Source organism: Acanthopagrus latus, chromosome 12 (genome assembly GCF_904848185.1).
Source record: "Acanthopagrus latus isolate v.2019 chromosome 12, fAcaLat1.1, whole genome shotgun sequence".
Lineage (NCBI taxonomy): Eukaryota > Metazoa > Chordata > Actinopteri > Spariformes > Sparidae > Acanthopagrus > Acanthopagrus latus.
The window spans coordinates 17,144,048-17,216,136 of record NC_051050.1 but is presented as its reverse complement, the minus strand read 5'-3'; the positions used below and the strand labels follow the sequence as shown (position 1 = coordinate 17,216,136).

Below are 72,089 nucleotides of genomic sequence, written 5' to 3'. Positions count from 1 at the left end.
CTTTTTAGTGCATCATGTACTCAGAAAACAGAGGGGAAAGGGTGGAGGGTGACATACGCCCTCTTTACAAAACCTCACTCACTAACCTCCTCTCTCTCATAAACACACATGCGCACGTTTTTCTCTGTGCCACCAGGCTGCACCGTATCATTTTGGGAGAGCCAAATGTGGGCGTCGTCTGCGTCTGGTGAAACCACGGCACAGCGCTGGTTGCAGAGATGGCTGAGGCAATACCTTAATAGAAACTATGACTGTTTATGTTAGTCAGAGAAGAGACGAGTGGAAAGAGAAGAAGAAAAAGGGGGAAAAAAAACTGCTTCACCCAAATCTGGCATCACCAAAATAGGACATGATTTATACCCTCCAGAATGTGTTTGTGTGTGTGTTCACCTCTACCCGTTGCAAATGAAGGGCTTGTGGATCACAGGGTAACAGGAACACTGGAGGTTTGAGTGGAGGACACGTGTAAGAGTGAGAACGAAAGCAAACATAACACACACTCATCCGGGTGCTACAGAGGTCGAGGCAGTGTCGACCTCTCACGCTGACCTTTAGCGTGTTGACCATCAGCGAGAGAAGATGACTCACAGCATTGCACCCTGGGTATGTAGGCCACGTTGTTCCCATGATAGAACCAAAATGATCCAAAATAACAACCTCACTTTTCCTACTTGGCGATGTCAGCGACCTATTCTGTAGTCTGAAGATCGCAAAGTCTTAGAAAGGATTAAAACAACAAGCCTGGGACACAGTTTGGAGAGGCCAAGTGTTTTTGGACTGCACATTCTTCTAGAAGACTTCTTTTAGAGACGAGTTTAATATTTAACATTGTTTGCTGAAACTTTCGGTAAACATTGAGCCAATTAAATTTCAAAAACACATCTTTTTCCCTCACTTCCCCCTTTAGCCTCATTAAGCCGATGTTTCTCTCACCCCGAAAATAGAGCTTTTCCCAAAAACAGAGTCAGTGTTTACAGGGAAAACTTGTTTATAGCATTTGCAAAATCCTGACGAAAACCAAGTTAAGACGAACTGTCACTCACGGTTAACCCTAATTTTTTTTTTACGTGAATAAACTGCAACTGCACAGCACAGCCATTATCAATAACCTGGGTTTGACGATGATAAAATCATAAAACAGTTTTATCACTGTTGCGCAGCAGCTCTGGAGTGACTGCTGGCTAACAGACACATATTTATAAGATGTGATTAGATCAAAATTGCATGCTTGTTCTGTTGTCTAACAAAAGAACAGAAGCAGAGAGATATGTAAATGACAACAGTTAAATCATGAAATCGGCTGTTTTCATCAGTGATCACAAAAGACTCAGGCTGACACTCAGCTCTCAGCTCAAAGTCATGTTCGGAAAATTGAATGGCTCAGTGTGTGTGTAGTTCAGATATAGTTCTGGATCGCCTGTTTGAGCCCTATATGCTATATTTCTGTGGTTAATGCTTCCTAAAGCTGCATCACAGTAAATGCTAAAACAAATCAGCACTTCTTGATCAATTTACTGCCATAAAAACTGCAATGACTGGTTGATGCATAAATTTAATCGATTAATAGTTCCAAGAAATGTAAGAGATTTCCAGTTTTCATCTCATTAAGTGTAATGATCTTCTGCTTTTCTTTGTGATTTGCGATGGTAAGTGGAGAGTTTTCAGGTTTTGGAGCTGTTGATTTGACAAAAGAAGACATTTGAAGATTGTATTGTATTCAACAATGAGGCACAACTGGCACAAGTTTGTACGGGGAGGCATCTGCAGAAACTAGTATGTGGTGATCATGCCGGAACGGCAGACTCGGCCCAGCCTGGCTGTTAGACCATCCTCAGGTGCTTTTTTTTCCCTCTTTCTGTCAGTGTCGTGAAAATCTGTTCCACTCAACAGTCCTGTGATCAATCTCTCCTCTTTCTCTTACAATCACCATCAACAGGGAATGAGACGGCAGGTCAATTAAAACAGCTAAATCCACTGAGAGACTGCCAGCGGCCCGCTCTGTGTTGGCTTTCAGCTGGTGAGGAGAAAAGAAAAGTCCTTGTGTGTCGGAGCGTGTAAGCATCCACGGTGGGAACCCTGGCGGTGTTTGGCACTTTGTGAAAAGACACCGGCTGTCTTGTGTTATAATCAAGGCCATGTCCTGAGCACGGCGTTGCAAAGCTTCTCGTCAAGGACACTCTGAATTAATTATGCGTCCGTAATCCTGAGTGACAAGAACACGTTTATGATTGGACTTTAATTGCAATACGTCTCTAATAAACAACTGGTTCCGTTATTTTCTTGGAGGTGATTGAATCATTGCTCTCGTATCGGCATCATTTGAACGTATGCCTTTTTATAAAAAAAAAAAAAAAAACCTAACCGAATTTGCTCCTTTTTCTCACAAATGTCCCCGTGGTGCTTCAGACAGACATTTGGATTAATCAGGCCTGACTTGAGCTGTTGTCGTGCTGAGGAGGAATGCTCCTCTTGACTCCCTTCGTGCTTGAGGATAATTGGTACTGATTACCGCCTCTCACTGTGTGTACTCACTGCTCACTGATGAGGAATGGCTCAAAAACACACAGATGCTCGCAAACACACAGACACACTTTGTTGCCTCCAAAAGAAACAAAAGCCTTCTGCGTGCAGAGACACCCCCCCTGCCCCTTCTCCATTATCTCCTCCTCACATACCTGTAGAGGAGGAAGCTTGTTTATGCGAGCTGCTGTGTCTCTTAAAGACATTCCAATGTGGTTTTCCCACGCTGAGGGCAGTGCTGGTAGCTGGTGAGGGTGGTGGTGGTGGTGGTGGTGGTGGTGGTGGAGAGGCTTGGGGCAAAGTCTCTCGGACTTTGTGTTAATAGGTGCACGAAGGGCCGAAAACCTCCCCGTGTGTCCGCCGCAGCACATAACACACATTCCTCATGAGACATGTCCAGACTTGTTGGAAAAGACCACGCAAGGACACACACCATCTCATTGACGTGCAGAAAACGGACATGCGTGTATGTGTGTGTAGGGGGGGTTTAATGATGTTTTTTTTGTTTTGTTTTTTACTGTTGTGTCTCAAATCAGTACGCTGCATCTAAACACAGATGCTGGATGCGACTTTTGCCAAGTTTGGAAAATCAGGGCAGCAACAGTCATGCTGCCGGATAATCCGGCTATCATTAGAGTCACGGTTAAAACAGAAAAGAAAAACACGAGTGTGGAGCAGTGGCTCCAAAATAGATCTTATCAGCCAGGCTCCTGTTGCCAGACAAGAGGACTGACGAAAGAAAAATGCTCCACCGTCTATTTATGCACAGACATGCATGAGCACACACACGCAGTTCGCTGCAGCATCCCCAAAAGCCCCCTTTGTCAACGTATACGAGCTGCGTTTTGGTTGAAAACAGATTCCTCGGGCATCAGAGGGCTAAACAAGCAAAAGCAGAGAAGAAGAACCCCCCTCCTCCTCCTCCTCCTCCTCTTTCTTTCTCACCCCCAGCTGCCAGGGAGGGGCAGCTCTGTGCCCTGTTAAGACCCGGGCGTCTGATTTATACCCTGCAGGTGTCTGGCATGTTCATGTGCATGCATGCATAAGTCTATGCACGTGTAATGTCAGAACAAATCGGCCCCCTCAGTGTGTTTTTCTCTTTAGTCCAGGCAGTACACGCTTCACACTTTCAGCTCGCTCCATTAATTCTGCTCTGTAAAAACTCTTAAGAACCTCTTTCTGGTGTAAAATGCTAATTAAATGAAATGTAGGCTTTACAGCGACTCCACAAAGCCCATTATACATTTCCTCACATGGATGGACATCAACTCTTATTTATCAGAAGTAAGTGCTTTGTAAAATATCCTTGTAAAAAGGGAATAAATAAACAGCAGAGCCGCTGAGTTTTTGTTTGTGTCACCAACGACAGTGGGACCCCTAAACCTATAAAACTGTAGACATTTATTCTTAGATAACAATATAGGACCATCTATCTCCTTTCAAGCACTGAAAGGGACATAGGGAACAACTGCTCAGCAATGCACCAAGTATATATCAATGTTCACGTACAGCTGCAGAGTGTTTCATGTACAAGAATAATCTCTATGTCATGCTGCTGTTTTCCTGGTTGCAATTTAGCTAAATGTACGTGATGTGACAATTTCCCACTCAAAGAATGATCATCAACCGAAGTGATGGCAGAAAGTGAAAATCGGGAAGGACATCAGGCCACATTTCGAGGTAAAACACCATATTGATAAAACATTAGCCAACGTAAGCATTCAAATACTCTCAAGCTGACATGACCGTTTGATTAGGCTACGTCACGTGTTTCCCTTCCTGGCTCAAATAAATGTGTCCAAGCTGTGCGTTGATATTTTAGGATTAATTTACACTGTACCTTTCTTTATCGTATCATATAACTGCCAAACAGTAGTGTTAACTAGGAAGCGGTTTGATGCTAATGTTAGCTGTTGTTTTACCTTGACCCTTTGGATTTTCACAATCCACATTTGTTAAAGTTATTGATCAAGTCTCATTCAGATTCTCTGTTTACATGATTTACAACCTGGAAAACGCCGGGGCTTCCCACTCTGGGTGTGATGTCAGAGGAAAATGTGACATTTCAGTGGAAATGATGTCAATATGCAATTTAGATATGTACATTAATCAAATGATAAGTTACAAACATGGGAATAACGCTAGAAAAGCACATTGACTAGACTGAATGTTGTGTGAATTATGCAACATTTTGACTTTTGCCATTTTCTTGTGTTCATTTTTGGCCAAACCACTACAGCTGTGTGTAAAAACTCAAAACAAAAAACTGCTGCATGAGTCCTGCCTGCCATAGAAAAATACACAGTGATGGTGTGAAGTACCTGATCATCTGCGTGTCCATGCAGCTCACAGGAGGAAGCACAGATTGTGTGCTGTGGGTCTGTTGACACGTGCACACACATGTGAATGCACGCAGAAATGTAAACAAAAGTTCTTTTCTTTGAGAGGTGTTGACAAGATCGTGAGGATCAGATTCAGAGAGGACAGAGAGAAAGGAAAGGAACTTTTTTTTTTTACTGGTATAAATCCAAGAGAAGAATTCATTGATTGTGTCTGTACCTTTCTCTTTGTCTTGATGTCTCGTTTCAGCCTGAAGCGGCCCCTCCCTCCCTCAGACTAACACCACCTCAGAGTCCGTCTCTCCTTTCATGTTCCCAGGCGGATACTCTTAATAAAAGGGAACACTATTAGAAACGATGGAGGGGAAAGTGATGGGGTGATAAGAAAGAAAGGCAGTGGGGTTAGCAATATGGTGTGTGTGTGTGTGTGTGTGTGTGTGTGTGTGTGTGTGTGGGTAGGGGGCTCAGGTCAGTGCAGAGTGCTGAATCAGCTCTTCCAAACACCCATCACACGATCTATTCCCGAGTTTCCCCAGGGAGCAGTTATGCTCTCAAGGCTCCACGCTCTATATAACGGGCACATTCATAGGACAGACAGCACTTAGTGACAGGGATCACATTACTGGGATGGAGCCATTCGTGGTGGAGAGGCGTCATGTAACCGCTCATGTGTGCAACAATGAGTCAAAGGATAAGAAAACTCAAAGTTCATGCCATTTTGAAGCTAAAGCTGTTATTTCCATCCAGGGGGACAGTGTGAACGCGAGCGTATACACTCAGATATAATGTCTTTCCACATCTGTCCAAACACTTCTGCCTGTCCTCTTCCTCACGTCGCCCCACATTCAGCCCACTTATCTCGATGTCCAAACAATGGAGAGAAACCCGGAGTAGGTCAAGGCTGTCACAGATATCACTTAAAAGAAAAAGCTGAGCTGACCAAAGCACCAAGAATCTGATACGGTGAACTGCTTCTCATTGGCTGACAGGAAGGAAGCGGATGAATACCAGGAAGTGAGGTTCATTGAAAAAAGACCTCAGTGGCCTTGGTTGGTAGCCGCATGGATCACGGAAAAAAAAAAAAAAAAATCCTGGATCTGCCCAAGTGTGGCTGCTGTTGCTTAGCAACCCTGATTGAGTTTAATCACGGAGAGACCTTTATCTGCTCGTGACTGCAAAGTATGCCCTGCCCTTTGGGGAGGTCAGTGTGTGAGTGCGTGTGTGTGTGTGTGTGTGTGTGTGTGTGTGTGTGTGTGTGTGTGTGTGTGTGTGTGAAGTCATGATGTGCTGATGTGTATCTGCGACTCACTAGATCAGTTAATTACTCCATTCAGTTGGATCGCTATACCTATAATCTGATATACAGACGAGTGGTCGAGATAAATCCTTTGTGAGTGGTATTTGTAATCCAATTTAGATGTATAGCATTAAAACCAACAGCAAGAAGTTGTTCACTCTTTAGGGAACAGTCTCAATTTGATACCGATGCCTCTATATGGTCAAATTCCAAAAGTTAAAACAGCTGATCTGTAGTCTGGAGGTACAGTGCCAGATACTGTAAACTTCTGTACTGCCAGACGGCAGAATAACCAGTTTACAGCATAATATTTTATGTTGGCCTTGCAGCTGACATTAGCTGTTATCACTAGAGAATGTTGATAACTTTATTTTTCTCCCCAGAATGACAATTGTAGCAAACTCTGGCCAGACAATGTCAAAGCGCACCGCTGTTTACAGATGCCTGTCTTTATATTCAGCCTTCCTCTATATTTCAACACAAATTGTATTTGTTTCCGTTAGGCTAAAAGAGAGAGAGAGCTAAAATACGGATATACAACATCTAATAAGCATACAAAACTGTAAACATCTGTAGGCCGTACACCGTTAACATACATATGTGGGATGTGGGAAGGCTAGATGCTAATGTGACTGAGAAATACAGATGTCGTTACAACTTTTACAATAACAATATATTTAAACAGTCTTTCCCTGTTAAATTCAATGAATCATGCAGAAATGGCCGTAAAACAAGTCAAAAGACAAAATCCTTTCCTCCATAACAGGAGCATTCCAATACATTTCAGAGCAACATAGTTTGGATTTCTCCTGCTGACTATCTGTGTGACAAGAGTCCTGTTGAAGAGTTAAATATCCATGTGAAGTACACTGTAAAACATAGTAAACCATTTTTTATCTAATTTAATAACAACATTTTCAATAAAATGAACTTTGTGAGAGTATTTTTATGTTGAATTCTTTCTTTCTTTCCTTTTATCTCACAGTGTATTGAAGGGGTTAGGTCGTTTTGATCAGCAGCTTGATTAGCTACACGTTGGACGGCGTTAAATCACAAAAATGTGAAAGAAATGATGCTTTTAGCTTTTCTACAGTCAGCCCTGGTACATAAGAACAAGTAATGCTTCTCTCTTTGGCTGTATTTTTCTTAATCCATTTATCAGAAACACATTAATTCAGGCTGCCGCTAGTCTCCGCTACACATCTCTCACAATCAGCCCTCCACCTCAGCTTTCTCTCTCTCACACTCTCCCTTTATCTCCTGTTCAGATCTCCTTTCTCTTTCTCTCATTGTACGCCTCACCTGTCCTCCTCACTCTCGCTCCACGTCCTTATATGGAAACAACAGGTAAAAGGCTTTCCTCACAAGGTTGCCCCGACCCGATGAGGAGAGAGAGAGCTACCATCTTGTACATAAAGAGGCCATGAATGATTTATTGCGCATTTTCATATTCATCTCGCATAGGGTATTACTTTCCTCTCGTACGTCTCAAGTGAAAGCGGAGGTACAAAGGGAGACGATGGGAAGGAGGACAATTAAATTCCAGGATTAGGAATTAACATTTTTCCAACTGGGTTTTCAAAATGCTCATCCCTCATTATTTCACCCTCCTCATTGAAATAAAACATTCATTTTCTGCACTTTATTCTGAGGGTGTCTTGGTTGTGTCAAAGCACTGCAGCTCCAGGTTCCCCATTCATCTACTTCACTCATCTGCATTTTGACCAACGCTGTCGAAAAGCATCGTTCTTCCTTGATCTTCTCAGCAGCAGCGTCCGACTGCAGAGCAGCTATGTGAGTCAATTGAATTCCCCGTGTTACTGTGTTAACAGGCAGAACGACACTCACAGACATATACTGTAGAAACACACCGCCACAGGACAAAAAGAGACAGCTAACAAAACCACCGCAGTTATTAATCAAACCGCTGATACAAGGAGACAGATGGCAGGATGTGCGAGTGTGTGTGTGTGTGTGTCGAAGACAGCTGTGGCTGTCATACTTGTTTGACGTAGGCCTTCCCAGGTGTTGCCTCCTGGGCTTCGCCGAGGGAGGCACAGTGGGCATTTTTGCTGTCGATGTGTGTTTGTCTAGATGTGCGTCTGTCTGAGGGCATGAGACTGTGTGTTTTTGTTTTTTTTTTCCTCCACTCGGGTTTCGGTGCCAGTCCCACCATGTACGTGTCATGTCATGCCTTCGTCAAAGCGAGGGTTTCGCAGTTAATCTCACGCTGTGCTTCAAAGCGGCTGGCATGGAGGGAGGCAAAGAGAATTTGCTTTAAGCTGAAGCAGCTCCCACGTGTGCATTCTTCTCATACCAAGAGCCAGACAACGCCACGATTAAACAAAAGAAAGGGATCATTTACTTATTGGGTATTTATTCAGGAGGTCCCACTGAGACTAGAGTTTGTCAGACAAGCTCAAAATAACATATTAGCAAATCAATGTTGCAATTAGAGAGATGCTCTCTAATCAATGGAGTTGATCTCAGTTTTGTTTTAAGATCCTGCTGTTGTAAATTTACGAGTAAAAGAATCTTTACACTTTGAAAAAACTGCATGTGAATAAAAACACAAATTCGACACGTCCCAAAGTGCAGTTTTCATCACATTAGCTCAAACAGTAAGCCGCTTCTTTTTCGTATCTTGCTGCTTAAAACAGAGCCTGCATCAAATCAAAAAGTTTTGCATGTGAATGTATTGGAGAGAAAGGTGAAGAAAAAGAGTGACAAGGTGCCACCTATCTGGGAGGATTCTCGCGCTCATCCAAAACTCGCAACATAAACATGGAGTGATGTTAAACGACACGTGAGAAGCTTAAACTGGCAATAGACAAGTGTTCTGCCTTAACGCGTCATTATGGAGTAAATGTTGATTGCACAGTGTAATTGGATATAGAAAAATTAAACCATCAGTGTTTACTGTGGTTCCCTATAAACCTTGCTATCACTAAAATTCCATCTGCCATCTGGCACGCAGTCACCGCTAAGGTTAACTGGCCATTTCTATTACAGACTAAATGATTGAATAAACCTCTTGTGTCTGAGATATTTGTGGCTATGAGGAAATCTGTTGTCTTTAAAATGCGCACTTAAAACTGTCCATCAGTTTGGTGTTTCGGAGTCAGAGCAAGGCTGCAGTGAACAGAGCACTCCACCAGCTCAGCACGCCACCTGTACCCCGGTCAGACTTTCTTCATGCACAGTTCAGTATCAGAATAGATCTGATGTGATGCAGCAGAGAGTCAGAGATATTGTCTTTTTTCATTCCTTGCATTCTTCTTCTTGTCAGAACCCGGTGCTGACATTATACAAAGACTGCAACTCCATTCGATTCACTAGATTGAAAAGATTTGGATGTGTTACGTCAACGCCAGTAGCAGTTAATGCTGATGGCCCCAAGCAGAGGTGAGGAGCTGGCTCCAGAGGTGTTATAACTCTTTTCTTGCTAATTCCACATCCCCTGATCATTTTCAAACTTGTCGTCTTTAACCCCGAGGCGTATTTCTCTGACTACATCTCCAGAGCATTGGCGATTATAAAACCAAAGACGAATTTTATACAGACGTTATGTGAAGTTGGTGGAGTTTGCCTCTAATTCCTGATCATTTATGATCCAAAACAATAACTCTTTCACTGTGACAAATAAGATAATCACATCTGTCCGCACGGGTCGTAAATCACGTTGACATCCAACTATTTCCCTTCGGCATTAATGTTTCAGCACCAGTAACTCATTTTTGTCTGTGAAGTGCAAGCTTGCAGGCGTCTAAGTTTAAGTCATCGTGCATGTAACCCATGAGCAATACCAAAAACCCTGAGTCGGTGCTCATGTGACTCATTTTCAGCCACGACTCATAAAAAACAAACAAAATAAAAAGTGTCTGAGTTGTATCCTACCCGCCGTTGAGTTTGCCGTTTCATTTATTCGCAATCTTTGTCATCATCATCACATTCTGGTAAAGAGGAAATCGTGAGCAAACACTTGAACACAGAAGAGGAAAGGGTGTGTGTGTGTGTGTGCGTGTGTGTGTGTGTGTGTGTGTGTGTGTGTGTGTGAAACAATAGGTTCAGACTCCAGACAGACTATAGGTTCCTGTGGGCATGATCTGACTGCTCCCTGGAAGAGACGTAACTGTCACCTGCTGGCATCAACACACACACACACACACACACACACAAAGGAAGCAGATCACTCACTGATCTCGTCTCAGTTCCCCCTGGGAGCTTCAAAAGCAGGAAGTCGGGCTGATAAGCAAGAGTGGCCACAGACAATGAGCAAACTGTAGAATATATCAGTAAAGTGGACCCACTGACACACTCATGCATGTACACAGACTCATACATGCCGCATGACTGGCTCGGGACAGTGTGTGTGATCATGAAACATGACCGGAGAAGTGCTTGCGCAGATTTTTGTTTTGTTTTTTTTTTGTTTTTTTGTGCGCCGTTCTCTCAATGAGCTTATTGTCTGTACTATCTGCAGCAAAAAGAAACACACTCTGCAGATTCCCCATTGTGACCGACATTCATCACAGTTCCCACAAAATGTTTTCTCATCAAAAAAAAAAAGAAAAAAAAAAAAACTTGATGGAAACAAAGGGCCATATTCTTCGCCTCCAGTTGGACGGCACTCGACTTGAACTGCAACGTCGCTGTTTTCATGCTGGCACACATTTGAATAATTCCAGGATTAATCGAAGGGAGGCGGCAGGAAGTGCTGCTACAATAGAAAAACTCAGTGACCTAATTAGAGTCCTGCATGTCAGTCGGTGACTTTGCAAAAAAAAAAAAAAAAGAAAGAAAGAAAGATGAAACAATAATTGGCTGAACTAAGTAAGTAGCCTGCTGTACTCTAACGCAGCAGCCTGGTTGTTGGGGATTTTTTTTTAAATAGAGGGAAGCTCTTGCTGTTTTTATGTTGCATTCCAGAGCTGTGGGTTCCTGTCCCAGAGGAGCTGCACGACACGGTCCAGGATGTCCTGCTGGTAGCGATCCTTCCTTGAGGAAGAGAGATGAAAGGTCAGTATGTGACGGTATTTTGAAGCCGGTGTGTCGTGTGTCTTTCGATGTGTTAGTGAGCAGCTTCTGTTGTGACTCCTAATGAAACTGACCGTTCAATAAAACCTTCTCTGTCATGGTTTTGGGTTTTGGTTAGTTGTTTCTTGTTTTGTTTTTTTTTTCTTTTTGTAGTCATATCCTCTCGCGTCTCCTTGTCACTTTCCACTTCCTGCTAACCTGTGTTCCTGTGCTCCTCCCCCCCACACCTGTCTCCCACAGCCGTGTTAGCACTGCCCTGTCTCATCCCCTCGTAAGCTCAGTTTGCTATTTAACCCTCGTGCCCTCCTTATTAAATGTACTACACTCTGGACACCTTTGTGCCAAATATGTACACACACAAAAGAACTGCTATTAAATCCTCATTCATCAATATTCTTTGCTGCTTCAGACTTACCCCAAAACTACCAAACATTCAGCGGTTTTCAGGACGTTAACCCTTTAATTGCCAGTTTAATTATTTGAATTATTTCATTATTTATTACAAAAAAAAAAATGTTTTTTTCCATATGATAATTAGTAGTTTTGGTGGTGATTAGAGTCTTGAGTCTCAGATATGTCAAAGATTAGAAAAAACTGATTTGATTGCATTAGCATTTTTTAAAATAGTGTCAGATACTCCCTCTGGACAGTGTCAGTGAAGAAAAGTAGTGATGTTAGATATTTTCCACCATATTCAACCATTTTCCTTTTGTGAACTATTGCAAATTTTAGCCAGTTATAGTACGAACCCATGTGACTACCAGGGGGCCCCAAGAGTTTGTGTGTGTGTTTGTGTGTGTGTGAATCTGTAAGCACGCACTGATTATTTCCACAGTGAAAAGATGTCATCTTTTGAGGGGTGTGTTTCATGTGTCTTTGAAGAGGTGCTTGAGTAAAAACATGGCCTCCTGCCTTTGCTGTACTCAAAAACAAAAACAACTGTTGGTGTGTTTATGCACCTGGCTGGTTTCACAGCCAAAGATAAACCTGCAGCTTGGCTGAGGGTCGTTTCATTAGTGAGCAGAGAAGGTGGAAAGACATGATGATTGGATGAAACACAAGTTTCTATCACCATTTTAGGAAAAACATTTTTTGCCAAATCAGGTTAAATCCCAAACCAACAGGCACATTATTAACTGACTACATTACTTTGTTGGGTTTTTGGCTCTGAAAGAAAGAGAAAAATGAAGGGATAGCGTGACATTTAGCAAAGAAATCTGGCATTTATTCTAAAAGTCTTGTTTTGGAACATGGAATGTGAAAATATACTCTCTGAAAATGTGAATTGAGGTAGCAAAACAGTTACAAAAGTCTGATCTTATAATTTTCCTTATCATACTTATAACACCTGGACTGTTAAGTTACAATGCAATAAGATCAATGCTGCTTTATTCAACTTTGGTTAAAATCCTAAATTTAATTTCTTTGCCATGACTGACCTAGTGCATAACACAGAGCAAGACATAACATCTCAGCTAAGCTAAGCTAACCAGTTGTTGGCTGTGTCTTGATTTAGTGTACAGACATGTGAACTATTCCTGTTAGTTAGTTAGTTAGTTAGTTAGTTTAAACCTTTTGAAGTCTTCATCACATAGACAGACATTTGTCCTTGAAGAATGTGTGAAGGCCTCAGAGTTACTGAGTACACGCTGTACTTTATGTGTGTGTTTGTTTGTGTATGTGTGTGTGTTCGAAAAGATGGAGGAGAGCAACTCTCCTCACTGCTGAATTATTCAATTTCATACAGCCCTGTGCAGGTTGGAGCATGATACCCGATCAAAACACGTCTTCATTTGTATGCATGTCAGCGTCTGTTTGTGTTTGCATGCATGCTCGCGTACATGTATATGAGCCGATGGGAGGTATCGCGGATAAAAGACAATAAAGAACAAAAGAGGGTGGATACTAAATAAAATACAACCAAATCTCAACCTGAGGGTATGAGAGGGGCTTATGATTTATAGTAATAGGCAACGCAACTGTTATTTTCTATAAATTATTTACCTCGCTGCAACAATGGCTTCACTTTACACAACGCTATCACCGCTTCACAGTTCTTTCTTTACCAACAAACACACAATATGTTGAATTATTAGCAGGTTAGACGCTGTATCATTCAACCATTGTCTGCCTGGATGAGTCAAGACATGCCCACTCCTCTGTCCTGTCTCTCTTTTCTTTCTGTTTTCCTCTCCTTTGTCTCATTTCATAATGATTCTTTTCTGCTCGAACAATGATTTTCTTTTTCTTTTTCTTTTCTTTTTTGTTGCCGTGTGAGGGTCAGTCTTTGTCCGGCCCTCTCTTCCCTCTGTTTCCACCCGCGCTACTTAATCTCTCCTGTCTGTTTTCTCCTTTCTGTGTATTGTGCAATAAAGTGGGGAAAAAAAATCTATTTCAAATATGTGGTTTTAGCTTCATTATTTCTCTTCTTTCTAATAAAGGAAAGAAACATTCAGAAGTTTGTCAAACTCAGCGATGTGAGCACACACACACACACACACACCAAAAATAACCCTCCGTCCTCGAGGGGGTTCGAGGCTTCAGTTCTCAAAATAATTGGTCCGGGAGACTTTACAGTAACACAGTGCGAAAAATACAGAAAAGGAGACACAATCTGTGTGAATCACGCCGGCTCATAATGGTTTGCTGGTCACATAGTAATGTATGCATGGTTAATCTTTTCCCATACATTCAGCCAGTATGTGTCAGTTTGGGGCAGCTCGACAAAGGCCTTTTGTGTGCTTCCAGTAACCCCAAGCTTTGCTGCTCATCTTACTTAATTGGCTATGCTCTGTTTGTGGTATTGAGGGGTGAGAGAGAGAGAGAGAGAGAGAGAGAGAGAAAGAGAGAGTTTCAGGAGCGGGATGACCACTGGATTAGTCATTAAACTTGTCACCAGTGCAGAATGCTGGCCAGGGCTGCAGAAATATGTGGCCCACTTTGAAATCCTCCGGCTCGAGGTTGCACTTCATTTAGGTGTCGACAAGAGGGGGAATTACTTTTTGTGCAAACGTGCATATTCACACACACACATTCCCCTCAGCCTGTTGTTGTGGGAAAGCCAGTCGAGCTTTCTGTTTATTTGCACAGGGCATGCAGTTTTCCAGAGATAAATGGTGGGAGACTTAGCCCTCGAAACTCTCATTTATCTTTTAAACAGTGTGTCCTTGATTCCAGACAAGCGGGCCTCTCTTTTTCTGACAACTGTTGCTGGCAGATTGTATCTGGCTTGCTAATTCTGCACACATTAGGGCCACAAATTGGCTGAAAACAAAGACTCTGACTGACATTTCATGCTCCAAGATAACTTCTTTTAAAACAAGGACTCTATGAAACAATCCTGAAATATGCACATATATCGCGCTGAGTCTAAAGCTGCTTGTCTGATGTGAAAAGGCAGCATCCTCAGTGCCCTAGCTGTCTCTTCATGGCAGTTTTCCAAAGCACTGTGGGCATCAAGCTATCACCGGTGGTGCTGCCGAGACTAGCCCCTGTTTCTAGTCTCTGTGCTGGGCCAACGGAGGCAAATCCAGACTGCAGCTTCATATTTAATAGACAGTGTGGTAGTTATTTTCGCGTCCAACTCACTGAAATAAAGCAGATCAGCCTGAGTATTTCCCCAAATATCGAACTTCTGTATGAGTTGGTGATGTAGTGTAAAAACTGCTTTAATAACATTTTAGAATAAATATGAGTTGTTTACATCTTTGGGATTTTGTGTTTTTTCAACTCACACACTATAAAACACACATCTGAAATCCGCTCCATAGTTTATGGATTCTGTCTCTCTCCCACACACAAAAAAAACATCTTGTACATTTTTAATGTTAAGTGGTGGTAGCACATCGAATCCCTGGGTCTTCAACTTAGAAATTATTGATTATGTACCAGGATATTACATGCCAGATATACCAGGGTAGATGTGTGTTTAACATATGACACACGGCTCACGCGTGCCACACGAACATGCTTTACTGCACATGTTCCTGATAGGAGGCCATGTGAAACACGAATCACCGTTGAAGTTGAAGAACACATAGCTTGATGTGAGCGCTCATATCCCCCTCTGTGGCATTTATGTGACATTTACAGGGGAAATGTTCCATCTGCGCCCTCGAGAGAATTTTGAGTGCCGCCTGCATTTTTCGAGTTCCTTCCCTGTTCAGACGAGAAGAAAAGGAAACGGGGATGTAACCTCGAGGATCGGTGGTTTTGTTCCTTCTCTCTTCTTTGATGGTGACAGAGTCAGCAAGGAATGCAGCTCTAATCATCACCGCTGGAAGAAAATGTTCAGGACAAAGCTGTCATTAGACTTTCCACTTTCCCTCGCTGGAGGTAGTTACCACACAGTGAGAGAAAGAGAGAGGGAGTGTGTGTGTGTGTGTGTGTGTGTGTGTGTGTGTGTGTGTGTGTGTGTGTGTGTGTGTGTGTGTGTGTGTGTGTGTGTGTGTGTGCAGCAGGTGTTTTGTTCTCTCATGAACTGAGGTTTGGAAAGAGACAGTAGCCCACAGTGGAGTCCATGGATCAAGCAACAGATGACCAAGATATCAGTGTTCTGTGAGTTTCCTGCTGATTCTGCTTTGGACTGAAAGCAGAATATTCAAATATGGATTCATTGTGTCCCCACAGTCAATCCTTTAATAATTCCCTCATTAGTAAGACGCTGCTCTGCCATATTAGTTCAAAGGTCTTTCAGTTTATGGTCTCTCGTGTGGGGCCGGCCCATCCAGGAATCACAGATTCAAATCTGAATTACGTGACATTTCCGAATTTAGATGTCTGAAACAAGTGGACCTATTTTGTTGAGATGTGTTCTTACATTATCCTTAATATTTCCAACAGTCTTCAAACCCATTGACATCCACAAGTTTACTCACCAGGAGAGCGTCGTGGAATGAGGGCGGAGGTCGGCTCCCTTGAAACTTAACTTGTCCATTAACTTTTGTGCCCGAGTCTTCAGATGAGCACCACTTGTGTGTTTCTGTGTGTTTGAATTCAGGTCAAACTCTGACTCACTCAGCACTCACCAGAGACTAGACTCTCTCTTTTCTTTTCCTCGTCTCCTCTCTCTAACTTTATGTTCACAAAGTAAATCATATTTCAACTCCAGCTCCAACATTATATACACCCAGCCAGGGAGGCCATTGACCGCTGCAGTCAGGTTAATAAAAGGGAGTGAATGTAAATTAAAGTTAATGTCTGAGCTCTCCTCCCATCAGTAAATGGCTCCTAATTAAAGCAGAACCTGATGTTTATTCCTGCACTCTGGTTTCCTTTCCAGTTTATTGAAATAAAACCATTTCTATTACAGAATTCTCATGAACAGTCTCAAAGAGCAAAACCTTTCAGTGGCTGTTAATTATATAATCATAATTTGTTCTCCCATGTTTGTCCAAATCTTTTTTTTTTTTTTTTTACATTATTCTGCTTAACTGAGTGCCTCTGCACAACACACCTGTATTTGTTTGTGTTTTGGATGGATTCCTGTTGAGAGAGCACATTGCTGTGGCCTCGCTCCCCGTCTTATAATTGTAGTTTTTGCGTTCCGCAGTAAATGCGGCCACTGAGCAAACCTTGTATAGTGTAAATACCGGTGTGAATTACATCCTTCATAAAGCATGAAAGGTTTCATCTATTTTTAAACACTGATTGTTAACAGCTTTGGATTTGCAAGTTAAAAAAATGATCTATCCTACAGATCACCGATGAATTATTTGTGGATATAAACCCTTTATGAGTTCTCCTTTAATGTTGCAGTTACTGTATGCAATTAAATATCAAAATGTAAGATCCGTTTGTAGTTTCCTTTGCTGTTTGACTCTTGAGGATGAATAAAAACGCTGCATGAATTCATTTGATATTCATGCTCATCTAAATCAACTGATCGCTGGAGTGCACTGGTGTTCATCCCCTTTTCTCACACACACTTTCTAGTTCTGTTTCTACAAGCTCTGACTTTAGCATGTCCAGCTAACTAGCTTGTGACCCATAAGTAACTGACGTCGGGGCTTCAGGCTTTTCTTTCATGGGGTTACAGAAGTTCTTGACAAGGTGAGGATGACTTTTTGCCTGGGACATACATCAGCCTTAGTCGTTCAGCTGTATATCTCATACTGTATGGAGCCATTTAATCAAGAGTCTTCAGGATTTACATTTGTTAGCAACCAGCATGACTTCCATTTGTGAGCTGGTTTCTTCTTTTTCCCCTGTCCAAAACCACAAGAGGATGTAAAGGATGCATTAACCCTCATGTCCTCATTAAATGTACTACAGCTTTGTTGCAAAAAAGTACACGCACAAAAAAAACTGCTATTAAATCCCTATACATCAATATTCTTTTCTGCTTTTTTAATTGCCAGTTTAATTATTTGAATTATTTCATTATTTATTACAAGAAAAAACACCAAAAATTGAATAATTTTCACACACGCTTGAGCGATGAAGCTTTGGTGGTGATTAGAGTCTTGGATATGTCAAAGATTAGAAACAAAACTGATTTGATTGCATTAGTATTTTTTATAATAGTGTCAGATACTCCCTCTGGACACCTCTGTGACCAGAAATGCCTCATTGACTTCCATAAAACCGCATTATTTCACTGCCATGCCAGTGTAAAACCATGCATTCTGTAATGTCACTGAAGAAAAGTAGTGATATATGACATTTTTTCGATATTCCACCAGATTCAACCATTTTTCCATTGTAGGCCGATGCATGAAATTCTTGTATTGTTGCCAGTTATAGTACGAACCCATGTGACTACCAGGGGGCCCCAAGTGTGTGTGTGTGTGTGTGTGTGTGTGAATCTGTAAGCACACACTGATCATTTCAGGGGTGAAGAAATGTCATCTTTTGAGGGGTGTGTTTCATGTGTCTTTGAAGAGGTGCTTGAGTAAAAACATGGCCTCCTGCCTTTGCTGTGCTCAAAAACAAAAACAAAAACAACTGTTGGTGTGTTTATGCACCTGGCAACCTGCAGATTGGCTGAGGGATCATTTCATCAGTGAGCAGAGAAGGAGGAAGACTTGGAGCAGAGAGAGGGAGCAATGGTCATGCAGCCTTTATCTGCCATCGATCTGCAGGACTCATCTGAAGCAGAAACGAGCTTGGAGGGGGGAATCTGACACAGATGGCTTGCTGGAGTCCTCCTCTTCAGTGAGCGCCTCTGAGCCGTCTTCTAAAAGTGGAGAGGACACTGAGGCTCCTGCACATCCTAACAGTGAGTGGACAGCACAGAACAGGCAAGTCTGGAGATGCTGGGCCACATTCAGGCACCGACCGGCATGATGCAGAGGGCCCACGAGATATGTCATATCGTAAATCCACGATGCGGCGTCCTCTTTTGACCTTTTCTTCACTCCTGACATGATCCAGCTGATGACAAACCTACACAGGAAGCTTTCAGTGTCAGGATGGAGTGATTCAAGTATACATGGGACTCATCCTGGCAGGTGTGTACCGATCCAAAGGGGAATCTACCCTGCATGTGGGATGACACACACACACACACACACACACACTTCCTCTTCATATTTCATATGTTCTCTATTGTTGTTGAAGTTTTCAAAGTTGTTGCAGTTTGCACATAAATCTTAAAAGTGTTTGAGGATGCTGACTTGGATGGTGACTCGTGTTTACATGGTTTACGTTAGCTTAATCAGCTAGCTACAGCTAATACTGTCTGCTACGTACAGCTGCTATTTCAGGTGAATGGGACAGTTTCTTATTAGGAACAGGAGTCCTGCTTTTTTGTTCTACCTCTGTCTGAAATGAAGGACCCTTGTTCCACATGACTTTATGACTTTATGAACTGGTGTGAGGGCATAAAGTTTGGGAGGTTGGAAGTAGCAACCAGGGATGAAAGCGCTCAACAAACATACAAGTCTGCATCAGCCAACGTGTCTAAGCGGAGCGTTAATCAGCTTTATCGCTTTGAGCAGTAAAAACACACTCAGCTGCATTAGCATTAGCCGCTGTGATTTGGCTGTGCTGTACTGTGAGGTCTGCAAACTGTCACTCTCTGAACTTCATCAATTGTTGCTCCCAAGTATGAGGATGAGACTCGGAGAATACAACTTATAGAAGGTACAAAATAATAAATACTGCCAATACGTTCCAGTGCTCCTGCCAACAGTGTTCACAGCAGCTAATGATGCAAGAATAAAGGGGTTATTGGGCAATGGTTGCTTTCGAAAAGTGTAACAGGCAGTGAAATCCTTGAGCGTTCATTCAGAATAAAATGTAGAAATTTATAGACATCAATTAACACTTTCCTGTTGCTGTTTTACAAGCCTGGCCGAGCTTATTGGAGACTGTAAATTTTGGGACCCTAAGCCAAGATCTGTCCTGCCGTTTACAGGGTCACAGACAAATGAATTTATTTCTAAGCCTGGCTAAGAAATAATGGAAATGTCAATATGTTTCCTCATCCATGAGTTGTTAAGACAATTAAGTAAGAGAGTTTTTCTCCCCTCTTCCAAACAGCAGAGTCAGTCTCTTTGTCTTTGGATCATCTGTTATTGCTGGAGGATGGTGTAATTGCACGAGAATCCATTTTCTGATTCAGCACTTCCACCCGCGTTAGAAAAGCAATCAGGATTGTCCCACAGCGATCTGCTTTATTGCTCCGCTCGCTCCGTCTTATTTCGGATGATGTGGAGTGAAACACAGAACAATGTTCAGCTATGCTCTCAGGCCAAATCGGTGGGGGGGGGGGGATGTCTCTCCATCTTGTTGAGTCACTGCGTGTGTGTGTTTGTTTGTGTGTGTTTGTGTGATTAAGTGCTTCATTTGGAGGGGACATCCTCGCTGCTTAGGTTTGCCCAACAGGAAGATCCACTCTATTGTCTCTTCATTCAGGATTTTCTTGTCTTCTGCCCTCACTCTCTTCCATCTCCTCTGTGCTCTGCCGTCCACAAACTTTCTGGATTAAGTTAAAGAAGCCACAAAACAGGTCCAGCCTCAGCTCGTAGGAGCTGTTACTAAATAAAACTATTTTTTTATAGTGTGAAAATATCAATATTGAATTCATTAAACAGCCATTAGAAATGTCTTCCATCACATCTGTGAGATTTATTGGGCATGTCTGGCACAGTTGGCTCTTTTTTTTATTGATTATGTCTGGAGCGCCCGAGCAAATTCCAGCTCCGTAAATACAAATCTGACCTATTTGTCTATATTAACTCAAAACCAAAGTAAACAGATTGATTTAAAGTGTTTCTATTAATATCTGACCCAGCTAGACACAAGGCCTGCAGGCAGATCAGCACACAGGCCAGAAAGTGAAAGACAAAAAGCACCAAAAAGCAGAGAGGGAATTAGTTTGCACTCAAGCGTCTCGCTCTGGAAGTTAAAAGTTGCTAGTTCCTCTCAGGGCTAGTTAGTGAGCTAATCTCAACATGCTAGCTAGTCGGTCACAACATTTCTCAGACTTTTTCTCAACTTTGGCATTTATTTCCATTTGTAAACTCAATTTTACATCATTTCAATCAATAAACAGTTTTAAGAAGGTTTACAAAATCTTTCCAAGCTAACTTTGGGTTAGCAAGCTAATTGCTAACGGGGACGGTAGGTCCACACCGTTCATTCCAAATACTTGTATTATTTAATCCTGTTGACTCAACTATTTTGGTGGCTGCTGTATCATAGCTACTCAGCACCTTACACAATTTTGGACTCTCTTGCTCTGCGTTCCCTAAAGAAAGTTGAACTCAGTACAAGAACATTTGAATTAAACAGAGACATTTGTGTGGTGTGACCAGGTCATTCCTTTATCGTACGCTATGTACTCAGGACAGCTCTATTTAAATGGCTGTAGCTGCTGTAGATAGATATTTTAACCCAAACCAATGCTGTTGTTGTAAACCTTACCAAGTAGTATTGTAGCCTAAACCTAAAGAAACTGCGAGCATACGTCAGAGGTGTTGTTTTGGCAGTCATTGGCAATGGATCTATTTAGTCAAAGTATGAGGATGTGTTTATCTTTTTGATTTTTTTTCGATCTTCAGACGAAACTGTCCTTTTCTGGTCGGCCTATTTATCTTTCTTGTCTCACTCAAGACTTAATCATGTTGTTGGCATCGTCTCCACACAGCAAACCAAAGAATTCTTTCCTTCCTGTGGTCATGCCAAAACACACCGCCTCCAACTTAAACTGTCATTTGTTCCCGTGTCTAATTTTTGAATAACTCCCCAACTGAGTCTGAGGAGAGGAAGCAGAAACACTGAAGACGTTGAGAGGGAACACAAAGACTCAACTGTAGCCAGACATTTGCCTCTGAAAGGACCGTGGATGAAACTCCAAACTGAGAACGAAAAAGGAGTAACAGAGCAGGGAAAACTTGCACCTGTGGCTGTCCTGTCAACAATTGACAAGAGATCAGTGATCTTCGTTGTGATGGGGCTTACAAGACACACAAATACACACATACATACACACACACACACACAACATACACACAGAAACCAGACAGGAATTTCTGGTCTCCCCCCAGACAGGTGCTTATTAAGACAGCAAAGCCCTCTTTTCTTCCTCTTCTTGTGCTCAGCTCGGCTGAGGTCAAGAGACTCAATATGAGAAAAAAAGCAAGATGCAGAGAGAGAGAGAGAGGGATGAAGATTTTATTCCAGACCACCCACCACACTTCTCAGGATCTCCTTTTCCTCTTATTCTCTCTTACAAAAAGTGGGACGAGTCATCAAAATGCTCCCTCCGATCTTGCCAGTTGGCCGACTGTTTGTACTGCAAACTCTGTTGGACTCTGTTTGCGATAAATAGGCGAAGAAGGTAGTTTTTCTGTTTAGCAGCCGAAAGGAGACACAACAGAAAGCTTTGTTTCGAGTTTTGAAGCTTCCTGGGAAGCCGGTTTGGAATTCCCAAACAGAAGGAAGGAAATCCTTATAAATCATAGAGGCTTTGAAAACAGCTTAGAGGAGCTGAAAATGTTTTGTTTCTTTCAGATGAGGTAGCTGCATTATGCTCCATAAATCCCTTTTTAAGTTTCTCACTATTAGGTTTCACGACCAAAGCCATCCGTCTTCCCACTCTCAGCGATAATAACGCCTCCGTTCTGCTGGGCGCAGCAGTCTGAAGTAACCTCTGCTTTTAATATTCCTGCTATTGTTGTGGCTTCCCCTCGCCCCTGTTGTTAGTCTGGAAGCTGTTTGATATGTGAAGCCAAAGCGCTCTGGGGTTTCTTGTGGTGGTTATTGATGGAGAATGGTATGTTCTTTATGAATCGGGGATCAGTACGATCGTGTGGGAGCGCTTACAGCACTTCCTCTGCGGGTGGATTGGATGTTTCTGGTTGTTGTTTTTTATCATTATTATTCTCTGTACATGAGCAGCATGATGGATCTGACGTGACAGCAGCAAGATCGCAATTTTACATATGTGTTTCATCACATTACACAGTGTGGATTTGTGCGAGCGCTGTTTGATGATTTGCGTGCTTCAGAGGAACGGCTGCATGTCTTTGTTACTGTACGCTGCAGCACTTTACAACACTCATTAGGCTTGGTTGGATGGTTACTGTAACTCATTAAATGCTAGTTTGGCATGGCCCAGTGCATGTGTATGGACCCAGAAAACCAGTGCAGCCATAGAGGGATAGGATTTACTTGTCGCCAACTGCAACAGAAGGTATATCATATTTTGTTTCGGATATAGTGTGGCATCTAAAGGAAAAGTTAGATATTTTTTTAATCGAAATTATTTGCTTTCTTGTTGCAAGTTAGAGAAGTTCATGAGCTGGGTTAGCTTATCTTAAAAGCTGGAAGTAGTGAAAGAAGCGATGGTAGCTTCATATTTAAGGCGCCAGCATAGCTCATTGAAAGAGCTTGCTGGATGGTTGAATCATTTCAGACACTATATCCAAAACAATTTCTCTTTATGTGTTTACATCTATAATGTTGTGCTGTTATTCTGCCTTGCTGTTCTGCATAAACGGCACAAAGGTGGGCTTCTTGTCTCTGAGGTAGCGACAGAGCTGAATAGATGTCTGTGGTAAAAGAGTGAACTGGTCTGGTGGAAGGGGGGGTGTCATTTTGGCAATGTCAATGTGTTTGACCCAGAACAGAGAGATTTTAGAGGTGAAGTATTGGATTCAGGGGGATTTAGGAAGATATTTGGGATGAAACAGACTATAATATTCATTATTTTTCCTTTCCATTAGAGTGTAATCACTTGAAATTCAGGATCGTTGGGTTTTGAAACTTTTATATCCACGACGAATGGTTGGGAAGGGTGAGCTGAGGTGTATTCAGTTGGTTGCAATCTGCAGCAACTGAAAAATGTCTTCAAACTGGGGGGAAAGCGAGGTCTGGTCTCCTCATACTTCAAGCAGAGCATGTTATATCTATTGTTATATGCCATTGTTTGAAAAGTAAAAATATCCCACTAGAAACCAATGCTGTTGCCTTACAGGTCATGCATCTCCTGCTTGTGGAACAGCGGCACACAAACCAAAATCCAGACACTGATAGAAACAAAGCTTTCGTAAAGAAGGGTCTCCTTCTGTCACCTTCCGGACCGGACAATCCAACATTACCACGCTGTGATTAATCAGCTGCTTGGTGTCTCTCTCAAGCTCTCTTGTATGATTCATTAGACAACTTTTTCCAGCACATTTCCTGTTTTACTTCCAACAGTGTTTAACACCAACAGTGTCTAGCTGGACAGACTGTGCAGTGGTGTGCCCCATATTTTGAAAATGATCGTCTCATGTTTCTCCCTATGATTGCCACCTTTTCACCCCTGTTTCGACCTGGCCCTGTGTGATATTGATCTTCTTGTTTAACTTAATTCTTTCAGGTAATACATTCGGGTGAAAAAACACATTAAAACAGAACAAAATACTGTGTACCGCTGTCTTTATACTGTGGATTTGCTACTGATATTAATCTTAGCTATTATTATTAATATTATTCTTAGAAGCTGTAATGGCACTGGTGGTAGTTGTGGTTGTTGTCATTATCCACAGTATATAAAACGCAATTTTTTTAATTCCCCATTCCAATCTGAGTTTCCTCCCATTAGGGCTTAATCTCTCTCCTCATTGCTCTCCCTCGACACGCAGAATTATTAATCACCACATTTTAATTTGGCATCGTAAACTCTGGCCTGCTTTTCTGTTTCTGATAATAACTATGAGAGAGAGAGAGAGCAGGTGCTCTCATCATCCTAATGCACCGGCTGGTAATGCAATCTCCTGGGTGGACGGGTTGCAAGCGAGCGGTGTCCCCTGTCATCCCTTCAAATCCCACGGGCCAAAAATTATTCTCGTCTGAATTATTGAAATGGACGCAAGTCTGAGAGATTTATCATCACGTTTTGTTTTTTTGTTTTTTTCATTTCAACCTCAGATTACCTGTTTTGTCGCATTTTACTGGCTTGGTCGATTAGTCGAGACGTTCCTCTACATAATGTGTCTTCCACGTGACAAAAATGACTAACTGCATGACACAACATGGCAGAGGTGAAAAACAAAGCCTCGGATATGCTGAAGGAAATAACAAACAACTTGAGTCCAAGTGTGCAAGATCATCCGTGCATGTGTGTGGTCAACCGACAGCGGTATAATGGCGCTGAGTGCCAGATGTGCCCCTGTTACATTATAGATGATAGTGGCAAACATAAGGTCCGCACGGGGTTTCCACATCAATATCCCTCCTTTGTCTGTCTCTAGGATCTGCTTCTTCTTAGTGGCTGTTTAAACACGTTTCATATGTTCATTTATTGATGTTGTGTAGTTTCTGTTTGGCGTATATCTTACAACTTTCGGGAAGAATTGTTGTTTCAGTCAGACCCTTCAGACCCTGTGTGACACGGCATTCATTTGAATCATCCTTGTAAATTATTCTTTTCCAGTCGTGTGTTCCCCTCACTGACTGAACTGACCTTGATCTTTGTTCTCTCCTCTTTCTTCTCTGCAGGGGATTTATTCAAGAATTTGCTTCGCAAACAATTTGCATTTTAAGACGGAGGCAGTGTAATTTGGCTTGTCGAGACGCAGCCTTTTGCTGTCTGGGAGCTAGTTTTGAAGATTAGGTCATATCGGGTTTGAATATCTGTGGATGTGCTACAGAATTGCACCAGGCAAGGCTGCATCGCATTCCAGCAGCGATGTGGTTTTTGTTCGCATGTCATAACCCAGCGGGAGGGTTTCAGAAGCAGAACATCCTCCCTTCCCAATTGTGTTGCCTCACATTTTGTTGATTTGGTCCTTAAATGTTGTGCTTTAAATGGTTTGTTTGCACGTGCTCAGTGCAGCTCGTCTCCCCTCTGCCGTTTTGTGTTTATGTCATAGATTAAAATACAAGAGATACAAGGATATTAATTAATTGGAATTATGGACAAGGCTTTGGGGGTTTGCCACTTGGTGTTGGAGACATGATACTCAGCTGTTAAAAACGGCTTCAAAATATCTGTCCACTGGAGAAAAATTACATTTTTTTGCTGTCAAATATGTCGGCGGTCACCAATATTCTTCATAAATAATGTTTTTTTGGAGGGGTGTGCCAGCAGCTGGCAGGCTGAGCCCCAGCAGGGGACAAAGAACAAAACCTTCAAGTCACAGGAAGAAAAATGTTGTTCATAGTGAAAAAGAAAACCAAAGACCACACTGATATATATAGATAGATAGATAGATAGATAGATAGATAGATAGATAGATAGATAGATAGATAGATAGATAGATAGATAGATAGATAGATAGATAGATAGATAGATAGATATAGATGTAGAGATATAGATAAAATAACTAGATAAATAAGAGTGATATTTGTAGGTCATTTTATATCACCTTCAGCTAATTAGCTAACTAGCCTGCAAACTGATGTTTAGACTTGTCAGTTGTGAATGTTTGTTCGGCTGCTCATTCAACAACGTGCCGGACACGTGTTCACGTTTGTAAGTTATGTAAGATGGAGATTTAAAGGAAAGCTTCCTTGAGTTGTGGCTCTTGTGGTGGGTTTGATTGGCTGTATGGAAGTAAGTTCTGAACAGAATCTGTGCTGATAAATTCATGCAAAAAAAAGCAGGAGTGCTATTATGAAATAAAAAGATATAGAATATATATTCCTTCCTTTCTGAATCTGTTTTAGGTGACAACGGAGCAGATATCTGTGCATTGCCACCAGACAGAATTAAAAAGATCCGGTCCCCCATCCTCTCTCTGTCTGAATTGGTGGGGCAGGTGTTTGGGTGCAGCCGAGGTTAATGCATCAATCGTCCAACTCCTCTGAGACCTGTGTCCGCAGCCCTGTTTCATGCCATTAAAAAGTAATTGTGATTAATGCACACGCACACACACTCGCTCTCTCACACACACAAACAGTATTACCTCATTGTGTCCATTTAATTAAACGACAGAGGAATATTCCCTCGCAGGACTGAATATGATCTTCACTGATAACATTTACTGTAAGTTAAATCTCTTTTGTTAAACCGATCGTATTCTACATTACATTTCCAATGATCCTCCCCGTCTCATTCCTCATTTTGCCAATTGTTCTCAACAAACACAACACTGGCATCCACATTCAGCTTCGCTCGCGTGAAGTTGCACAGAGCTGATCCTCCCCTTCTTATTAACATTGGAATTGGAGTGAAGCTGCTCCTTTGGTAAATGTAAACATTTGACAGGATGATTACTTCCTGGATGTTGTCAGCCTGCGGTGTCCTCGGGTTAGTAAATGAAAAACACTGATTATATTTTGGTATCTTTCACTCATTGTTTCATTATAGTGAAGAGGAAGAAGAGAATCTGAGATGGAAATATACAGTTTAATTTGAAAAATGTATTTTTAGAACAGTGCACGCACATTGTTGATGATGGTGATTAAAATAACCATGATAATTGTCATCATAACGACGATCATTACAGCAAATCTCCGTACGACCACCACAGCTGCTCATAAGCAAGATGTGAGAAGATGCGGCGGCTGATCTGAATGCAGATGAGACAACCTGCTGAGAGACACGGAGCGCTCATCGACGCTTCTCTCTGTGTGAAACTTGGAAATGTAAAACAGGTTTACCAATCATGATTTGTGACAGGGTTGCCAGAAGGAAACATAACAGCGAGTCTGCAGATTCTTTTCCCTCAGACGCTTCATTAACAGTCTACTCCTGGTTTACTCTGCACACTTGTTTAGATTTGATCCCAAAAATATTTTATAGCAACACGCTCCTGCACTGTAATAACCCTCATAATGACATCCTTTGAACTCAGTTAATATTAATGCTACTGAGGCTGTTGTTCTCTCTCAAGGAAGAATTTTAAGAAAGCAGTGTGGTTTAGCAATGAGGCAGATCATATTGCTTGGATGCCACAGACCATTTCCTTTCAGCTAATGTTGCAAATGTAAATGTGACATTTTAAAACGTTTAACTAAAACATATCACCATAAAATGATGGCATTATTGTTGAATTATTCTTTGTATGACAAGTAAGTTTTTGAATCTTTTATGTTTAAATGTTCAAAATTCTTGTTTCATTTAGTTGACTTTCCTTTTTTCCAGGCAACAAGGCTGCCAAATGGGTGAGTTTGAGTTTGAGTCTACATTAGTAAGTGTGTAACTGTTAGATTTTTTTAAGGAAAGCTCAGGACAATTTTCAGCCCTGTTTATGGTGACCAAAACAGCTGTTTTAAGCCAAACCATGACATTTTCCAAACATTAAGTAAGGGGTTTTGGTGCCTAAGCCTTACAAGAGCATAAGCACAGCATTATCACAAGAAACTGATAGAAAACCAAACCTGAAGGAACGTAAAATTACAGCGTAAAGAAGCTTAAAGTTTTAACTTAACTTCTCGACTCTTCTCTGGCCGGTTTCCTTGTTTCAACACCAACATCTTTGTTCTCAAGAAGGAGTTTCGTCAACAAAGTCTCTGTTGAGGAGCCACGTGCATGCAGTCTCCGGTTGTGGTTCATCACACAAATGTAAATGAATGAGGATTCACCTGACAGACAGGTTCCCTGCAACTTGACCTGACTTTAGCGAACCTGTGCTGTATTTTTAGTGATCGAGTTGCATTCGAGAGGCTGACAAGATATGAAACGGTGGACGTTCCTCAAACTGATCTCAGAGGGAGAGTGTAGAGGAGCCACAGTTATGCACGATGTTTGATGGAACGACTGAAGCATTAACGGTAGAGGACTATTTCACATTTTCATAATCATTTCAGGATCAGATGAACTCTGGAGACTAAAAGTATTGGTGACCAAGAATCCATGCAGCAGAGTCTTGTGTATAAGTTATTTTAGCAAAACAGGTCATTGTAGGGCGAAAAAGAAAATCCTGCCAAACTTAGAACAACCGCCACCCAACTCGCTGCACTCTGATACAGACATAAAGTTGCTGATATAAACACAGCAGCCTCGAAATAAAACGAGAAGTAAAGCCGTCCAAATCTGCCCTTTTCATCTCTGCTCCCCAGGCAGACGAAAGAGTTATTTCTGAAAACATGACTGGCTATTTTTACATGCTGAAAATATCACTGTCTTGTTTACTGATTCTCCGTCCCACTTCACAGCGCACCCTCCTCTCTTGTTCTACTTCTCTATCCCGCTCAGTCTGTGCACTGCAGCTTTAACAAGCAAAGATTAAGACTGAAGCGAATCACACCCAGTCTCTGACTTTACAAGACGTGTCTTTTTTTCCACATCTGCTGTTATAATTACACAGCATTCTGCCTCTACTCCCACTTACTGTTCTCTTATTTTCTCATTGCCCTCCATTTTAATCTTTCTTTGTGTCAAACGCCCAGTTCCTTTTTTTTTTTTTTTTTTGTTCTTCCTTCGCCTAGGCTGCATACAGATCACTGTTCTTGAAGTTTGTTGAGTTTGCTTCACCAATGTGCTGCATTAAAGAATCATTCAGTTTAATATTTAAAATGTTATGTCAGAGGAGATGCTGCATGTGCACGTATCTGCTGGAACTGGGCTTCTGCTAAATTTGGCAACCATCTTACCCACCCGGGGAAGATCCAAGGAGCGAGCACAACAAGTTATATTAGTTGTCTTTGAATCATTTGCACGCAAAATTTATTTCACAGGCTTAAAAACTGAATTCCCCTCTGCGCTTTAATCTCCTCACCGTTTTCCTAATTTGATTGGAGTCTGCTCAGTGTGCTGTTAGCATTCCTCCATCTCACAAACAAATGGACAAAAGGGAAAATGAAAACCACGCAGGTGGAAGTTGATTTTATCTTCGTGAGAATCATCAGGACGATCGTTTTCACACAGATGTGACCCCTCCCCCACCGCCCTGATGGCACAGGTGTACAAACTGCCTCTGCACCTGCAGGGATATAACAACCACATGAAAACTGCAGAATGTGTAAACTCTTGAGTAGTTTTACTGACCCTATATTTTAACATCGGATTTGACCTTCATTTTTTATTCATAACTTGCTTGAGCAAATGCATATTTATTAACCTAATGTGAACACAATTATGTTTTTTTGTTGTTTTTTTGCCAACATTCATTCTGGCAATGCAAGAAGGATTTTGCCGGGCACCAGCTTCCACGGAGGCGAGAAATAAGAAGTAAATAACACACTGAGTGGGATAGTTTTTAATAAATTGCTAAAAATGCATCAGTGTGCAGAAACAAATACGAGCACACACATAGCACCGAAGGAATCCAGTACATGTACCGCACACATAAAGATCGAGATGGCTGGTAACTATAACTCTTTTAAAGAACGGCGCTCAAGTCTTCAGTGTCTGACATGATATAAAGACGTGCTGACCTCCAGGAGGTCATCAGAGGGTAGGGAGTCGACGCAAACGGGAGGGGGAGGTGAAGTCTGGAGCGAACGTGCGTCTGGGAACCGAGTGTGATTCACACGCTACTCATCACCATGCAGCTCTGTTCCATACAGAGCCCCGGGCACTTCACTGAGAGGGGGCTTTGTGTTGTAGTCCTCGGAGTGTTTGCGAGCGAGAGATAGAAAGACCTCCCATGAATCAACAACTGTACATTTCCCTTGTCTCCTGAGCAATCAGGGGTTCACTCATTTAGTCTTTTGTTCTCCAGACCAAAAACACCCTGCAGAAAGAAACAAGTCAGTCAGCGCGAGACAATGCTGCATGATTTTTCAGCCTCCCCTCCAGATCAGGAGTTCGGTTTCACAGCCAGAGCACAATTAGAAAGTTGTTCACTGTGTGATGTTTCGCTGTACACGTGGCAGTAAGTGGATAAGTAACATGCTGAAGAGGGTTGTTATTATCCACAAACGGGCTAATTAGAGCGCTGCGCCACAGTGTCTTTGTCGAGTGCCTGTGACAACAGAGTGGTCGCAAAGCTCGCAACTGCATGCCAACTGCATTATTCACACTTTCAGGCCTTTTTAACAACAGATACCTTGTGCGTAATTCTTTTAAGATCCCGAGTTTGCATTTTATAAAGAAAGGAAACAGAAAAGTTGTGCTTGTTTTAATCAAGCATAGAAATTGGATCCTTTGCAGTGGGTTAAAGACCAGCTCCAGTTCTGAGTCCAGTGCTTCAGTCAAAGGGTCATTGGCTCCATCCCAGATTGAGAATCACAGTTTTAGATGAGTCACACAGAGATTTGAGTCTTGGTTTCACTGTCAAGGCTTTAAATAATGGACCGCCTAATGGATTAGTGTGTGTGAGGGAGAGATAGAAGAGTGCTCATCCAGTCAGTCAAAGTCAGTCACGTTGAGTGGGAGGAAACGTCAGCTAACTGTTATCACAGCAGCGAGGGTGATCAATCCTCTGGGAAGCCTGTGAGGCAGACGGGAGGAGACTGCAGGGTCACACCTTGCTGCCATATTTGTGATATTTCAAAATTAGAGTTAGAACTCACAACTTGAGGTCCAGTGGCACATACCTCACACATACCTGCTGCTAACAGTGAATACTTTGGAGTATTGCAGGAGTGTATTATTGTATGGAACTCCCCATGAGGATTTTTTTTTTTTTATTCAATAATCATGAGTTGTTGGACAAATAACTAGCACATTTGTTTGCTTATTGTTTTTCAGTTAATGGACGGGTCTGAGTTTTTTTTTCTAATCTTAAAGGTTGAATTTGAAATACAGTGGGCACCATAACCACTAACTGCTGACATTCTTTGCTGTAGTTAGCTTTCATTTGCAAAAAAATCCTTAGTTAGCCATGGAGCTAGTTCTTTATTTGCCAACTGGAGTCTGCTGGAACTGGCTGAGCTGCCTCCCAGGGAACAACACAACGAGTTGCCAGACTGTAACTGAGCACAGCTTCTAAGACTAACGAGGAGTGTTTGACAACAGGGAATAGAGTATGGAGGTGATTTACTGCGGCTTTGACATGGACCATGACTTTGGTAATGTAGGGAGCAAGAGAGAGTCAGTCATCAGCAGTAAGCGAATCTATTGTCTGGAGCCAAATTATTTTCACATTTTATTTAGGGGATTCTGGAAAAACAAACAAAGACTGTTATGATGAGTTTTATTTAGTTTGTTCAGTGTGTTTTACCATGAGTTAATGGGGCATTTAGACTCATCTTGGTTCGATAAAAGAAAGGAACTTGATTTCAGAGAGTGGACAGTTGTATTTTTGTGTTAAGTAAGAAAAATTGATTATTCTTGACATTTTGTGAGTTTATTTTGTTGTATTAATAGACTAGCGAATTTGCCACTTGCTGAGCTTGGGCTTGGACTCCTTGGATTAAAGAAAGTGGTATTATGAGAGAGGATGTACCAGGGCTGGTGAGAAACTCCCAAACAGAACGTCAGATCGACACGCAATGATCATGCTGATTTTTAGGGGTGCTGAACACGCCAGACTTCAGACCGACTTCATTTTCTGCCTCTAACCCTAAAGTGCTTGACCATAACCGTAGATACAACTATGAGATCTAAAAAAGTGTAAATACAAATAGGCTCAGGTAGACTCCAATGGCCTGAAACATGCTCCTAAACACATTCTGGAGGAACAGTTCTGGCCATGACATTTTGTCAAATTCACCTCTAATCCATCCTATTCACTTTGCAAGCCTGACAAAAATTGGCAATTCGTCGGGACTGTTTAGCTCATTTTCAGTTGGTAGAGACGGCGTCCCATGTACAGAGGCTTTGTCCTCACTGCAGGGTTGAAGAGGAGTTCTAGAAGTGGCCTGGGGCCCTTTGTTGCATGTCACTCCCACACTCTTTCCTGGCTCCTGTAATGTCTGAATCTGTCCAAAAAAATAATAGACATAATAAAGTTTCTATACAAACAGGTACCAACAGACTCCAAATGGCCTGAAACATGCTCCTGAGCACTATCTGGAGGAACATTTTTGGCCAGGAGACTTCCCATTCACTATGAAAGCCTGGCTCTAACCAACCCCAACCCAAGATCCACCAATGAGACCCAAAAAAGTGTCAAAACAAATAGGCACCAGTAGACAACAAATAGGCACCAGTAGACTCCAAATGGCCTGAAACATGCTGCTATACACTTTCTGGAGGAACAGTTTTGGCCCAGACACTTGGTCAAATTTCACCTCTGATCCATCCCATTCACTTCTCAAGCCGGGCTCTAACCAACCCTAACCCAAGATCCAACTATGATATCCAAAAAAGTGTCAAAACAGATGGGCACAATTGTTGCATTTCACTTCTGATCCATCTCATTCACTTCTCAAGCCTGGCTCTAGCCAACCTCGACACAAGATCCAACTATGAGATCCAAAAAAGTGTCAAATCAGACTCCAAATGGTCTCCAGACATGCTCCGAAACGCTTTCTGGAGGAACAGTTTTAACCCTGACACTTGGTCAAATTTCACTTCTGATCCATCCCATTCACTTCTCAAGCCTGGCTCTAACCAACCCTAACCCAAGGTCCAAATATGAGATCCAAAAAAGTGTCAAAACAAATAGGCCCCAATAAACTCTAAAATGGCTTGTTACATGCTCCTAAACACTTTCCGGAGGAACACTTTTCGAACTGACATATAGTCAAATTTCACATCTGCAAGCCTGCCTCTAGCCAAGATCCAAAAATCCCATCCCATTCACTTTGCAAGCCTGCCTCTAAACTAACCCTAAACCTAGATCCATTATGTGATTCACAAAAGTGTCAATACAAATAGGCTTGTGCTAAGCTCAGTAGACACTGAAACAAAGTACATTCCCATCACAGATATTCCATCAACACTGTTGTTTCTCCACACTGTTAATAATGTGAGTCCATTTTTTAAATGTTTTAAGACTCGGCAGCTCATGGGACAGTAAATGGCTTGACAACCTTGTGACTTCTGGTTCCTCTTTGTTTCCCTCTGTTTTCTCCTTTATTCTGTTTGCAGTGTATTGCACCACAGTTCACTGATATTTTTATTAACATCAGTTTGCTGTTTCTATCAAATCATTTGACGTGATTTTGAAAGAAAGTTGCCGAAATAAAGATGACTCAATTAATAAGAATTTCAGAGGCGGTCTGATCGTCACTACTAATGAAAGGTATGATGAATTGGTCTTCGCTGAGAGAATACTGAAAAGAGGTAACAACAAGTTTAACCATGACACAGTGTTTGAGTCAGCGGTACGCTTAAAGAAATATTCCTGTCACTTTATTCGGGACAAGAGGCAAGTGTTTGATGGTTTGTACCTTCTGATTATTTGAGAGAGACAAAATAGTGTGTTTATTTAAATTAAAATGAGTGTATTTTCTATTAATTTGAACAGTAGTGTTTGAAATTCAGCATAGTTATTAAGTATAATTTGTCTTTTGACGTGCACAGACACCAACCACTATATTTTTGACTTCATGGAGGTGCAGAAGCACAAGTCAGTCAACATGGTTTCATTTTCATTCAAAGACCAAATGTTTGTTATTCTTGTGTTTATGTCTTTGGCCTCGTTTCACCACTGTTTGGTTTGTCTTGTCTTCTGCTGATGCATTCTGGGAAAGCCTCCAGCACTTCTGACAAGAAAAAGCAGTTGAAACAATTAAATTAAGTATGCTGTTAGCAGCTACACAAAGATTAGAGAGAAATGTTGGTGCTCTGTCAACATTTAATCCTAATAACATCTTACCTTGGAATATATCTGTTTATGTACACTATACTTAAAACACCACTGAATTTTAAAAGCTGACTTTACTATAAAAAAAAACTTACCAAGTAAAGTACGCTAATAATTATAGCTTGCTTGTACAACTTGAAATTAATAGTCTACTTAGAGTGAATCGGTTTCCTGACTGTTTTAAGTCAAGTTGTATGAGCTCAAAGTTTAATTAATCGTCTACTTAACTTGGTAATTTTGAGGTAATCGATTTCCTCGATTTTTTAAAGTAAAGTCGCTTTGTCAGATTTTACAGTGTTTAATTTATACTTTTATTTTTTCCTTCCTTCTGATTATGACTCTAAGGAACCAGTGAGGCATCAGATCAAATATTGTCAACCTTTGTCTATGTTACTGAGAGGCATCAAACTGGCTACCTGTCCACGCCGTACCTCGCCACTTGCCCAGTGTCAGCTGGGATCAGTTCGAGCCGCCTGTGACCCTGCACGGGATTAACGGTTACAGATAATAAATTAATGGAAGGATGGACAAGAATGCATAATTCTTAAGATTAGCTCTGGTACAAGGTCAAACATGCTTCACATAAAAGTTTCCTTCTGCAGGTTTTTGAACTCTACCCACATACTGAATTTTACACAGAGCACATAGAGAAGCAGAAAGAAAGGGAGACTCTCATCTGAGAGAGAAGGTCTTTGGCTAACTTGTTAAAATGATCTGAGCCCCCTCATGAACTCATGAACTCACACACTCCCTGTGCCCTGCTATGATAGCTGAGGCCCAGTCTGACCTGGGCATCTGCACACAGCTAATGCATCTGGCAGATGGCTCTGTATGTGTGTGTGTGCGTGTGTGTGTGTGTGTGCATCTGTGAAACCTAACAAGCCAACATTCGTGTTTGTGTTTAAGTGTTCGAGCAGAGCAGCGGCCCGATCCCAGGACAAACAGGTCAGTGGTGTGCAATAGGTATTAGTATTAGCAGTTTGTGTGTGTGCCAGATGAAGAGCCAATCACGACAAGACCAGCTGGTAGGTCTCTGTATCACTGCCTGACAGACGTGTGCCTGATAGCAAAAATCTATCGGCTTTTGCCTGCAGACTGTGATGAGATTTTACCTTCTGACTGGACACTTTTAGTTATTATCCACTAAAAAAAAAAAAAAAAAAAAAACATTAAGTGCTGTAGTGTGGTTGCAGAAAGCACTGTTCCGGTCGCTCAGCAGGTTGAACTCACAAGAATGCACTGTTTTTAATCCATATGAGAGGCAGGCAATAGAGAATTACAAAGCAAGTGTTTTGGATGTAAATCACCAATGTAAAGTTTGTATGAAACTTTATTATACCTGCAAATGTTCTCCCTGAGATTTAAATTCTTTTTCACAAGAGCAGCAAAAAACGCAGCAGCATGAAATTGTCTTCAAATAGGAATAAACAATGGACTTAAAACAAAAAGCATAACATTTTCATATAAAAGAAACGAGCATCAGACTTCAAACAAATTACATCAAGCTCACAACAAGACAAAGGTGTAGACACCGCAAGACAGTACGGATTAGAGGAATATCAACTGAATACTTCAATATTTTAGGAAATACAAGAGGTTTATGTTATGGTAGTCAATTTTATTATTTATAAGGTAATCATGTTTTTTCTGTAAACACTTCTGTACCCATTAACCCCGTTCTTCCATTGTTATGCAGAGGAAAGCCAGTCAGTACTCCAAACATCCAAAAATAACAAGACTTAAACTAACCTGCTGAATGTATAATCAGGTTTCTACAGCACCAGTGATTCAAAGTTTGACTTTTGAGAAATTACACGTATTTACCTTTTGTTTAGAGTCAGATAAGTGGATTGATAGGCTAAAACTCAGATTTTCTGTCTGTTTTAAACACAGAGCTGGAGCCAGGCGTGATTATCTTACACTGGAGATAAGCGTAAAGACTGGCAGCAGAGGAGAACAACTAGAAAAGTCTAGTTGTGCCCATGGTTCAAAAATATGTCCACCAAAACCAGCTAAGAAACACATCTCATCTCATTTCTGCATGACCACATTATACACTTATTAGCCACCTGCTGTGGCAGGATGTAGAGGGAGCAGTGGTGGCATTATTACATCCAACGAGACTGCCAGATGGGTGACCACGACTCCAGTCAGACCGCTGGATATTTTTAAGGACACCTGGGGACATGTCCAGCCTTCTTAATGGAAACTAAACTGAGTGTTCTTTAATGAGGACTGCAGACATTTCCAGCAGTGTTTGAGGCGACCCAAACCGACTAATTTTCAGGGGAAGTTGGACCATCTCCACCCGTGATCGTGCCAGAAAAAAAAAAACGGTATTTTAAGCCAAACTGTGATGTTTTCCTAAACCTAACCAAGTGTATCTTTGTGCCTAAACCTAACCAGGGTTGTGACAAGAGAGAATAGAATATTCAACCTTAACACACAGAGGAAAAGGAACTTCAGTTTTCACTTATCTGTGGTTTTGCAGAAATGTATGGGGCTTACATTTCTTCTGGCAATTGGGTTGGAATGTCAAACCTCCGCTTCGATCTTGGTTTGTCTGTATTCTACCAAAATGCTGCTTTGGAGTCACACTTGACTTCCCTTCTCGTGTGTTTATGTCGGCTACACAGGCCACGCAACCTTTGACCTCACATCAACAGACCAGTTATTTTCTTTCTTATTTTCCGCAGTTGTTCATCTTTCACACTTTCATGTCCTTTGAAGACTTGAAAGTGCTTCAACCATCACTTTGCATTCTCTGTGGTGACCACTGCAGAAAATAAACACTCGATTGAAATATGCTCTACTGAGTGGCAGGTAACCATAGCAACAGTACTAATGCCAGTTAACCCTGAAGCTAACTGTGTTAGCTAAGATGGATGATGATTCAAAGACTTTTTTATTGGAGATGAGGTAATGATGCACTGTTCTACCTCATTATCAGTTATCAGGCATTATAAGTATAGTTGTGTAACATAGAACAAACAATATAGACAGACAATATCTGATACTATGCAGTCATTTGGGTAAATTAAGGCTAGCTTACATAAAAAATTTTCCCTCAATCTCTGTAAACAAATGATGTGTCCCACCGATGTCGAAATCAAAATTCTCTGTGTAATGTGTGTGTGTGTGTGTGTGTGTGTGTGTGTGTGTGTGTGTGTGTGTGTGTGTGTGTGTGTCATAATCACAGGGTGAACCTGTGAGGGCAGGTACAGGTATGCAACGATGGCAGCAGCGGAGAAATATCGTCATCGGAGACTGAGTAGGTGATAGAAAGTATACAAGGGTGGGTTTATGTACTGTTGGACTTGGTGTGTGTGTGTGTGTGTGTGTGTCTGTGTGGTGCAGCTCTGTCTTGCGTTATCTTTGCATTCCTGACTACAACAACTCCTCTACATGACTGCCATGGCAACCCAGAAGGGAAAAGGCACTGAATCTGACACCCACCTCTCCCTTTGACACACACACACACACACACACAATTAATTCCTGGTGCCTGGCTCTCAGAGGCATACAGTTACACGAGGGGGTTACCTTTGAATGTTGAGGTTTTAAGAGGGACGACCTGCGGAGAAGAAAGTGAGTCCCGAGGGAGACGGTGTACATTCAGCACCCTCTCGCTCTTTGTAGTGTTTCCGACAAGCAGTAAACAGACCGACTGCAAACACAAGTTCACTCCTTCTTTCATCTTCCACGTCCAGCACCTGTTGGAAATGTTCAAATTTCACGTGAACTTTAAGTCAAGCGTCTCTCTTTTTCTTTCTTATTTCTGAGTCGGAGGGAGGCATTGAGTTTCAGATGGGAAGTGTAATGTTCTCCAGTGGCTGACTAAAGAGTATTCTTCACATGCAGGCCAAATGCAAACAAAGACCTTTTGGTGTCGTGACAGGATATCTTTTATGGGGCCTCCTGTGGTAATGGGGAAGTGACACAGAGAAACAGACAGAAACCTGAGCAGCACAATACCTGGTTTGTCAATTAGCCCAAACAAACACAGCGAGAGGGCAAAACTCTGAACTTCTCCTTTTGGTTAAGAGCTCTTGAAATGTGAAGAGGCTTCACATTTACCACAACACACAACAATGACCACATAGGCAGTTTCCATGAGAAGATATCACGAGAATACGACTCACAGAAAACGTAGGTCCACATAAGCAGGTAAATTAAACTGTGAGACTGACACAAACATGTGAATTCATATTCAGTAAATGTGAACAATGTGTTATTCCAGGTTCTCATTCATATATGGGGAAGCTGGAGTCAGATAGTAAAGCTGCACTCAACCAAAGGATTTTTTCCCTGCGTGTATAAAATGTGGATACAACACAGCCAAATACAGCAGGGACATTTATTAGGGATGAACGAAGGGGCATCGTGTTAGCTTGAATGGCTGAGACGTACATCGTGCAACAACGTCTCTGAATGGCTTCCAGCTAGGGGCTTTTGTTGCACGTTATCCCCCCCCTACTCTCCCCTCATTTCCTGTCCGTAGCTGTACTTTTAGTTAAGGCAAAAATGGCAACATAAGAACACGAAACCAGATAAAAGAAGGGTACCGTTGTTCGGAACGTGACAATCTTGCAGATTTGCACTTTGAGTCTGACTTTTCATCCAGATTCTGGAAAATTGTTCTACATGTCATTAAAGGTCCACTATGCAACTATTAGAGGCCTATAAACAGACAGATAAAGAGCTCTGATACAAGGAATAGCAGTTGCAGGGGCATACATTTTAGAGCTTTAGATGTACTTTGATGCCACATCTTTATATTTGTATTGTAAACATCAGAGCAAAATGTTGAGTACTGACAACAAAAACAGCCCATTTCATTTCTAGAAGGCCTCGAATATAAAGTAAGTAAGTAAGTGGGTTTTTATTTATACAGCACTTTTTTCCAACAAAGTTTGCAAAGTGCTGTACAGGATACAGTAAAACAAAAAACATAAAAAAATATAGGTCTATTTGAAGAGACTAAAATTGTTACTAAAAAAAGCTCTGTAGAATTCCTTTAACTGAGCATTTATCTTTACCTGTTGACAGGAAACGAGAAATCCTACAGCTGCTTCCTATTAGCTGTTTCCCGCAAAGAACATGAAACTTTTAGTCTCAGGAACTCATTTTAAAGGAAGTGAAAAGTTCCCTCAGCCTGTTAGTGTTGTCAGAGTTCCCAGCACAGTCTAAAGATACGTAAAGATTAGCAGAAATAGTCCACTGACACGAGGAAGTGACTGCCGCTTTCACTCATTTTTGCTCAATGGCATGATACTTCGTCGCTGGTCCATCTGTGCTATATTTTCTTGTCGATGTGCTGAAGAACGAATGAACAAAAGCCAAATGGTGATGATAGACATGTACAAATGTGAACATGTCTGTGGTGTGCAGAAACCTTAACTGCCAAGATTTTTATCCTGGCGACTGGGCTGTCAAAGTTCTTGTACTTTTGGAAAGTACTACCACCTGAGCAGGGATGTGGTGTAGGTCTAAAATATTGTCCCAATAACTTCATTTAGGCTGTGGTTTCCAGGAGTTCCTCCAAAGGTTCTTTGTCCCTGGAAGGAGCTCCTATAGACTGAGAAATGTAAATAAGGGTGCCTGGATAAAAAGAAGCTATGTAAGGAAAATGAAACTATAAGACAGTATGTACATTTTGAATGTTTTCAGAGAAAATGCACAGCAACAAAAAGATTTTTAAAGCTGAGTTTGTGGCAAAAGGCGCGTCAAGCTACAAGCTCAAAGAGGAGTTCTCCTTACTGAATTTAACTGCAGAAGGTATCACTCTACTGGGTTTTTATTCACCATAACAGAGACCTATTCTCAGCTCTCTACTATTTATCTACTCGTCAATGCTGACAGAGGACTCTGGGGGAGCGATAGTGTTGGTCCTGCTTTCCAACCTGAGTAATGCCTTCAATCATCAGGAGTCTATTTTTTGCTACTTTGCATTAAAAGCCCAACTTCTCTGCTCGTTGAATTTAATTTGAGAGGATTGTGCCTTTAATAATTAATTTGTGCTGAGTAGAAATGGAGCAGGTAGAGCAATTCTGAATGCCGTGGACACGGGGATGTGATCAAACATTTAATATTGTATTTTCTTCACAGAGTTTTTCTGCACTTGTGTGATAGCAGCCACGATGCAGAGGTGCAGGGGCATTAGGAGCAACGCCAACAACGTACATCATGCACAGTTGTCAAAGTGCTGCTCATATTTCAGCATCCTGGCGCTGCATCTGCGGCCGGCCAGTTTATGATTGGCCCGTGCCCAGCAGCATCCTTGTGTTGCAGTGTGCAGAGAAGGTTGCCGTTCCCCTCTCGCTCCCTTTCCCTTCTCCCATACAAACTGGCAGCGCTCTGCAGCACGTCAACAAACTGCTAATTCATCAGTGTGCACAGCGTGGCAGAGCCTCTCAAGGCCCAGCCAGATTAGCATTAAGCGGCTCTGATTCCCTTCATAATTTAGGGGAGCGCCATAAAAGATGAGCAACTCCGAATGTTTTATGGGACACAGTGTACACAGCCCGACAACTTCAGCCTCGTGCCAACACAGGCGAGGACGAGCAATATACACAGCCTGATGCCATCTTTAATTTATCTTTCATCATTTTCAGACTTTTAGGTGGGAATCAAGAAAGAATGGAGCCAAATAAAATTAGATTAGAAGTTTTTGTTTTCGTTCTGAATAACTTTTGTGATTTTTCTTTTCCTCACTATGTAATTTCTGCTGACGAATATATGTGGGAAACAGCTTGCCATGCAGTGTGCATGAGCGATTCCACCACCCCCTGCTGTGCTCCTCTAATTTGGATGCTCCCACAACACCTCAGCACTAAAAATCTCGACCCATAATGGAAGATTTATCTTGGGGTTCCCTGGGAAACAGTTTTACATGACTGTGCTCTCAGAGTGAAGCCACAAATGGTTAATGGGACGGTTCTCAACGCTGGAGCATGTATGCCACTTCCTGCATGAATTCAAAGGATATGTTCACCCAGATAATGAAACATTCTGTCATTATCTACTCACTATCACCTCGGCTGATGGAAAGTCAGGTAAGGTTTCGTAGTCCACAAAACATTTATGGAGGTTTACGGCACGTTAACAACTGAAATAGATGGGGACTTGTTTTGAAATGCACTGAAAAAACATCGAAAGGCTCCATCCAGTTCGTCCAATAAAATCCAAGTCTATGGAAGCCCCAAAATCTCAAATTGTTTTGAAAAGACGTTATTTACAACATTTTTAAAGCAATACTCTTGACTGTAGCTGCCAAATTTGGAGCCTCCGGAGACTTTACAAGTTGTTTGCTCCGCCACAACCATGTTAGCATGCTAACAAGTACGGTGAAGATTTTGGCTTTAAAAAGGTTTTTTTTTTTTTTTTTTTGATAAATCTATTTGCAAAACAATTCTAGATCTCTGAGCTTCTGAGGACTTGGATTGTGCCAGACAAGCTGGAAGCAGTCATTTTATGTTTTTTTGTTTGTTTTTCTTTTCGTCTCCGCTTACTTCAGTTGTTTAAGAGAATGCTGAAGGGCTGTTTCGCTGCGAAGCTCCAGTGGATTGTGGATTGTGAAAATGTACTTTCCATCAACATGATGACGGGAACATAAAGACAGGACTCTCAATTTTGGGTGAACTTGTCCTTTATTGAAAATTATATAAGACTTTTGTTGCCTCCAAGTCTAAATGGCAGAATGTGTCTAGAAGCTTCCTGAACATCCTCCAGTTTTTTTAATGCAAAGCACAAGCTATTAGAATTACGCCATTAGTAGAATTATTACATGCTTTGTGCTGCCAAAAATAGATGCATCTCAACAAACTCTTAATCCTCTTGAGAGGATTGTGACTGTTTCCAAATTCAACAGGTGGTCTTGTAAAAGATATCACTTCTACCCTGATCCGGTCTCTGCTGTGGCACTTATGCTGATTGTCTCAGCTCGGCTATAAATCCACATGCGGGGTTCAGGAAACTGGTGGGTTTCTGTGTCCAATCGATTCATATGCAGTGTACTTTCACAGGAAGTAGACCAAAGCAATGGGATCCTTGGAGTGGAGTTTCACTCATGTGAAATGTGATTTTGCACTTATCCATCACTCCAGGACCTGCCTTTGTGGCCTCCTTTAAGAAAACAAAAACAAAAAGTATATGAAAAGAGCAGAGCTGACACAAAACAGAGCAGATTCAGATGGTGATTCAACTGCCTCTGCTTAAATAAGTCAAAAAGCCGACAGATAAGACCTTGTTCCACTTGTTATTTCTCAGTAAGACATAAGAGGAGGTGCTCGGTTAAAAGGTTAATCTCTATGGATGACTGCCTTCATCCAGCACAGCGGCTGTGTTTGTCACTCTGTGAGCTTTGCCTCTCCTTTTGCTGCCTGTAATGGAAACCAGCAGGGGTCCAGCCTGGCTCAGTGGCAGCGCCAGTGTTTTTCTAACGCTCTGTCACCCCAGCCATGATGAACAGAAGCAGCAGCAGCCCAGGGGGTAGCAGGAGGGAAAGGGGCAGCAAAAAAACAGGAGAGCTAGCATGCATCCACCTTCACCACAAATATGTTGTATGGTTAAAGGATCAAGTCATTATATACTCACCACCATGCCAATGGAAAGTCAGGTGACGTAAAACAGCATTCTCCTAAACAACTGAAGTAACAAGGGACTTGTTTTATGCAAAACATAAAATGGTTCCATACAGTTTGTGCACCATAATACAAGTCTGTGGAAGCCCCGAGACCAAACTGTTTTGAAATTTGTTATTTGCAAAGCCACAGTCTTCACTGTGGCTGCTAAGCTAACAGTCATAGCATGCTAACATGGCTAGAGTAGAGCTATTTTAATGTGTCTCAACTGCACATCGAGGTTGTAGATGATATCCTTTCAAAACAATTAGAAATTAAGGAGTTGTTTTCTCCACTGCAGCCATGTTAGCACGCTAACGCTCTTAGCTTGGCAACTGCAGTCAAGATTTTGGCCTCATTTTGGCCTTTCTTAAAAAACATCTTTTCAAAAACAAATTTGATATCTCAGGGCTTGTAGGGACTTGCATTAGACTTATTGGAGTTATTTTGAAATTACATTATTCACACCCTTGACAAACAGATGAGTGACATAAAATAGCTCCACTGTAGCCATGTTAGCATGTTAGAATGGTTAGCTTAGCAGCGACAGTTAAGAGTGGCTTTAAAAAGGGGGGGGGGGGGTTACTAAGGCATATTTTAAAACAGTTAGGGACCCAAAGACTTGGTTGGAGCAATTTTCTAAAAACATTTTCATTTTTTAGGGGTTGATTTTTACATTTTAAAACAAGTCCCCATCTACGTCAGTCTTTTAAGAGAACCCTAGTTCTCCAGAAATGTTTTGCGGACTGCGCAACTTCACCTGACTTTCCATCCGCATGACTGGATAATTACAAAATTGTAATTTTTGTGAGTTAGCTTATCCTTTAATACTGAGTGCTTGCTTGCTTTCTTTTTGCCAGCCCCTTGTAATTCTCATATATGGTGGTGGTGGAGGGATTTGCAGCACTGGGTAAACAATAATGCAGTGATCATCAACTGGCGGCCCGCGGGCCGAATCCGGCCCGCCGAACCGTTCAATCCGGCCCGCGACTGGATTCGAAAATTGTGAGGAGAAAAAAAAAAGAGGAGAATATATCATGTGGTCCACACTATTAAAGCAACTGAAAATAGCAACAACGACTGAGACTCTTAACTATCAGTAATCCCCACCAATTATGACTCTATTTAGGCTTTATTCCGAAATGAGGACAAACTCGCTCCACTTTTTTTTTTTTTTTACATTTATTGTTTCACACAGTTCTTGTTATTTTCCACACATAACTTTTCCTTATGCCCCCTACTTAACGTTTGGTTTTTATTTCAAAGTCTCAACAAACTTCAAACCAGACTTCTCCGTACAAAAAAAGGAGAGAAAACCAACTGGCTGGCATAACTTAAAATAGCATGGTAAATAAATACTAACCTGGTATCCGAACAAAAACAGGTTACAAATAATGTTTGCACATCAAATAAAACGTTAAGTGGGCTATAGCGATTTCAAATCACAAGGCTGAAATAGGTTACTCACACTGCTCAATGGCTAAAATTACATTTCCCCTCTGACACCAACTTTTTTACATCAGGCTTGGCCGCTGTCAGACTTATGCGCAAAGAGTCCTCCAAGGACTGGTGTGACAGCCGGTTCCTCTCATGTGTTTTTATGTTGTTCATTTTGGAGAACGCAGCCTCACAGGTGTACGTCGAACCGAACATGGTGAGCACATACATAGCCAGCGTCTTCAATGTACCATACTCCTCGGGACAGGACAACCAAAATGCGCCCAGGTTTTCAGCACCACGGAGAGCAGCCTTCAGGTCCCCGGCGGCCTGGATTTCAGCCAGCTCGCTCTGAATGGCCGCTTCGTCCAAAGACATCATTTTCACTGCGTTTGTGGAGAATTCTCCACTTGGGTTGATGCTGAAAGGATCACGCACAAATCCAATGACATCCCTGGGAATTAAAAAGTCATCGAACCTGGAGGAGAAGTTGTCTTTTAATTGTGTGATGAATTTCTTCATCCTGTCTGTTACGTGGCTTTGTCCCACCTTCTTCAGTGTGCTGAAATGCAACAGCCTCCCCGACAACAAATCTGCGTTAAAAAGGTCAAGTTTGTTCCCAAACGCATCGAGTTTTTCCACCAGATCCACCACTGATTTCTCTTTTCCTTGCAGCTGGAGATTAAGTGCATTCAAATGCGAGAAAATGTCTGTCAAAAATGCAACGTTGGACATATATTCGCTGTCCTGCATGGTGCGGAGATGGTCAGCTGCCGCTTTTGCTTTGCTTTGTTTCAAAAACTCCACTACCTGGGCACTGAGTTCAACGAAGCGCTCCAGTGCTTTGCCCTTACTGAGCCAGCGCACGTCATTGTGGAGTAACAGGTCATCATGAGAAGCCTCGGATTCGAGCACAAATTTGCGGAACAGGCGATGCTGTGTGCTTGAGGTTCCTCTGATGTGGTTGATAATTTTCATTGTTTTCTCCATCACCTCTTTGAGCTCCCCACTTAGCTTTGCGCACAGCACACTTTGATGGATAATGCAGTGAAGCGCGTTAGTTTTAGGAGCGACAGTCTTTATTCTGCTCACCAGACCCTTGTTTTTGCCAATCATAGCAGGTGCTCCATCTGTCACTATCAGGTTGATTTTATCAAAGGACAATCCATGACTTTTAAAAAAATCCTCCAGTTTTCCGAAGATGATGTCAGCAGTGGTGTTGTCCTCCAGCGGAAGCAATGCCAGCAGCTCCTCTCGGAAATCTTTGCCATCAAAGAATCTGACAAAAACGCACAACTGTGAGATATCCGTATTGTCCGTGGATTCATCAATGGCCAACGAAATGTATTTGGCTTCCTTGATCCCTTCAATGACAACTTGCTGGACATGCTCTGCCAAGACGTGTACACGACGCGCGGCAGTTGAAGCAGAGAGAGGTATTTGTTTGACAGCTGCAATAATTCTGTCCATGGATTTGTCGGGGGCAAGTTCCTCCAGAACTGTGACCATGCACTCCTTGAAAACCTCACTTTCTGTGAAAGGTCGATTATGTTTGCAAAGCACCCAGGCAGCCTGCATTGATGCACACGTTGCTCTCTCTTGATCAGTTAAAGCTCGAGTAATAATGCCACTTGCACAGGAGTACGCAGATTTCAATGTGGCAATTTTTCTCTTTCGGGCCTCTGACTGCTCAGGATATGAATCCTTGAAATTTGTGTGTTTAGTGTTGTGGTGACGGCGCAGATTATATTCTTTAGCAACAGCAACAGTTTCGTTGCAAATGAGGCACACAGGTAACGGATTTCTGAAGGTTGGCATGATAAATGCGTACTTTTCAGTCCATTCGTCATTAAAGGATCTGTTTTCCGCGTCAACTTTTCGTTTCATGGCCTTTGAGAGTGCCATTTTAGCCTACCTGTGTTAAGAGGCCTTTTCCTTCCACTAACTGAAACTGTATTAGCGCTGAAGCCAGGGACGACAGCCCTATATCGATACTTTGTTTCATCTGTTTGTTTTTCAAGTGCTCTATAAATAAAGTTTACTTGAATTGAGACAAAGTATCTCTATCACTCCTGGTGGTTGACTGTGGTACAAGTGATAGGAGCCTGACTCATAAAGGCTAAAAATGCCTTCAGTTTTGTAATGAAATGAAAAAATATAAACAAATAAACATTAAGTGATAATTTTATGCCAAAATTATATTTTTATTTCAATTTTTTGGGGGTCCGGCCCCCAAGGTGAGTGTCCAGTAAAATTCTGGCCCTCCGACAAATGTAGTTGGTGACCCCTGCAATAATGTGTAATTTTCTGCAACAACAACAAAAAAATGACAAGCTGAAGAGCTGTGCGGTGTTTTTAAACGTGACAGCACGCAGGACAAAAGCTTTAATGAGGATCTGTGAGTGTGGCTACCGGCCAGCCTGCATGGTCGGCTCGGAGCTCCTCCCACCGCCTTTTGCTCTCTCCACGCTGCTGCTGCTGCCGCCGCTGCTGCAGAGGACTCCTGCTCACTGCTCCACCTCTGCACAGTGCAACAGCAGCAGCAGGAGCAGCAGCAGCAGCTAAAACCAGCCTCCTGGGTCACTAACCTGTCGCATGTTGGATACGTGAACACGGACGGATATCTGCCTCTGTCGGAACCAGAGCCGCAGTAAAACAACACAGCTGTGTTGTTGAATATTTCGTGTCATTTTTATTTATTTATTTATTTTTCTTGGGGGGAGCTTTTGTGGTGCCAGGGGAAGAGAAAGTCCGAGCAGGTAAGCAGTCAGTCAATAATGGATAACCTTGGCGACTTTAACGTGCTACACTGCAAAGATGTAGCCTTTAAGTCAAGTTGTCACATTTCCTGTGTGTGTGTGTTGTGTGGACGCAGGTAGAGGTTGCCAGTTCTGTCAGTGTACGGAGGGATACACGCGTTTTTTCTTTCTTGCCACAATAACCTACAGTGAAGCAGCACAATCTGCTCAGCCAGATATTTTCATGTATCACGTATTAAAATATATCTAGATATGTTTTTTATTATTTATTTATTTATTTTAAAAAAAGAGGCACGTGGGGTTTGTACAGGCTGCAGTCGACTGTGTTCCACGAGCTGTCTGTGAGGGATCAAATGGAGCCGCTCCAGGTGGAAGTTCTCAGATGATTTGTTCACAAGTTTTTGGCGGAAATCGCTTCCGAGTCTATCGTAATAAAAAGAAAAAAACAGGTTGTACCCCCTCTCCCCTCCACACACGCACACACACCCCTGAATGAATGGGCAGTGTGTGTGTGTGTGTGTGTGTGTGTGTGTGTGTGTGTGTGTGTGTGTGTGTGTGTGTCTGTGAGGCAGCCGTGACAAATGTTGCTCGTAAAAGAATTTGTATTCAAAGTGGGTTGACTACACACTGACCCGGTTATCAGACCGTTACGTCTCATTATTGTGATTATGAATGGACCGGACCGGACTGTTATTCTGTGGCCAGCTCATTCATTTTGCTGGCGTGGTGTAGCAGTTCAGTACAGCAGGCTGTTGCAGTGAGTTCTGTTAGAATAATGATATAAACCATCACCATCAGATGAGCCGTGGTGTGTTCAGGGGCCCCTCTGCTTGCTGCTGTTGCTGCAGGAGGAGGAGGATTCAGACCAAGTGCAGTTTTACCAGCTGTTGAGTCTTGTTGATAAGCCTGTTTGAACTGTTCTGCAGCCTGGCTTCATTCTCCGGTGTATTACAGGCTGTCAAAGCAAATGCCAGTGTTTGCGTCTTCAAGGGGGGAATCCAACATTTAGGCTTGAGTCCCTTGTGTTGGAGTTTATCACAGACCTGAAATATGTTGTGTGTTTTGGGACATCTAGTGGTCAGCCAGCTGTGTGATGTGCAGTGTATGTGCACAGTATACACTACTCAAAATGAGTCAGGGATATGCGATAAAAGTCAAAAGAACTGTGTGAAACACTAGATATTCCTGACAAATTTTGAGTAGTGTGTATTGGACAGATAAATTATCAGCCCGGTAATGTGATTTTCTGATATTGGTTTCTTGCTGATAATGAAATGATAACTGACAAATAGAGCAATAATATGAAAATAAGTTGTATTCATTGACTTGACGAGAGCTTGACTGATATATATCAGTTGGCTGATAGTAATGGCTGATATTGGCCCATCACACATAGATCAGTGTCGGCCCATGTGTTGCCTGATGTGTATTGATATGTAAGTTGTCTGGGATAAGTAATAATTCTTGTCAAAGTCTAACAACACATCTCATTAGAGCTATGGTGAATTAAATCATCCATCTTCACTTATTACATCCGAGCCTTCCTTGCCCTCAGGTGTATGTAATCAGCAGGCTGGCAGCTAATTCCACATCAGATCAACATCCATCCTCAAGGCATTTTTCCTATCACCCAATTTCTAACATGTGCGTGAGATATTTCCCCTAGTCTGTGTTTTATATTGACGGCAGGGCGGTTATGCCCCGTGTTAGTGTGTTTTGACAAGTGAGAAATATTGGACCTTGAGCTTGAGAAGGTGTGGGGAATGTAGACAGCGGGGTCTATCTCTGTTCAAACAAGCTGGACTCTCTCTGGACTCTCCCTCTCTCTCTCAAAAATACATGATTTCAGATGAACTTCGCACACGTCAGCTTCTGTTGTTAGGAATGTAGAACAACAGAGACAAAAGTGTCCCTGTCAGTTTGGTTTTAACTCACCAAACATACCGTGACAGTCCTCTGTCTGTTTTTGCGTTGTTATTGCCCACTTGACCAGTAAAGGCCCCCCCCCACCCCGCCAGACATGTTCTTGACTGGCAGTCAGTGTGTCCTCTGAAGCAGCAAGCTGGGTCACCTAATGATGTGTGCGTCTCCAATCAGTCATCGCTTCATGTGACTCATGCACAATGCCATAAGATGTTAGGCAAGGCTCTGTTTCCTCTGTTGTCGCAAGAACGCTTAAACAAACAGTGAACTAGTGGGTGCTTTCCTGCCCAAACTGAGTCAGACAGAACAAAGAAAAATGTAAACATGCATTATCTCTATTAACAGGAAGACTCTTCATTCTTATGGGATTAGTAGATTGCAAGGTTATTTAAGCTGGAGGCATGAATTCAAGAAGTTTCAAGCATTCCTTTACTTTACTCTGGTATTTTTCATCAGTAGAAATGAAGAATCACTAATATAACTGTAATATTTAGGCAATTGTTCCTCCTGCCTCTTCTGCTTCTTTCCTGTGTAATGAGTCTAGATGGTAGGCTAATGCTGCTCTGTGTCATCCTATCGCCTTGTTGAGAGGCAATTAAAGTTGTGTAAAGAACATAAAGAGGGACACCCAGATGCAAGGCAACAAATGATCTCTGTGAAATGGTGTTGATCCTCTCACTGTCAGGCCAGTTAAACAGGACACACAGGGGGAGAGGAAGGAGGTGTATGTGTGTGTTTGGGTTTGTTTTTGAGAAAAGGAGGACACACACATGTGTAGTGGGAGGTTTGTGTGTGTGTGCGTGTGTATGTGTGTGGAAGGGGGAAGGGAGGTTGTCGTGGGTGTGAGATTCACCCTGGTGAGACTTGCGCCTTTAGACATTCCTGGCATTCCGACCTCCAGGATGCTTGAGGCTCCTCCGTCTTCTTCTAGCATGTCGGGGGCTGCAGAATGACTCCAGAGGGCTTTTATGTTGCGAGGCTCACACCGGCAGGCCCTTTGGTTGACCAGAAACCACATACCCTCTAATTTAGGAGGCCATGGGAACAAGTAGCACAGCAGACAGCAGGTCGTCTTAAGTTACATCCGTGGATGACAGTTAAATCCTAAAGGAGGTCCTCAATGAGCTTAGACACACTTGTCAGCCTGGACTCACTCATCACTTTCTTAACACGTTCGAGTTGTGGGCATTTCAACTTCAGAATATTAGAGATGCACTAATCCAACCTTTCTCCTCAATGCTTAAACTCACTGTATCAAATACTTTCATGATTACCCAATTGACTGATTGGTCTATGAAAAGTTTGTTAAAATTGTGAAAAATGTCGAGCTGCAATGATTTAACAGTTGTCAACTATTACACACACCGCCAACTATTATGATAAGAGTTGGATGTTCTGAAAACTAGAAAAACTCTATGTGTTCAGGGTGGATGAAGAAATAATACTGAAATGTGATCTTATGTAATGCGAACCCCTTGAAAGACACATGGGATTATGATTATGATACAACCTATGGGCAAAAACATCCTGACCCTTCTAACAATGATTCTCCTTCTTCTTTATCTCTCCTCTACATATAACACCTTGTGATCAACATCTTGTGACGGGCCAGCCATGAGTGTTCATCCTGTATCTGCCAGACCACTCAACAGCCACTTCTGACCAACCCCAATTTAGCAAACCAAAGATGTCAGCGTGCAGCGACTTTGCAGAACACGTGTGGAAACCCGGCTCTTGTAAGAACTGCTTCCACCCGCTTAGTGCTCACCACAAGACTGTCGGCGGCTCGGGTGGCAGCGTGCCAGCCGCTTGTTTGAAGACCAGCCTCGGAGGTGATGAGGAGTCTGGAGTAACTGCACCTTCGCCCTACAGCAAGCCGACCATCGCCGTCAAACCCACTATGATGAGCCTCGACACCAACGAGTCGATGACTGATGTCAACATGAACATTGAGCAGGTGAGTCTCTTTGCTGCAACTAGCCTTAGAGTGTATTACTGTCCCGAATGATCAGCTCTTTAAATGTTGTCTCATTTTCATGTGACAGGAGAACACAAAGAGCCCAGTTGAGCGTTTGGGCCTGAAGAAACTCTTGGACCTGTCGTCACTGTACATCGACAGCAACGGCTGCAACAAGGCTCATAGAGAGGCGGTTCTCCAGAGTCCTGAAACCAAGATGGACTACAACAACTGTTTCTCTCTAGCTTCCTTATCCCCAAACATCCTGCCTAAAGACTCCATGATCATCAGTAATATCTTCGTCACCCAGGAGGAGGGTAGAGGTTCTCAGAGCTTGAAGAAGAATGCCAATGGAGACACTTGCAGGCAGCAGAATACGACCCCCACAAAAACCAAGAGCACTTATAACGGAATTGGTGTAACAACAAGGGAAAACTGTCAGGATCCCCATCAGGCATCTGTGGATATACCCTTTTCTGTGGATATTGTCCCCTCCAGTACTCCTACGGTTCATAGCAATGGTACTACAGTTACAAAAACAGCCAGCACTTCCCCCACCACAGCCCTAAGCATGGACACAACTAGCCACAATCCACCACCATCCCTCCACTCTTCTCCTGTCCTGTCCAAGCAGACCAGCCTGTCGGACTCCTCTTGTTCTTATCGTAGTAGTACAGATTCTCTCCCTGGGGCAGAGGGGTCAGGAGGAAAACAAGTGAGGTCAGGAAGCCCCCAAAGCCCACCAGGTCCGAACTCTCCAAATGGACAACAAGACTCAGAACCAATTTATGCAGAGAGCACAAAGAAGAAGCGCAGGCCGCAAGGAAATGGGGTACAATCCAATCCTGAGTCCCCAAACCAGACTAAGAACTCGCCAACTGAGCCTGAGCTTTCGGGAGAGACTCAACGGGCCACCATCACGATAATGGCCGCTCACACGGAGGAGAACAACAGGACTTTCTACCTGAGCAGTCCGGACTCAGCCATCAGCACTCAATGCCACTTCAGCCCCACAGCACGTAAAGACCCCAGCAGCCCGGCCTTCCGCTGGCCCAGTCCCAGCCACAGTGCACCTTCGTTGGTCACTGAAGTCAACCACGCCCCAACCCTCTACCCCAAGCCTCAGTCCAGCCCACCCATTCCCCCGAAAAGGACCACCCGTTCACCCAAACTGGGCACCTCTAGCCTCTCACCGTCCATGTCATCTCCAGTCCCTCTTACTGATCTGCCCAGACTTGGCACCTCCAGCCTCTCACCATCCATCTCATCTCCCGTCCCTCTCCCTGAACTGCCCATGCTTTTCCTCATTTCTGCTAGAGAGGGCCACTTCAAGGTCCCCACAGAGAACCACACCTCGGCAGCATCCGACCGCTGGCACAAGCCCCACCACCACAGTTCTGGTTGGAACTGCCGCATCGAGGAAGAAGAGGAAGAGGAGGAGAGAGAGCGGAAAGAGGGAGAGAAGAAGAAACTGGCCACAAACCAGGGGACAACCTCTCGGGCGAATGGCCTTGTCAATGGTGCCGCTGTCTGGAAGGAGGCCAGGGACGGCAAGGCCCACAGCAGCCCCCCTCCAATGACAGAGCCAGGCACGGCCCCCCCTACAGCCCCTAACAATGGTGCCTGTCAGGGGGAGAGTGAGGGTACCGCTGCAGAGGAGGAGGGAAAGCAGAACGGGAGCATGCCGGCCAGGCAACCGTTGCATGGCGGCTCATCAGAGCTGCTGGCAGCTGGGAAGGGAGCTGCCAACAATGAACCAAATCCACCACCTCCCCCACCTAAGAAACTGCACAGGTAAGATGAACAAAGAACTTTTTGTTTTGCATCTACATAATTTTTAACCCTCAGATAGGACAGAATCAGGGTAGGACCATATATGATGGATGTCATTGGTTACTTAGGAATCTTTTTTAAGTTTATTATGTTGTTTTTGTCTTTTTTATTTTCATTTGTAATTGAAGGGAAAGTGCATTAACTTAAAAGTAATTGGATCAGACGTAGCAAGCAGCTAATCACTGTCATCTATTGTCCCTGGGCAGGTAAACAGTGAAATGTCAGGCTAAGGTTTAGCAGGAGTTTAAGGTCATAACATTGCTTACTCAATCTAATTAATGATAAATCCTCAAGATATTATTCAGGTTTACAGCATGAAGCAAAAAAAATGAGCAGTTCTTAAAGCTGTGACCATCACATGACAAGAATTTTCTCCAGATAATGCACCATATTTTTTAGCTTCATCTGTGAGGATGGAAGTAAAGTTTTCTGTATTTTATGCCTTCTTGTTTTAATTTGTTTAGTGCAGCTAAGAAAATCTGGTGGTGCAGAATCTTTAACAAATTACCCTAAAAACCTATAAATGTATGATTATACTCTTCATGCCAATGCACATTAAATACAGCAGCTATCTCGTGGAAGCCTTGGTCTTAAATATTGTTTTACGTAAGGCAGCTGTGTGAAATAAAAAGTCTAACAGAGGTTTAATTACACACTAGCACACTATACACTCGCTGTAAGATGAATGCTATGCATTTATCAAACTTGAGCTGCCCATTATAGCAAACATTTGCGTGCCTGTCCTTAAGTCGCTACCTGAGTCTTGCATTAGAATTAATGGGACTGTAATTCAGCCACGAGACTGCAGATTCATTATATTCCATAATTTAACACTTACAACATGCACTTAGTCTAAATGCATAAATGCCTTCTGCTCTCTAATGGGAGGGTAAATCTATTTATAGAATTGCTTATGGGATACATTGCCTGTGACTGTACATGTATCTTACTGCAGTCATCTGTGTGAATCTTATTGTGCCTTCTCCTTTCATAACATCATTATTCAGCCTTGAATCAGCCTCCATTCGAGCGCCTTGTGATCATTCAAACTGTCTGGCCAGATTCCTCAATGCACGCCTTGTTCTATTCACACCAGTAATGTGACTTTTTCAATTCTAATTAACACACTAAATGGGTCTGTTAAATAGTCCCCTGCTGTGTCACGTTGCTGTAACTTTGTTTTGGCTGCAGCACAATGAAGAGCTGTTAAAAAAAAAACAAGACTTCTTCCATTGATATTGTCATACAGGGACAAATACGTCATTAGCTTTGGGCAAAAAAATATCATATTTGTGCTGTTGGAATGATTCTGCTCACGTGTTGCTTATTTTAAGGCTTTGTGATTGTGCAGTTTTCCATCACTCTCAACATATGCAGAATCATTCTCAAGGCTTGGATTGTTGTGACCTACTCAACAGACAGCTCGTAGCCATTTATTATCTGTAACATTTGCACCCATGCTTTAACCTGAGTCTGCATGAGGCTAAGAATACACTCCGCTGTCTGAGTCAGCTCCCCAAAGCAGAGAAGAGACCTTGTGTGTTGCAGTTATTAGAGCATCAAATGATCTCCTCAAAATAAACTTAGCATTGTCTGTGGTGGCACAGTAAGGTGCAGCTTCCTCAAAAGAAACAGATGTTTTCCCATCTTGAGCTGCTAGAGTCAGCAAAAAGCTGAGTGGGACTGTTTTTACGGTCTGAAACAGATTGCTGATCACATTTCAAGGGCCCGTTATGTTTGCGGTAATTCTAGCAAGGATACATCTCTCCTGTTATGACATTGCCGACATTCTGGGCTGATAAAAATACGCCTTGTTGAGACACATGTGGGAACATGCCTCGAGCCAGCCAGAGACAGTCGCGGTGTTTATGAGCAGGTTTAGTGTGTTTTTAATCAACAAGTGTCCCTGGTCACCAGACATGCACTGGATGGAAACTTGAATGGCTAAGTGCCAAAGTGAATCTAAGTTTTGTCTGCAAAGCAACTGAAACTTACTGAAATTACTGATTAATTTGCCAATTGTTTTCTTGATCGATCAGTTCGGATCAGTTGGTCTAAATAGTAAAAATAAGTTTCATGATGTCTTTAAATATCTTGTTTTGTCAGTTTAAATTCCAAAGATCAGTCAGTTTAGAAGGATACAAAATAGAAAAATCTCAATGTTTCAGAGGCTGAAATTTACCAATTGATAAGTTTGAGATTGTTATTCTGTCAATACACTTATCATTGCTGCTCTCCAAAACTCCTTGAAGAGATGGATTTCTAACATAAAACGGAATCTTGTGTGTGGCATTAATGGAAAGATACGTGAACATGCACCCTGTGAAGCAGCTTTTTGATGTGTTGAATCATTTAAAAGCAACAGATGGTTTAAAAAAATCGGCCTCTCGGAGCCTTTGATCGCTGCTGAAAACACCAAATTTTCCTCTTTTATTCCTAGTAACACATCAGTCTACATCATGTGGTAGGTCAGCACAAGGTGTGTGTGTGTGTGTGTGTGTGTGTGTGTGTTTGCGACTGAGCACTCTTTAACTGGGTAGGCGTGTCAGCTGAGTGAAGGCTGCCAAAGGCGGGGGTGAACATATTGTTGCCCCCGGCAACTCCCAAACTGTCCCCACACTGGCAGTTGGTAGCCACCAATAGAAGCAGAATTTATAGATCAGCCACGTGGATTTAAGTCCACAGAGTTAGACGTGGGTCTGAATTGCCTTTTGCTCTGTAAACTATCGTTCCAAGACGCGCTGCCCCTCCCTCCACAGATCCATCCTGGTCCTCTCTGTGCAGCAGAGCAGATAGCATCTTGTTGCTGCCTGACGCCGCTCTAAAGTGAACCACCAGGTCAATGAGTGAATGCTATATATGAGATATGGGTGCTTATATTTTGTGCATCTGCAGAGAGAGACTTTAAATACACGTATGACTCGTGTGGAGCCAGGCTTGTGTTACTACACATGGCGGGGCTTTAGAGAGCCACAGGTCTGATCCAGGGGGCACTTTGCGCCCGTCAGCCCAACAAGGACCTTTGCCTCTCCAGCATGAGGTAGGAACCAGATGGCATCTTTTTTTTTTTACATGTGTCCTCAGTATGACTATCATTAAGGCTCGTGAAGGGGATGTGGCGATGTTCTTGTTGACGCAGGAAAGTTTGACTGTGTTTCAAGAAGATCGTAATAAAGCACAGAGCCTTCAGAGGATAGAACAGGCCTCTGCTTGTTTTCGCACCTCTGTCAGGAGCTCAGTCATCAAAATGCAGAAGTGGCTTTGAGTTGCACAGATGACGAGCGGCATGTGGTCAAAACCTTGCTCATTCTTTGTTTCCTCCCTCTTTCACACTGTGTCCCTTTATCTTCTTCTAATCTCTTCTAAAACCTCTTCATCGAGATTTGGTGAGATTATTCTTTTATATGAGTCCATTCTGTTTGTGAAATTAAAACTGGTATTAAGGAGACGAACTGACGTGAAATGACTTTATGTGATGTGGTGCAAACAAGCGAAAGTGGGTTGTAATGAATAACGGAGGGCTGACAGAGAATACGAGAAGAACAGAAGGCCGGAGCAGTTTGCCAAAGATAAGAAGGATTGGTGTCAAACATTAATGGATCTTTGTCTGTAAGACATGGTTTATGCGGCTGTAAAGCCATGGTTACTATCCTGCAGTCGCTGGAGGGGAACAGTGCATGTTATTCTTCTCTGAACTATGTTGTGACACACAAAGGTTGCACACCTAAGATTTGAATATTCTCTCTCTTATCTTAAACTTCACATTGTAAGCTTTTAAAGGCTGTGTTTGTTGCATGTCTGTTGTAGCAGATTGCGTCACATTGTTCAGGTGTTCATGAGTCAACCTGCCTCTCTGCCAAACTCCACCTCATTTTAACAAAACCCCGAATTATGTGTCAGCTTTAATGCGTTGGGTGTGATCCAGTTACAGTATTAGATTTCATCTTTCCTGATGTTTCACAAAGGGCGCGACTTTTGAAAGCGAACGTATGGTTGTATGTGAGCAAGCCGACAAACATACAGTACTTTTAGATGTCGTGATTTGTGTATTTATAAGTGAGAAGGCCCTAAATAAGTCAGGAAGTGAAACGGTTGTGTGAATCTGATCCACAACAACAATAACAACAACAACAACACTGCAGCAAAGCCAGACTCTCATCTTACACTGTCACACTGCTATCTGTAGCTAGTTAGCTGTAACCTCAGTCTGATCCCTTTTTAAAAGCTCCTCCAGCTCCTCTCACACAGCTTTATTAATACCACACACATGTCAGGGCAGCTTGTGTGTCAGCGGATCCGGTGCGTTTGTGGCATGATTGTTTACATTCTAAGTCTGGGCTGCTGTCGTTGTCGGACTGATTGCGGGAGACACATAACGGTTCATCAGGTTATCTAATGTGGACTTTTTTTTGTTTTAGCAAAGGACGAGATGATATCTGTGAGATAAGGAGGCAAGTATTAATAGATGTTTAGGCTGAAACAGGGAATTCCAAGTGAGATAAAATCCTGATGAATGGTGCTGTTTTGACAGAATGACGACATGAGATATAAAATACTGTGTTGTTTTCGGAAATTTGCATTCAGTACAATAACCCTAACCTAACTCTAATATATTTTAAAACAGACGGCATCCAGTCATAGATAACCACTTCTTGTGGTGCCAAAATGAATTGGCAATAGATTTTTGATTGCAGTTTAACTATTTTAAATAGATTCAGTCCTCTTTAAAGCAAAACATTTCAAAGCATTTAATGGTGCCAGTTTCTCAAACATGAAAATATGCTGCCAATAAACTGGATATTTTGGGGTTTTTAACTGTTATTTAGACAACAACAGTCATTTGGAGATATCACCTGAGCTCTTGGAAATCGTGGGATGCCTTTTTCATCTTTTCAGACATTTAATAGACCAACAATCAGCTTTATTTTGAAAGACAGCTAAGGTGATTCATTAATCATAAAATAATTGGCATATCAATGAGTAATTAATCAAAATAAATGGCTTGTTGCAGCCCTAATTTGATTGATTTAAATAATTAAAGTAAAAATGTAAAACACTTTACGTTGCCAGCCTCGCAAACATTAGAATACCGTCCCAATAAACTGAAAAGTTTTGTGTTGAGCTGCTATCTCGACAAAAATAATAATTTGGAGATGTCGCCTTCATCAGTTGATAATGAAAGTACTTGCTAATGAGGATGTGACAAGTATCAATAGTTTAATCAATACTATATGTTTAAACCAATATGATAACTGCATTTTGATAGTATTGAAAGTACCAAAGCTGTAAAAAAAAATAGATCTATTATCAGATTTTCAACCCAGAGCTGCACAGATATTGATGATATTACATAATTAATTAATTGTGGTATGTGAAAGGTCTCAAGTGCGATTTTATTTTTTTGTACTAGTTTAGCATTGATTCAAAGTTTAAAATTCTGTTCTCATCACAATCGTACTTGTTAGCTGAAACCCCCAAACGATAATATATCCTCACCGCGGTCCTAATCAGAGTCAAGGTCTTTCTTGCGTGCCCTTGCTCAGAAGGCTCATTCATCCATGCACATCCTCCCACAGGACATCAGCATTGACGTTCTTTCACCGACGGAAAATCTCGTGTTGTGGATACAAATCGGAGAGAGAGATCTGGAGTGAGACATGTACAGGCGCACACACAGAGCACATGGACTCATAATCCCTGCACCCATTACCATTTCTCCCTCTGCCTCAGCATTCCCACTGCCTTTCATCACTGCTCTTTTGTCTGTAAAACGATAGCGGATCCTTTAGCTAACTGCCCAGAGAGAATACCTCACCCTTTGTCTCCCTCCTGTACTCCTCTCCTTTTCTCCTCCTCATCTGTTTGTTCCACTGATTTATGGTGGAATTGAAGTCGGGAGGCCGGCAGATAAATGGATAGAGAGGAGTCATTTTGTGATAGAAGAGAGGAAAGAGAGATGAGGAGATGGGGCTGGACGCTGCTTCCCTGAGCCATTAGTGGGTATAATGAGACATGTGAGCGGCTGTCACTCAATCTAATTGGTCACCTTGATTAGTAAGTCTCCTCATGCACAGTTTTCATTGGAATTATAAGTGGCCATCGCGATAGTCTGGCAGCCCAAACGTGAGGAATGCAGAGCTTCTTTCTAGCAAATAAAAAAAATGAAATAATCTCGCAGCCTTTCTCTTACAAGACGAAAAGGGAATTCATAAGCAGCACGTCGCACCTTCGCTCAAATCGGCACACGACAGGTTTTTTTTTGCTGCTACAGCTTTTTTGAGATATCTTTGTGGTCTTTCATGCCTTTTTATTTATAGCCCGTGGTTGAGAGATGACAGGAAACGAGATGAGAGAGAGAGAGGAAATGACATGCAACAAAGGTCCCTAGCTGGATGCAAACAGAAGAGCTACTACTCTCACTACTTCTGCTCTGTGTGTTATGTTATATAGGCTAAGCATGACAAAATAGGATTACAGTCAAACAAGAAGTAAACGCTTTGTATCTCACCAGGAGATGTATTTGTTGCCTCCTGCTCGTGGTCCCATTCCACTCACTTTCAGGCAGATTAATGTGTATTTAAATGAGAACTTCACAGATTTAGCACTTCTACATCACTCTGTGAGTCGTGATGGATGGTCTAAAAGAAACAATTTCCCACAATGCAACTCGACTGCTAACCGGTTTAGAATTAGGGTTACATCAACTCCAACTGTAACTTTGTGTTCACGTTCCTGATGGTCCCATTTTCCGTGTTGGGAAGTTTTCTTTCAACTTTGGTGTGTTCAGAAGCTTTTAAGTCCAAATGTGGAAACGTCATGGAAGATGTGTGGTAGTTTATTGTCCAGAGCATTTAAACAACATGCCGATTGCTTTTTTTATATTACAAAGTGATTTTTGTCTCACACTTGTTACTACACTAGACAATTCCCTAAAACCAATAAAAAATGAAATGAAATAAAGCTAATACCATGTTAAATTACATGTGAGCAAAAACAGGGGTAGGGTAGTTGGGGTTTATATCGTGATTATATAGTTATCAGGCATTCTTTTGGCCACAGTAACATGTAATGAGAATCACATTTTGTGACAGCCCCTTCATTTTTGATGACTTGCCTGAGTTGTTGTTCTTCAACTTGAGGTAATTTTGTGATATACCAACACATGAATGCACCACGAAATTGGAGTTTCCCTTTTAAAGCTACTAACTCAAAGGAATATTGGGAAATGTCAGGAGATCCGATATGCCTCTATCCTGTAAATGCTGCTTTTTGCCATAGTCTCACTATAAGTGTTGGATGTGACAACTGATGTACTGATATAGTCGAGGTACTTAACTGTCTTAAAGAATATATTGGCTCAGCAAAAAGCTGCTGTGTCTGTTAAACTCCTAACAAAGCCATAAGATGATTTTTTTTTTATTGTTTTTAGTCAGGCTGGTTTGTTGCAGTCATAAATCTACACTGAATCAAGAACTGTTCCTCTCTAACGAGGAAGTAAAACCACTCATGACGGTACACGTTCGTCATTCGAATGACAAATTCGTTAGTAATACATATTGCAGATAAGAAAGTGTGAAGGGGAAGTTGTGTGTTGAAAAAAATAATCTATTTCTGAAGAAAACCTGCAGAGCACACACACAAACAATAGCTTGAATGCATGTTTGTTCATTCTTCTCCGTCCCGTCATATTCACTCACCTTATCTGTGTTGTTGTCTCCGTCACAGAGTGTGCGGTAAGATGAGTGGCAGCAACATGGAGCTGGACCGCTGCAGCCAACAAGGGTCATTAGAGAGCTCCACTTCATCTCTGCGGGGCCTGGGCAGTGTCAGCCTACCCACCGCCTCCACTGACAACCTGTCGTCTGACACCGGTAGGAACCATTCACACTCAGATTTTTGGCTGGTTTAAGGGGGTTTATTTACACTGAGTGGTGCAGATCCATTTGGTCCAAAAGAGAAATGCACAGAGAGCTGAAGGATCAGATCGGTCAGATACAGTTTGTGATCCAGGCAGGAGTTGGAGATGTTTCAGCATGTGAGGTACTTTTTCCACAGAAGTGTGACTGGGGATGATTTTGATGATATGTGATTGCCTGCATGTTCGAGCCCGTTCAAACCATCGGACAGCGTAACACAAGACGTCAGTTCACACCTACACATTAGAATTATTTAGAGTTCTCTTTCAATAATTGAAGTGTATACAGTGAAACCAGTTGAAACAACAGCTGTTGAATGTTGGCAGTGGAGACACACTGTAGATGAGGAGTAGCCGACAAGCCAGGACAGCGAGACAATGGCAAACTTTTTACATGAAATGGTGCAGCCATTCAATATCGACATTTTAAGAAGGCAAGAACAGGGCCTAAGCTGTCGTGCTGTTCAGAAGTGTTGCATCATGTTAACTATGAAGATGCACTTTGTCCTGAATGAGGAGGAAAGGGAGCTCTGCACAGTTTTATTGCAGCAATCTGTCTGCTTATCTCCCCACTTCCTCTTTCGTAGAGTTTTCATTTTCGTGTCTGAATTCAAGATTTCTACATCGAACCAGAGTGAGTGGCATGTGTCCTTGGTTGTGAAATTGTCATCCTTCACATTTCAGCTTAAAACCTCCGTGGCGCTTACATGCTTGTAATTGCTGTAACTTCCTGGGCAACGTTGTTTGAAGAGATAATTATGGACTCTGATAACGAGGGAAAAAGGGCTTGGCTACATCCTACAGAGTTTTTCTTTACAGTCTTTCCCCCCTCTGCGAAAGCAGTTATTGAAGACTGCGCCGCACAATTATCCCAGTATCTGTCTGCCCTAGTGTAATGTCAAGTTCCAGCTCTAAGTCTTTAATTGACAAATGGATGATAATTGGGTGGAAGATGTTTTGAGTGTCAGCTCGAAGTCTGGATTGTGGAAATTTCCAGCTCTTTTGAGGAAACAAGGTATGTGTTTGAACGAAGGCAGAGCAGTAGGCAGTGACAGACGGGGTGTAGTAAATAAGTCACATTCACGGCTCTGGGGAGGAATATTTAAGGCGGTGAGTACAGTGTGGCTACAGGAAATTAACCTACAAGGACACTGAGGAACAGGAGATATATTGTGTGAATCCAGTGGTCCCTGGTGTCCGTCTTTATCTGTTTAGTGCCTGTTTTCCAAGTCGACGCCTGACAGTTAATTCTACTGAGGGAATAGTCTAGAAGATTTTTTTTGTTCAAGATCAGTTCACTGTCTCGTTTGTCTATTCAATAACAAGCTACTACTGGTAAGCTTAGCATTATGTTATCTTAGCATAAAGACTGGAAAAGAGAGGAAGTGGTTAGCCTGGCTCGGTCAGAAGGTAGCAAAATCTGCTTATGGACACCTCTGAGGCTCACTAATTAACACATTAAAACTGGTCTCTACTACATTTGCTACCTTTGGAATCAGCCATGCTAGCTTCCTTCTGTTTTCCATGCCTTTATGCTATGCTAAGCTAGGCTAAGCTAATGTACCTGGTCACATTGGGCATTTGCTCTCATTTTCTGTAATCAGTCGCCAGATCTCCTAATGCAATTGTTTTCTTTTCTTCTTAGGTTCTCGGGATGCTTCACGGATGTCTTGTTCCTCTCCGTTTCCCAGAAGTCCAGTGGCCTCAGCTCCAGGCTCTCCTCACCCGCCGTCCTCTAACAGCTTGACAAACCAGCCACCTCCTCTCCCAGAGAAAAAAATGGTCAACCGTACTGTGTCGGCTCCAGATGGCACCAATGGGAAACCTTTCGTCCGAGCCTACCCACGCCTCCCGTTCACTGGCTCAGAGAGCAACGTATGTCGACCTGGTGATGCCAGTTCTCGCTCCAGTTTACCGTCCAGCCCTGTTGACCCACGACCCATTTTCTCTTCCAATGAGTCTCTGGAGCGTTGCCATGCTGTGCTAGGCCGATCCTCAAGGTCCCGGACACTGGACGAACCACTGAAGACTCACGGACGTCTGGGTGTCCACTGCCGGAGCAGCGTGACCTGCTCCTCTTCCCCCCAACTCAGCGCACCCTTCTCTGCCTCAGAACCGGGTCTGGCACCAAATCTGGGCTCCAGCCTGCAGCTCCAGACCCTGCTGAGTAACATAGACAGTAGGGAGGGAGTTTACTCTAAACTGGGAGGCCTGTACGCCGAGTCTCTGCGGCGCTTGGCTCTTAAATGTGAGGATCACTTTACTCGCTCCCAGAGGAACCCACTTAGGTTTGAGGAGAGCAACTGGTCTCTGTTCAGGCTGACCTCCAACAAGCCGAGCTGCAACTCAGGAGATGCTGTGTACTACTCTGCTGCCTGTGCCTCAGACCCCAGCAACTCCTACGCTGTGAAGGTAATAAATACTAATACCCTAAAAACTGGGCCAAAATTGACAAGTGTTTTACATAATAAATAATGTTAAATATGTGTTTGTTATAACCACGTTCACCTCCTGGAACACCAAAATTTATATAAGGATAACAAATTCTTTGTGAGTAGTCACTTTGTCAGAAATGCAACAAAAGAGCAGCTGTTCTATTTAGAGTCCGGCCAGACAAGCTCATTTGTTTGTATTAAGATCGCAGTCAATGGAAAAAGTAAATAGTTTTTCACTCAACTGCAGGTCACAAAGTTTAGTTATCATGCAGAGAGCTGGAGGTGTGATGTGGCTGATTCGTCTTGTACCATGAACTCCTGTAGTATTTAAAACTGATCAACTGTCAGAAAATCCCCAAAATGATCATGTCTTCAAAAAACAGTCCAATCCAGGCACCCCGAACAAGAAAAGTATCAAAAATGAGGAAGGAAATATTGAAAAGTTATTATGATAGTGGCTGATTCCTTAAAAGGGCAACATGTTTGGACCATTAGATCTTTATCGGGGCTCCGAATGTGACCTTGTCTCATTGGATAAATGTATTTTTGGATGAACAAATACAGTCAGCATGAACCTCGTTGACAGATATATTGTGTTTCCTTTGACTGGTTCACATTAAAAGCCAACATGCCATTTCGGCACTTTCATTTTGAATGCGCAGCAATAATAATGATACAGCTGGGACGGCGTCAGAAAATTGAAGAGTAAACAGAGAGGTTGATATCAATGGGATCAAATTAAAACCGGTTATATTACACACACATGCATCATCATCGCGTTGGCGGACTCTAAAAAGGGAAAACTAATGTGTAAAGATTTAATCATGTACAATTAAATTCACTGGCTGGCTACTGCTGAAAAAATGCAGACCATAAAATGTGTCAAGTTTTAAATTTTTAACAGGGATTGATATTTGAATCTTATCATTGTTTCATGGATGGCATTTGAACACTGAGTGCAGAAGACAATAAGTAAAGGATTGTAAACTGGATTCTATGTTTAGCTGCTGTGAAGAAGACATGTTTTTTCCTTTTGTTTTTTTTTTTTACAGAGGTTGTTGTCAAGAGAGCAACTTGCGGCTCACTCGTGATCATCTTTACTGCCGTTTAAGAAGCAATTTGCACAGTGGGTGCTGTAAATTGATCTCTTAAGCAGGGATTTGACAGTTTGAGGATAGAATGAGGAGATTAAAGTCGGGCGGTGGTCTTGTTTGTTCTTAGACTACAGATGGGACAGCCTCACGACAGAATAAACCTTCAGGGCATGTAGTGTAAACAACCAGGAAGAAGGGCGGCGGTTCAGCCCCACTGACCTTTTGTCTCAAAGTCATTAGAGTCGCACAAAGCAGCGGCTGTTTGTACAGTAGGTGTTGTGTCACGATGTGGGTGCCCACAGTCTTGCTTAATATCTCTAGGCCCAATTAATCTTTACATTCCAGGAAGGATTTACAGTCAGACAAACCCCTGTTGTCAAGGCCACACACACAACTCAACACACACCACGTAGTATGACACAGTCTTTACAGGGTTGTAATACTAGTGTGCTCTATGAATGTGGATTTTAGTCCTGGTAATCACAAAGAAGAGATTATTTTTATAAGTCTTAGTGCATGCTGGTATTTTTGTTTGAAATCTCTGATGTAAGATTTTATTCTGAGATGTCTGTCATTCCTTTGTGAACTGAGAGATTGTAGTAGTTTACTTAAACGTATTTAAAGAGGCACCATGTAGTGTTTTTTGTTTTTTTTTCTTTATTTTTAATAACTGAATAAACAAGCTGTTCCCAGAACACTGTTCAAAGCTAGAACTAGGTCATGGCCAAATATGAACAAAGTACAGCAGAATGAACTTGTGTTGTCCTTGTGAAGAGAGTTTGTTTATTAACTTGTTTAGGCATAAAATAAATCAGTGAATGAATTAAAATTTCTTCCCCAGAACTACATAGTGCACCTCTAAACAGTCTTGGCATCAACAGGTCGACTAAAAGCTTAAAGACACTGTTTTTTTAAAAAAAGCTTTCCATTGAGGATTTTGTTTAAACCTGCATGAAAGATGTTCATTTCACTTGAATGAGAGCAGGAACTGAATTGGCGTTGACCTTGAAACCTCACTAACAAGAATTCCTTTCTTATGTTTCTTGGCTCCGCTCCCTTCCCCGTCTGTGTGGAATTCCTCTCGCTCCCCCACCCTCTCCCTCTTTTCATCCTCTCCTCCCACTGTCCTTTGTGTTTCTCCAGATCTGTAAGAGTCCATCCATGGAGGCGAAGCAGGGCCACCTCTACAGTCTGTCGGTGCAGCAGAGCATGCCTCCCCACTTCAACCTCCAGCAGGACTGCGGCCACTTTCTCGCTTGCGTCCCTCAGAGCATGTTGCCGTCTGATGAGGTCTCTCTGCCCACCACGCCTGCCTCGTCGCAACCTCAGCCATCCAAGTCTACGCCTGACCAGCAGACAGAACGAGAGCGAGTGGTGGTCATCACCTCGGAGATCCCTCAGCAGACAGCGTCCGACTTCGTGCGGGAGTGGGGCGCGTTTCATAAAAGTCAGCCAGAGGTCTACGAGCGTCGTGTCTGTTTCCTTCTCCTGCAGCTCTGCAATGGCCTGGAGCACTTGAAGGAGCATGGGGTCACGCACCGCGACCTCTGCCTCGAAAACCTGTTGTTGGTGCCCCACCTCCGCAGACCCTCCCAGTTCCCCCAGCAGACCGCCACTGACACCAGTAACGGTTCGAGTGGTATAGACATTCAGCGGCACCTTCCCCGCCTCCTTATCAGCAACTTTGCCAAGGCCAAGCGTCGCTCCTCCGAGGACGCCGCCTCAACCACTGTGGATCCTCGCATCAAGCGTGACCACGCGAGACTGGCGCCTGAGATTCTCTCAGCGGCCCAGTACCGCAAATTTGATGAATTCCAGACAGGCATCTTGATCTATGAGCTCCTCCATCAGCCCAACCCATTCGAGGTGAGTCCAGCTCTGAAGGAGCAGGACTACCGCTGTGAGGACTTGCCTCCAATCCCCTCCGTCTCCCTTTACTCAGCCGGCCTCCACAGGCTGGCCCAGCTGCTGCTCCAGCCCGACCCCATCAAACGCATCCACATCCAGGAGGCCAAGCGCATACTGCAGAGCCTCCTCTGGGGCCCGCGGAAGGACCTGATGGAGCAGCAGTGGGAAAGACATGGACAAGGGGGAGGCTTTGTCGGTGGATCCCGACACGAGGGCCTCCTCAACTGGCTGGATGTGAAACGAGCCCTGCTGATGATGAAGTTCGCCGAACGTTCGCTGGAGCCCGAGAGGAACGCGGAGCTGGAGGACTGGCTGTGCTGTCAGTACTTTTCCTCGGCTCACCCTCTGTCTCTCTGCCACACTGCTGAACTACTTTACTCGCTAAAGTGACGGCTCACTTTTAGAGTTAAAAAAATATGTGTGAGTGGAGCCAAAGTAACGCGTGAAAGTGTGTATGTGAAAGACCGATAGAGTCGAGACACTATGGATGGGTCCGGACAGTGAGATCCTTCGGAGATACTGTGAACTTTACCCACCTGTTTGCGCTACTGCTACATGCATGAGAGCCACGCATCAAGCAAGCCGTCCACTGTCAGTATCCTGCTACTGACTGTCATCCTCGCAAAAGAAATAACCTGTGAGAATTCAGCTGTTTCTAGATGTCCTTGAACAACTCACAGACTAGAATCACTCCGTTTAAAAAAAAAAAAAAGGAAGAATATGGACAATATTCATAATCCTATAATACACTTACCAAAGTTTCATGTTGACACTGTATTGTGTGTATTTATTGAATATTAATTAAGACATTTTACCCACTGAGAACAGGCTAATAGTTCATAATCTTAATCTGTGTCAGACAGCTGTGCAGAGAAAATGCTGTGTTGTATCTACATCGATGTGCAGCTAACATCCATTTGTCTGAAGAAAAGTATGAGGTCATGAGCAGACTTACACTGTTGCACCATTTTTCCGCCATGTTTGTTTCATTGGCACATAGTGCTGTACTGTAAACTGTGTAAGCAACATAAATGTAACATTTTAACAGAAAGTGTCAGAAAAATGACTATTTCTCAGTGAATACTGGTTGGAAAGAGCAGGGCAGGCCTCCCAAAGTCTGTTGTGTCACAATCATGCTTAGACGGCATTGCATAATAAAGATTAATCATAAGCCATACTGTCTAACACAACTCATAATTGGACTGGCAAAACAATTGACAACGTTGGCGATTGCTTTTTCACTGATGCCCACTTCTTCCTCATGCTTCCTTTCTACTACATATTTAAATGTTTTGACATTTGTCGCAGTGCCTTTTGTTTTTTGTATATGTTACAGTGACTCGGAAGCCAAATGTAAATACTGCCGATCATTCGTCCTTTTCGTGAAACTGGCCTTTCACAGAATGTCCTAGAAACAATTTTGTAAAGTAATTTGTAAGATGAGCCCAAGCAGGTCTTTAAAAGCCATGAATATGAGCAGCAGTTATAAAATATTTATGATATCATTTGTTGTCCTGTAGTAGTCACTGGAAGTTCTCTGTTTATTTTCATATGTGGATTATCAAGTTGTTTATTTTTTGGCACAGCAGCAGCTGGGCCTGTTTTTTTTTCCCCTCCTGTGTCCCATGTAGGCTGCACAGAAGATGTCAAGTTATGGGTATTTTATCTCCCACAAAGAATTTCCTAATAAGTCCAGAGTAGCAAGAATTTAACAGCCTGCATTAAAGAAGAGAACTGAATTGAAGAGAAAGACAAAATGTGGTCAGAACTCACAACTAATACATGATTGATTTGAATTATTTTGTGTGTGCCTCACCTATTTGCATCTATCAATAAACTGTGCATATATTTTCTCACAGTAAAATCTGTTGTTTTGATCTTTTATTTTTGGATTGGTTCCCTTTTAAAAACCCCATATTATGCCCATTACCAGGTTGTTACTTTAATTCTACTAGAAAATCTGTCCGTTGCTGCAGCACCTCTATTCATCCTCATAGTTATGACATCACAACGTTACAGATGTCTGACACCTTGTTTAAAAGGCACAGTTTCTAAATACGATGCCTTTCTCTGAATTGGATTTTGATACTTTAACATTATTTAAATCATACCTAGATCTGAAAATGAAATAGTACTCTGACTTTGTACAATGTGGTGCCTTTTAGAAATGGTAAGTTACCAGTATTACCAGTTAGCTTTTACTACATGCAAGGAATCCAGCAATCTTTACACATATATGCACAAATTCACTGTCTTTACTAGAGATTTGATATAGCAGAGATGACAGGTAATGAGTACCTGATAGGAGTCTGACCCCCCGGTCTTGTTACAGAGCATTTCTAGGTTGTTATTTCTATGTTCAACATGAGCACGACTGCATGAAAAGCGGCCTAGTCTTTGTTATGTCTCTGAATTTTTTATCTATTTTTCCATCCAAGAATTCCTATTTCTCAAAGTACAGAATGAAGTTAACCTGGTACCTTTTCCCTTTTCTTTCTGCTGTTATTTTTCCAACATAATAGAAGCAGTTTTTCAAGTTGAAAGAAGTATAAACAGGCCCAAAACTAACAGAGGCAGCTGAAAGAGCATCTGCTGAGACAGAGGATGCACTGCACGGATCAACAACAGGTTGTACGTGTTGTGGAATCTCAATTTGAGTTTGGAGCCTCAGGCCAAAACCGACCCCAGACTTTTCCTCCACCTCAATCCCTCCCTGAGCGCTGCCCCTCTCCTCCCCGTCTCCCCCCATGTAGCTTTCTGCTTCACGTTGTTCCGTCAAAACCGCTGGCTGCTCCCTTGTCATAGGTGGAACTATGTTGCTATGGTGTTTTGACCAATGGAATGGCATTTCCAGGAACGCAGTCAGTCTCTGTCTCCCTTTCTCTCTCTCTCTCTCTCACACACACACATACACACACACACACACTTACTTGCCAGATGAAGCAGCCTGTTGAGCAAGAATCCAAATAACCCCCTGGTAACAACATGGCTCCTTTCTTTGTTTGTCAAGTGAACACCGGTCAGCAGGTTGCATACTTTGTCAGAGCAAATATGCATCCCAGCAAACCGTCTTCAGAGCTCAGAAGACAAAAGCAGAGACCACAAACTCAAGCCTCCCACGAATAAACTATGAGTATGGCATATATATAACATATCATTATGATGTAAATGTTGATTTAACAACGCAATGGCTTTAGAATAATTACACCATCTGCATTTAGATTGTTTCACAATAAACCTTGCTTTCAGATGACTATTCTGTCAGCTATCGGGCAAGAAATCTCCTGGGAAAATCAAGGCTGATTGACCTAGCCGGGCTGGCAGCCTGGCACCATTTCCATCTGCTTTCATGCCTCCATTGGAGCTAAATGAATGATTTAACTCGCGTTTTGTCCCGTGTTGTTGATTGTAGCAACTCTGAGGCAAAAATGGAGGCAATCTAGCAGTCTCTTGACCACAGCGCCAACAGTGAACAATACCTCTTGGAAATGCTAGGTGGGGGAAAAGTTTCCACTTTAAAGGTGAGGAGAACTGATCACTTCTCAGATTCTTACTGAAAACATATAGGGGGCAGCATATCGCTAAAGTTAACACTAACTGCTGCTAACTGTAGCTGCCATGAGCTAGTTAGCTCAATTAGCCATGCAGCTAACCTTCCAAACTGGGAGTTCAGAGAAGAGGGGGAGCGTTGTTGTTCCACACTGCTAGCACAGGAGCTTTATACTGGGATGGGTCGGGGCTAGCTGGTTAGCATTCTAACTTCAGTAGATATCTTTGCAACTCAACACAAAGATGTCATAATGTAAGAGCTGTTATTCAAACTCTGCAAATAACTATATTACATTTTTGTTTTTAACTAAATTTCTAACATATCGCACCTTTATGTAAATAATTCTTGAGCACGAAATACAAAGGCACAGCATATATGTATATGAACATATCCTTAAAAAGCTACAATCATGACAACACAGCAAGTTATGCACATTAAGGCACATTGGCTGTGGATGGTGCACAAACTGGCACATGACATCTTTCGTCCACACTCGTGTATTCATCCCATTAAAGGTGTGAATATTTTATGCTCAGTGTTGGCTGGCTCGGCTGGCCCCAAGGAAAGCTTTCGAGAGAAGTTCCCAGGCCAAATTTCCTTTCACGGTGTCATGGCAGAACCAGCAGCTGATCTCACAGTAGCCCAGAGTGCTCCTGCTCTGTCGGTTCAACAGAGCTGTGTATTAGCGTGCGCTCGCTCAGCACTCTGGGGAATATCTCCCACTGAAGGTGAGTGTAGATGTGGGGCAGCTAGGATGTCCCCTGTCTGTGCCCTTGCTTTTGCATTGTTGCATGTTTCGACTTAATGGCCTGTTGGTTCCTTGCTCACCTCTGTTTGCAGCTACTCATTCACTTAACATTGCTGAACTGAAATGGCACGCTTTACTCTTTGGAAGATTCTGTGTTTAGGATATGGGTCACTCCCCAAAACACAGATCAAAACCCTGAAGCCACGGACTATCTCATCAAGACATCTTGCTATGTCACAGCAGAAGAAGCACAGGTGTAAAAAAGCAACATTATAATGGAATCCATTTAGCAGCTTCCCGTTTCAGTATTTAATGCCTAATCGCTCACTATCACACTGTCACGGGACATTTGAACAAAACAGAGCCGTAGTTAATGTTATTAGTAACACCCGTGTCAAAATGTCTGCTATGAAAACGGTGCATTACAAAACACATGGCAGCACTGCTCTCTAGTTAATTAGAACAATTAAAGTGACACGTCATGTGACCCAGCATCACCCGGGACCACGTACCCCCAAACAAGCAGATGATGCACTGTCACAGCTGCAGCTCACTACACGTGCCCTGTTAATGCTGTGCTCTTGGTCGCTCATGCTAATGTTGACCACATTGATTCAAGGATAAACCACAAGGTCTTATCTCAGCAAACAAGAGACAGAGCTGTAGGGAATGATGGAGGTTATCCAGGACAGAGGACTTCACTGTGTGCTCATCTGCTCACCTCTGGGTGGAGGACTTTCAAGTCCCTCGAGCAAAACCTCAGCCCCAGTATGTTGCTGATGATACCGAAGAGCACTGTATAGCACAGCATCCTGCACACCTACTGCACCCCGACACGAAAGTGGAGGCTGTAGGAATGATTACTCCTCATTTCTTAGTCACGGCAAAACCGCCTCACAGATAATCCAGACATCTACAGCTCGTCTTCTAGTCCTTCACAATCCTCGAGCCTTCAAGCGCTTGTCAATACAGCTATCCTGCAGATTTTTTGCCCTTGAATGTGTTCTGTCCCACTTGCACTTCCCCTCACCATGCCGCTTTTGTTGCTCTGCAACAATGAGGTCCATGAATCTTTAATAAAACAGAAGGCTGCCCTACCACTGGCAACAAAAATAATACTCAGATCAATAACCCATGGTATGAAGGGGATCACTGCAGAGGAATAAATCACAGCTACTTAAAAGTGCATAAGGGCCAATCAAACATTTTTTAAGCCAAGGAGCTGATGAAGAGAAGGAGCAGGGACACCCTATTATATACACTGCAAAAAAAAGGTTAAATATTAAATTGAACCAGCAACAACATGCAGGGCAGGCGAGCCTACTGTGCAACATATAAAGTCATTTTCCTTATGACAACCGTGGTTTAGACAAGACGTCAGTCTGTTGCTCAATAAATTACAAAACGATCCTCGTGGCTAAGAAGAATGTCCAAACACTAACACAGATAAATTGTCCAGTATGTCTTAACAGAACATAGTAAGCGGACAAGTTCTGCTTTATGATGTGTACACTGATGTTAGCTTTCTTACATGATTGCACAAGAAATCATCAACGTTGTGTTAATCAAATATTCTTTCAATCAATTTATCTTTGCTCAAAAATGCAAATAGATTAAAAAAAACACACGTTCATTTGTATTTTAAGACACATTTGAATTGAATAAATAAAAAAATGCAATATCACACTATAACTCGGT

The 72,089-nt window shown here is 42.5% G+C and overlaps 1 protein-coding gene across 2 annotated transcripts; it reads left to right on the top strand.

Annotated features, from left to right (window-relative positions):
- The first annotated feature begins 37,410 nt into the window (after positions 1-37,410).
- On the top strand, positions 37,411-67,957 carry LOC119029982 (inactive tyrosine-protein kinase PRAG1). Of its 2 annotated transcripts, none has more exons than XM_037117265.1 (6): positions 37,411-37,482; positions 50,564-50,908; positions 50,997-52,702; positions 60,467-60,612; positions 62,302-63,068; positions 65,329-67,957. In XM_037117265.1, the coding sequence occupies exons 2-6, from the start codon at positions 50,639-50,641 to the stop codon at positions 66,481-66,483; spliced, it is 4,044 nt and encodes a 1,347-aa protein (XP_036973160.1). In that variant the 5' UTR covers positions 37,411-37,482; positions 50,564-50,638; the 3' UTR covers positions 66,484-67,957. The 2 variants fall into 2 exon arrangements, with proteins under 2 accessions (XP_036973160.1, XP_036973159.1); XM_037117264.1 differs by lacking the exon at positions 37,411-37,482 and adding an exon at positions 46,798-47,028.
- Positions 67,958-72,089: the final 4,132 nt, after the last annotated feature.

Bases quoted from the DNA above. Each gene is read 5' to 3' on its own strand.
- LOC119029982 (XM_037117265.1), top strand. From the start codon at position 50,639: ATGTCAGCGTGCAGCGACTTTGCAGAACACGTGTGGAAACCCGGCTCT. The intron at 52,703-60,466 runs GTAAGATGAACA...TCTCCGTCACAG, and splicing joins CCACCTAAGAAACTGCACAG to AGTGTGCGGTAAGATGAGTG. The intron at 60,613-62,301 runs GTAGGAACCATT...TTTTCTTCTTAG, and splicing joins CAACCTGTCGTCTGACACCG to GTTCTCGGGATGCTTCACGG.